Raw genomic sequence first — 72,089 nt, 5'->3', positions numbered from 1 at the left:
CTGCGTGGGTCCTCGGGTCTGCCCCCAGCTAAACTGCTCCAAGATGGCCCTCAAAAAGCAGCTCTGTAGATTGGCTGCCATCCAAACACACCCTATTAAAAAAAAAAAATACCTGATATACTTCTGCAATTGCTAAGGCCTTAGGCATGGAAACCTAACTCCAATAGTCAGAAGTTGTTTGCCTGCTGGAGGAAGTTTGTGTATGACCTATGCTCCCAAAGAAAGGGATTAAGTCAAGTCATGCTTGTTTGCCTATCAATAGTTTGTATGCGTCAATGGGAATTGGTGGGGGAACACTCAATCTCACCTAACCAAGAGCTAATATTTCTGTTAGCGCTGTATTATCTCACCAGTGTGTTCTCTCCACCGATAGGGTGATAACCTCCGGCTGACCTTCTGCTTCTGACACCGATTTGTTGCTGATGGCATCTGTGATGTTGATCATGCAAAGTTGGTTTAGTAGCGACTGGCGTGTTTTGTGTCTCTGTCATAGACCAAGTACCAAAGCACAATTATGTTAGAAATGTCCTGTAAATGTACACTGAGTATACATAACATTAAGAACACTTGCTCTTTCCATGACAGACTGAGCAGGTAAATCCAGATGAAAGATATGATCCCTTATTGATGTCACTTGTTAAATCCACTTCAATCAGTGTAGATGAAGGGGAGGAGACAGGTTAAAGAAGGATGTTTAAGCCTTCAGATAATTGAGACATTGAATGGCACACTTACACAAGAGGGTGAATGGGCAAGAACGGGGTATGGCAGTACAGTAGGTGTCATGTATACTCCCTCTAGGTCATCAGGTTGCTGATTATCCCTCACACCTGTCACCATCGTCTCGCGCACCTGCGCCTCATGATACTCACCTGGACCATCACCTCCTTGATTATCTTCCATCTATCTGTCACTCCTCTTGGTTCCTTCCTCAGGTATTATTGATTCTGTGTTCATGTCGGTGCGTTGTTTGTGTTCATTGTTTCTTTTATTTATTAAAACACTCACTCCCTGAACATGCTTCCAGACTCTCAGCGCACTCCGGGTGCACCGGTTTGAGTGTGTCAAGAACTACAACGCTACTGTGTTTTTCATGCTCAACAGTTTCCCTTATTTATCAAGAATGGGCCACCACCCAAACGACATCCAGCCAACTTGACACAACTGTGAGAAGCATTGGAGTCATCTTGGGCCAGCATCCCTATGGAATGCTTTCGACACCTTGTTGAGTCCATGCCTCAAAGAATTTAGGCTGTTCTGAGGGCAAAAGGTGGTGCAACTTAATATTAGGATGGTGTTCATAATGTTTTGTACACTCCGTGTATACTATTGTGGATTATATTGATGCCACAATAATAAAGACAAAGAAAAACATTTTTCCAAATTATGGAGAACTAAATCATTGTCACTTGCCACATAAACATTTTTCACAACAGCTTTTTCACTTTAGTATGTGGCCCATGTGCATCTATACATTCTTTTTGTCAATTACTCATTTTCATTACATGTCCCCACAGATCTTACAGATATCAATCACACCACCTTTGGAATTGCTAACACTTCCTCTGCCTCTCCATCAAACACTGCTTCCAGAAGTCGGGTTCCTAGAAATTGCTTTTCCTTCTTCCTCTTGTCCTCCTCCTTCTTCCTTTCACACTCTGCCTACTCCTGTTCTCTTTGTAGTAGTGCCATAAAAGACTGCAGGCCAATCAAAACACACTTATCAGGGCACACATACTTCTAATTTTCAGAACCAATGGCGTCACATTGATTGTATGCTACAACACACTCATAGGCACACTCACGGATGCTATTTAAAAGAAGAACAAAAGAAGAGATCTGCGTCAACGTGTAAATGCCAAGAGTTCTATGACTCAGAACTTAACATTTTTAAATGTTAATATGCTTTATAAATCCAAACCTAACACCATTATCATAGCTAATTAGCTAAAGCCTCCTTCTGAATGTGAGAAGGTAGGTTGGTTGCCTAGCAGTTAAAGAGTTGGGCCAGTAACCGAATGGTTGCTGGTTTGAATCCCGTGCCAGCGAAGTGAAAAATCTGTTGATGTGGCACTTAACCCTAATTGCTCCTGTAAGTTTCTCTGGTTAAGAGTGTCTGCTAAAATGTAAATGATCCATAAGGTCTTCGTAGTTCTGTTTTCCCTTCTGTCTCCGGCCCCGCTCTTACCTGGCCAGCAGGCCTTGAGTGGCTCCTCTAGAGTCGGCTCTATATCAACAATAAACATGCATACAGTTAGGAAAAACAAGTCTTTATTATTCAAATATATAAATATGAAATAGTGTGTACGGTATAGTTTAGCCTCAGTGCAGGCTTATTGTACTTTCTTTGTATGACAAGATGTATTTCTGCATTGCCTTTGTAACCAGGTACATTGTTGAGAACACATTGTCTGTTACAATAACAAGAGCAAAACCGCAAAGCCATAGACTAACACAACAACACCCGTGCAGACAATAGAGCATGACCACAGTATACATAAGATTGTACAGTCGACTTTACAGCCTAATCCTATCTGTACAGCCCAAATATTTATTTTACCTGGAGTATTCGGTTCCTTTGTGCTGTTCAATAAGGTGACCTTGACCTTTCTGTTATCATAATATCTCACATAGGCCTGTGTGTTTATATATGGTTTGGAAATGTTTAGAAGTTGATTTGTTACATTTTTATTTTTTTAAAGTATTAAGTGGTATTGAATTGAAATTTAGAATACATACAAGGTATGTATTTCATATAACTTCATGAATATCATCAGAGGGCTCCAGAAATAATTGTTAATTTGTTAACTAAAGTAGTATGGCAACAGTTGTCAAAACTATGAATCCTGCTCTATGGTATGTCGCGAGTGTGCCTTGGGTGGTGCCTGCAGAAAACAATGAGGGATTGTTTTCAAGCTTCCACTTGAGTGAGTTGCATCACTTCCTTTGACCACATCAGACTCCCTTGGGTTTACGAAGAGACAATTGTGTAATTTAGGCCCAAGTTAATGTGTCCACTGGCTTTCTCATAAATCATGTTAAATAAATAGAGTGCATTCTGTTCTGCCACATGCGGGACACAAGCCACCAATCTTCTGCATAACAACACATAATGCAACCGTGATAGACTATATTCTATTGCTCTTTTGGCTATCACGCCTTGAGCGACAGTAGCTTTTAAGATCTTAGGGAAGGTATGACGTCACCAATGTACCTCAGCCAACCTGCGAGTTTCACTTCTACTACACAAGCATTATGCACACAGATCTCAATTTAGGATTATGGCCTAGGTGTATGAGGGCATTCAAATCAGATCTTCTTTACATTGTTGCAATGGAAGTAAGACAAAGGTAAATTGCCCATTTGACTCATTTCGATTGTAAGAATGAGTAATACAGAGCAGTACTTTTCCTTGGTGGTTGCACAGTCTTGGCACTGGCAGAGGGGGTGTTTTCTTATGCCTTGGCAGCAGCATTTCCTGTGGACTGGTCACCCGGTGTTCTGTCTGCGCTGTGGGGATACACCTTCCAGAACACAAACAAAGAGTGGAAATTACACTACACATCAAAAGAAAGATCAGCACAACACATCGCGACGTACAGAAGGCTAGGCTATCACATTTAATGGAATGGTAACTTAAACCAAAAAACAGGCCTGTTTGTGTTCAAAATGGGCTGGGATATTGGTGTCACGTTCCTGACCTGTTTTCTGTTATTTTTGTATGTGTTTAGTTGGTCAGGACGTGAGTTGGGGTGGGCATTCTATGTTTTGTGTATCTATGTTAAGTGTCAGTGTTAATTGACCTTGTATGGCTCTCAATCAGAGGCAGGTGGTTTACGTTTTCCTCTGATTGAGAACCATATATAGGTAGGTTGTTTCACATTGTTTGTTGTGGGTGGTTGTCTTCCGTGTCTGTGTGTGTTGCACCACACGGGACTGTTTCGGTTTGTTCGTTCGTTTGTTGTAGTCTGTTCCTGTTCGTGAGTTCTTCTTGTATTTATGTAAGTTCCATGTTCAGGTCTGTCTACGTCGTTTTTGTTATTTTGGTAATCATTTCAAGTGTTTATTCGTGTTTCGTCTGGATATAATAAATTCGTTATGTCAAACTATCACGATGCGCTTTGGTCCAATCCCTACTCCTCCTCTTCTTCCGAAGAGGAGGAGGACAGCCGTTACAGAACCACCCACCAAACAAGGATCAAGCAGCGTGAGAGGAACCAGCAGCAGCGGCCAAGAAACCAGGACTCGTGGACTTGGGAGGAAATATTGCATGGAAAAGGTCCATGGGCACAGCCAGGAGAATATCGCCGCCCCAAAGAAGAGCTGGAGGCAGCTAAAGCTGAGAGGCGGCGATATGAGGAGGCAGCACGGAAACAAGGCTGGAAGCCCGTAAGTCAAACCCAAAAATTTATTGGGGGGGGGGGGCTCTCGGGTAGTTTAGTTGGGTCAGTCAGGAGACGTGAGCCAACTCCTCCTGCTTACCGTAAGGAGCCGGTGAGGGCGGATTTGGAGGTGAGTGACGCAGAGACAGTAAAGGAGTTAATGGAGAAATTGGAGGAGAGAGTTATGAGGGATGTACTGGTTTGGTGCATGAGGCACGGCATCCGTCCGAATGAACGTGTTGGTGAGTTAATGTCACCAGGAACAGCTCTCCATACTCGTCCTGAGGTGCGTGCTAGCCGTCTGGTTAAGACAGTGCCTACACCACGCACAAAGCCTCCTGTGCGTCTCCAGAGTCCTGTGCGTCCTCTTACTGCTCCTCGCACTAGCCCTGTGGTGCGTGTCCCCAGCCCAGTACCACCAGTGCTGACACCACGCACCAAGCCTCCTGTGCGTCTCCAGAGCCCTGTTCCTCCTCCACGCACTCTCCCTGTGGTGCGTGTCTCCAGCCCAGTGCCTCCAGTTCCGGCACCACGCACCAAGCCTCATGTGTGTCTCCAGAGCCCTGTACGCACTGATCTTTCTCCCCGCACTCGTCCTGAGGTGCGTGCCCTCAGCCCGGTACCACCAGTCCAGGTACCACGCACCAGTCCTATAGTGCGCCTTGAGAACTCAGTGTGCCCTGTTCCTGCTCCCCGCACTAGCCTTGAGGTGCGTGTCTCCAGTCCGGTACCACCAGTTCCGGCACCACGCACCAAGCCTCATGTGCGTCTCCAGAGCCCTGTACGCACTGATCCTTCTCCCCGTACTCGCCCTGATGTGCGTGCCCTCAGCCCGATACCACCAGTGCCGGTACCACGCACCAGGCCTATAGTACGTCTTGAGAGTCCAGTGTGCCCTGTTGTTGTTCCCCGCACTAGCCTGAAGGTGCGTGTCTTTAGCCCGGTACCTCCAGTTCCGGCACCACGCACCAGGCCTACAGTGCGTCTCAACCGGCCAGAATCTGCCGTCTGCCCAGCGGTGCCTGAACGGCCCGTCTGCCCAACGGCGCCTGAACTGCCCATCTGCCAAGCGGCGCCTGAACTGCCCGTCTGCCAAGCGGCGCCTGAACTGCCCGGCTGCCCAACGGCGCCTGAACTGCCCGTCTGCCCAACGCCGTCTGAACTGCCCGTCTGCCAAGCGCCGCATGAACTGCCCGTCTGTACTGAGCCTTCAAAGCCGCCCGTCTGTACTGAGCCTGCAAAGCCGCCCGTCTGCCATGAGCCTTCAGAGACGTCCGCCAGACAGGAGCCGCTAGAGCCTTCCACCAGAAAGGAGCCGCCAGAGCCTTCCGCCAGACAGGAGCAGCCAAAGCCTTCCGCCAGACAGGATCAGCCAGAGCCTTCCGCCAGACAGGATCATCCAGAGCCTTCCGCCAGACAGGATCAGCCAGAGCCGTCAGCGAGCCATGACCAGCCAGAGCCGTCAGCGAGCCATGACCAGCCAGAGCCGTCAGCGAGCCATGACCAGCCAGAGCCGTCATCCAGCCATGACCAGCCAGAGCCGTCATCCAGCCATGACCAGCCAGAGCCGTCATCCAGCCATGACCAGCCAGAGCCGTCATCCAGCCATGACCAGCCAGAGCCGTCATCCAGCCATGACCAGCCAGAGCCGTCATCCAGCCATGACCAGCCAGAGCCGTCATCCAGCCAGGATCCGCCAGAGCCAGCCAGCCAGGATCCGCCAGAGCCAGCCAGCTAGGATCCGCCAGAGCCAGCCAGCTAGGATCCGCCAGAGCCAGCCAGCCATGATCCGCCAGAGCCAGCCAGCCAGGATCCGCCAGAGCCAGCCAGCCAGGATCCGCCAGAGCCAGCCAGCCAGGATCCGCCAGTCAATCCGGTGTTACCCCTCATTCTGGTGTTGCCCCTCATTCTGGTGTTGCCCCTCATTCTGGTGTTGCCCCTCATTCTGGTGTTGCCCCTCATTCTGGTGCTGCCCCTTAATCCAGTGGGGTTAATTTGGAGGGTGGTCATTGGGAGGAGGCTAAAAAGCGGGGATTTATTATGGTGGGATGGGGACCACGCCCAGAGCCTGAGCCGCCACCGTGGACAGATGCCCACCCAGACCCTCCCCTAGACTTTTGGTGGTGCGTCCAGAGTTCGCACCTTGAGGGGGGGGGGGGGGGGTTCTGTCACGTTCCTGGCCTGTTTTCTGTTATTTTGTATGTGTTTAGTTGGTCAGGACGTGAGTTGGGGTGGGCATTCTATGTTTTGTGTATCTATGTTAAGTGTCAGTGTTAATTGACCTTGTATGGCTCTCAATCAGAGGCAGGTGGTTTACGTTTTCCTCTGATTGAGAACCATATATAGGTAGGTTGTTTCACATTGTTTGTTGTGGGTGGTTGTCTCCTGTGTCCGTATATGTTACCACACGGGACTGTATCGTTTGTTTGTAGTCTGTACCTGTTCGTGCGTTCTTCGTTATATGTAAGTTCACATGTTTTAGGTCAGTCTACGTTCGTTTGTTATTTTGTAGTTTGTTGGAGTGTTTTCGGTTTTCGTCTTTACTTTAATAAACTTCATTATGTCAAATTATCACGCTGCGCTTTGGTCCAATCCCTACTCCTCCTCTTTATCCGAAGATGAGGAGGACGACCGTTACAATTGGTAACTAAATGATGTAGTCTGTAATTGTTTTGCATCTTCACTTCAGACCACAAGCTTTTGCTAAGGCCTAAATTGTGACATTCAGAAACAGATTGACATCGGCTGACTTCTTTAATCCTCCCATGCTATGCATGTTTTGCATACCTGCCTTTGATGATTGGACTGCTCCCTTTGACGGTGCCAGTTTTCCCTGAGCGTTTAGTACCGCGTGAACTGGTATCTTGTCAAAATAATAGCTAGAGGAACCAATCTAGGAGCCCATAACTGCAGTACAATTATCCAGGGGCGGACTGGCCATCTGGCGTTTTGGGCTGCCAGATGGGCTGGTCCATTTTTAGCCAAGGGGGCCTGTCTAGAAAACCTGGCACCATCCCTACGGTGAAGCATGGTGGTGGCAGCATCATGCTGTGGGGATGTTTATCAGCGGCAGGGACTTCTTCGTCCGAAGAGGAGGAGTAGGGATCAGACCAACATGCAGCGGGTTTTGAAAACATAATGAATTTATTTAACGACGAAGACGAACACGAAACAACACTTGGAATAATTACAAAATAACACAACGAACGAAGACAGACCTGAACTAGAGAACTTACATACAACACGAAGAACGCACAAACAGGTAATATACTACAAACAAAACGCTACAGTCCCGTGTGGTATGAACATACATACAGACACGGAAGAAAACCACCCACAAACAAACAGTGTGAACACCCTACCTTTATATGGTTCCCAATCAGAGGAAACGTCAAACACCTGTCTCTGATTGAGAACCATATAAGGCTAATTACCAATGACCTAAACATAGAAACACAAAACATAGAATGCCCACCCCAACTCACGCCCTGACCAACTACACACATACAAAAATAACAGAAAACCGGTCAGGAACGTGACATCGCTGCCAAAGATGCTTCAACAAAGTACTGAGTAAAGGGTCTGAATATTTATGTAAATTAGATGTTTAAGTTCTGAAGTTTTAATACATTTGCAAAAATGTCCAAAAACTTGTTTTTGCTTTGTCATAATGTGTGTAGATTGAAGAGGGGGGGGCTATTTAATAGATTTTAGAATAAGGCTGTAACGTAACAAAATGTGGAAAGGGGTCTGAATACTTTCTGAATGCACTGTACATTTTCCCTGACACACAAAAGTTGCATTTTGAATGCTTAGCAGGACAGGAAAATTGTCAAATTTACGCACTTATCAAGAGAACATCGCTGGTCATCCCTACTGCCTTTGATCTGGTGGATTCACTTAACACACATGCTTAGTTTGTAAATTATGTCTGAGTGTTGGAGTGTGCCTCAGGCTAGATGTAAATAAAAAAATCTAGAAAATTGTGCTGTCTGGTTTGCTTAATATAAGGAATTTGAAATTATTCATAATTGTACTTTTACTTTTGATACTTAAGAATATTTAAAACCAAATACTTTTAGACTTTTACTCAAGTAGTATTTTACTGGGTGACTTTTACTTTGGGTACTTTTTCCACCACTGCATGTATTGGGGTTGACATTATACTCAGATTTGTACCATAACATAGTATGAAATACACATATTAACAATAGCCCCTAATAGGCCCATTTTTCTGGGCGGCAATGTGGAGATTTGGTATCTTTCCCCCATGTGTTTCCAAGGCACTTTACCGCAACTATTGGTTTCATGAGATGAACATAACACATACACTGAGTCTACAAAACATTAGGAACACCTTCCTAATATTGAGTTGCACCCATTTTGCCTTCAGAACAGCCTCAATTCGTCAGAGCATGGACTCTACAAGGTGTTGAAAGCATTCCACAGGGATGCTGGCCGATGATGATTCCAAATCTTCCCACAATTGTGTCAAGTTGGCTGGATGTCCTTTGGTTGGTGGACCATTCTTGATACACACAGGAATCTGTTGAGGTTGAAAAACCCAGCAGTGTTGCAGTTCTTGACACACTCAAACCGGTGCGCCTGGCACCTACTAGCATTCACTTTTCAAAGATGCTTAAATCTTTTGTCTTGCCCATTCAACCTCTAAATGGCACACATATGCAATCCATGTCTCAATTGTCTCAAGGTTTAAAATCCTTCTTTAACCTGTCTTCTCCACTTCATCTACACTGATTGAAGTGGATTTACCAAGTGACATCAATAAGGGATCACATCTTTCACCTGGATTCACCTGGTCAGGTATGTCACGAAAGAGCAGGTATTCCTAATATTTTCTACATTCAGTGTGTGTCACCAGTAGTAGCCTAAATGTACCGTTAGTCCTTGTCATTTGGTTAAATTAATTTCTGTTAATGCATATATTAATTACAGTCATTTACTGTTCTCAATCTCAGAGTGGAAACGTTGTTTGCAGAGTTCACAGCCTTCTACACTTGAGGTTTTGGTTTATTTCATAACCATCATTTACAAGTGATCAATTTTTTAAATGGTCTTTTGTTTGGAGTTCTACATGTGAGCAGTGAGCATGTATGAGTCTGTCTAATTTCTCTGTACTGATCATGTAGCTCGCACGTCTGAGCACGCATAGAAGTACCTGGCCTGCTACGCGCAAATGTAGGAAAGTGCCCATTTGTTAATGTCTGATATCTCACCACAACCACCCCTAATAAGCTTCTCAGACATTTTTCTTCACCTCACCAAGTAAATCAACAATGATTTTTTTTTTACGTCCATTGCGAATAATAGGCTAATAGTTCCTCACAGTATTTGAAAAATATTTCCAACACACTTCCGGCCTTGAAAATCACCAAGCCTGAAAGAGCAAAATATGATCTGATGACCGAGGTAAAGTAGGTTTTATATCAGACATTCAACAGCCATTCGCTGTTAAATCTCTTGTTCGCAATAACTTTGGCTAACAAGTGCTAATTATTCTAAAAAGGTCTGGCCTACTTTTATAACCTTTTGATTTGGTAAAAATTGTGAAATCATATAAAAAAGCATTTTCATCTTTTGTTCACAATAACTTTTTCATTAGTTGCAATAGAAACATCAAAACGAGTACAAATTATTCTAAAAAGGTCTGGCTTACTTTTACAACATTTGATTTGTATAAAAATGTATGTGTTGATTGATAGCAATAATCAAATCGTATATAAATGCATTAAAATCCTTTATTCTCAATCCATTTTTCATGGATTATCATAGTTTAACGTTTCTAAATCCAAATTATTTAAACAAACTGACGCTAGCCATCACCGCCATACCAATTTCGGCTTTACAAATGATGTTACAGAATTACCTGCTGGTGACTCTTAGCACACCATCTCACAGCCCTTCCCACGTCTGGCCCTAACCAAACCGATTGGTTGCTAGGGACCAGGTTGCCAGGTGTCTTATCACACCGTGGGGTCAGCCAATCACTGGCAGTCATCTTGTGTTCCAGATCTCCAATATCTGCCACCCCCTCTGTCTTTTTCAAGCAGCTTCAGCGAGAGCATCAAGCTCCTACACATCTTCCCTGCCCAACACAACTGGGATGGTGTTGGTGTATAAAGTAAGTAGAGGGAGGGAAATTGTATATGTGTATATTACTGCTGGTTGTTCAGTTCAATATTAGCTTTTAGTTTTATTCAGTTCCTTACCATTTGTTTCTGCTCTATCCTGTAAGGTTCTGTATCTGTGCATTCTTGCCCTGGTGTATTCATTTGGTATGTGAATATTCATTGCCTCTATTTTCTCCTGCTACAGAACCACTACCATTCTACTTTCCATGTATGTCAATAAAGTATCCCTGTGTGTAACTCTGAGGTTGAACCATTCCCCATCTCCTCTGATCAAAGGGTGGTGCTAGCGGGTCACAGACTGGCAAAATACGGAGAGCCAGGTCGTTCTTTCAAATGGTGTGTAATTACTGAGCGCAATGGTGTGCAATTATTGATGTACATAATTAAATGATGTATAGGTCCCCTTGTCTGTCCAGTACCCTGACCACTGTTTTGTTCCATAGTACTTATGGAGACAACACTGAGTGAGTGACCTGTTCCTACCAACATAACACCACAACCCTGAAGACCTCCACCTGGCTGCCACGTTGAAGCTCACTCAGAACAAGCTGCAGAAATCAAGATTAATTTGGATAAGTTGAAATTGCTGTATCCCACATGCTACAAGTTGCACTGGGATTTGGTTTGTTTGGTTGGTGTGAGGACTGTTAATAATGATGTTTGCTGTACTAATGATTCTGATGTGCCGCTTGGAACATGAAATCTGTTAAGTCATGCAACGGAAACCCAGTGCCAAAATTATGGTCTAAATACAAACCCTGAGCCCAGCTATATATAGATACTGTACTGTAAGTACTGGGTATGTCATGGTTTCATCCACGCCGGTATGCGATCAAGTCTCCCCTGTCCCCTTTCTGTCTGTCATGGCCCAGTATGTTGCTACTCGCTTGTGGGCAGGGGCCCGTTTCATAATGGAGGATTTGTGGGACTTTTACAGTTTATGAATTGGTGTTCTCATTAATTACTTTTCTGCTACATACTGTATATGAATAGCTGTTCTTGGAAGATGTTAAACTACTGAATTAATTTGTTACTTTGAGGTTCTGATGCTGTAAAAGTAATTGTCAATTTCTCTCTGTGGACTATGGAAGAGGAGACATTTATCTTTTCAAACCAAGGGTCATATTCCTGCCCTAAAACAAAGAGTAATAAAACACTTTAGTGCATGACAACTTTGCAACTGTTAACTCCTATGTTTGCCATGAGTCTATAAACTATGATCTTGTTGTTTTCCATTGTGTATTTCTGTGATATTTGCCAACTGCTGTATCTTTGTAACCCCTGCCAACTGACGTAATGCAATGAATAACTGATAAACACTATTAAACTGGAAATCCGTCTCATGTTCCTTTCAGTCTATAGTTCAAGTCAGTGTTTAACCAGCACAAACATCTGGTTCCACCAATATCTTGTCTAGACATATTTCCCTACATATTATGTAACATATGGATAAGTACGAAATACAATTTCATATGATCATCAAAATCAAATTGTAATTGTCACGTGCTTCGTAAACAACAGGTGTAAACTAACAGTGAAATGCATATACAATAAAATACAATAAACATTTTGAAAGTATATAGTAACAACACGAGGAATAAATACACAATGAGCAATGATAGCTTGGCTATATACTTGAGTCCATGTGCAGGGGTACGAGGAAATTGAGGTAGATATGAACATATAGGTAGGGGTAAAGTGACTAGGCAGCAGGATATACAGTTGAAGTCGGAAGTTTACATACACTTAGGTTGGAGTCATTAAAACTTGTTTTTCAACCGCTCCTCAAATTTCTTGTTAACAAACTATAGTTTTGGCAAGTCGGTTAGGACATCTACTTTGTGCATGTGTAACGGATGTGAAATGGCTAGCTAGTTAGCGGTGTTGCGCGCTAATAGCCTTTCAATCGGTGACGTCACTTGCTCTGAGACCTTGAAGTAGTGGTTCCCCTTGCTCTGCAAGGGCCACGGCTTTTGTGGAGCGATGGGTAACGATGCTTCGTGGGTGACTGTTGTTGTGTGCAGAGGGTCCCTGGTTTGCGTCGGGGCGAGGGGACGTACTAAAGTTAAACTGTTATACATGACACTAGTAATTTTTCCAACAATTGTTTACAGACAGATTATTTCACTTATAACTCACTGTATCACAATTCCAGTGGGTCATAAGTTTACATACACTAAGTTGACTGTGCCTTTAAACAGCTCAGGAAATTCCAGAAAATTATGTCATGGCTTTAGAAGCTTCTGATAGGCTAATTGACAACATTTCAGTCAATTGGAGGTGTACCTGTGGATGTATTTCAAGGTCTACCTTCAAACTCAGTGCTTCTTTGCTTGACATCATGGGAAAATCAAAAGAAATCAGTCAAGAACTCAGAAAAAAATGTGGGAGCAATTTCCAAATGCCTGAAGGTACCACGTTCATCTGCACAAACAATAGTACGCAAATATAAACACCATGGGACCACGCAGCTGTCATACAGATCATGAAGGAGACGCGTTCTGTCTCCTGGAGATGAGCGTACTTTAGTGCGAAAAGTGCAAATCCCAGAACAACAGCAAACGACCTTGTGAAGATGCTGGAGGAAACAGGTACAAAAGTATCTATATCCACAGTAAAACGAGTCCTATATCGACATAACCTGAAAGGCCACTCAGCAAGGAAGAAGCAACTGCTCCAAAACCGCAATAAAAAAAGCCAGACTATGGTTTGCAACTGCACATGGGGACAATGATCGTACTTTTTGGCGAAATGTCCTCTGGTCTGCTGAAACAAAAATAGAACTGTTTGGCCATAATGACCATCGTTATGTTTGGAGGAAAAAGGAGGAGGCTTGCAAGCCGAAGAACAACATCCCAACCATGAAGCATGGGGGTGGCAGCATCATGTTGTGGGGGTGCTTTGCTGCAGGAGGTGCACTTCACAAAATAGATGGCATCATGAGGGAGGAAAATTGTGTGGATATATTGAAGCAACATCTCAAGACATCAGTCAGGAAGTTAAAGCTTGTTCGCAAATGGGTCTTCCAAATGGACAATGACCCCAAGCATACTTACAAAGTTGTGGCAAAATGGCTAAAGGACAACAAAGTCAAGGTATTGGAGTGGCCATCACAAAGCCCTGACCTCAAACCTATAGAAAATGTGTGGGCAGAACTGAAAAAGTGTGTGCGAGCAAGGAGGCCTACAAACCTTACTCAGTTACACCAGCTCTGTCAAGAGGAATGGGCCAAAATTCACCCAACTTATTGTGGGAAGCTTGTGGTAGACTACCCGAAACGTTTGACCCAAGTTAACCAGTTTTAAGGCAATGCTACCAAATACTAATTGAGTGTATGTAAACTTCTGACCCACTGGGAATGTGATTAAAGAAATAAAATTTGAAATAAATAATTCTCTGTACTATTATTCTGACATTTCACATTCTTAAAATAAAGTGGTGATCCTAACTGACCTAAGACAGGTTTTTTTTTACTAGGATTAAATATCACGAATTGTGAAAAACTGAGTTTAAATGTATTTGGCTAAGGTCTGTGTAAACTTCTGACTTCAACTGTATAATAGACAGTAGCAGCAGCGTGTGTGTGTGTGTGGGGGGGGGGGGGGGGGGGGGTAAAGTCCAGTGTGTGTGTGTATAGAGTCAAAAAGAGTAAACAGGTCAATGCAGATAGTTCTAGTAGCTATTTGGTTAACTATTTAGCAGTCTTATGGGTTGGGGGTAGAAGCTGTTCATAAGCCTTTTGCTCCCAGACTTAGCGCTCTGGTTCCATTTGCCGTAGTAGAGAGAACAGTCTATGACTTGGGTGGCTGTAGTCTGACCATTTTTAGGGCCCACCTGGTGTAGAGGTCCTGGATGGCAGGGAGTTTGACCCCAGTGATGTACTGGGCCGTACGCATTACTCTCTGTAGCGCCTTGCGGTCAGATACCGAGCAGTTGCCATACCAAGCAGTGATGCAGCCAGTCCAGATACTCTCAATGGTGCTGCTGTTTAAGTTTTTGAGGATCTGAGGGTCCATGCCAAATCTTTTCAGCCTCCTGAGGGGGAACAGGCATTGTCTTGCCCTCTTCACAACTGTGTTAGTGTGTTTGGACTATGATAGGTCCTTAGCGATGTGGACACTGAGGAACTTGAAGCTCTCAATCTGCTCCACTACATCCCTGTCAATGTGAACGGGGCGTGTTCATCCCTCCTCCGTTTGGCCCTCTGTTTCCTCTAAATATGTCTAAATCCCGCGGCGAACTCATGGGACTTCTCTGTTTTTTATGTCTCGGCCTCTAGGGGGAGAATCATTGTTCTTATTCTGCATTAGGCTATGGAAAAATGACAATCAATGAAAAATGTAGAAAAAGAGACTTAAATGCATTTTTATATGATTTTATTATTTCTATCAAATCAAAGCTGACTTTTTATGAAACCAAAGGTTGTAAAAGTAGGCCAGGGCTTTGTAGAATAATTAGCACGTTTTTTCGATGTTTCTATGACAATCAATGCAGATGTTAGTGTGAACAAGAGATTTAAATCCATTTCTATACGATATCATTATTTTATCAAATCAACACTTGACTTGTTATGCAATTCAAAGATTGTAAAAGTAGGCCAGACCTTTTTAGAGTAATTAGCACTTGTTTCGATGTTTCTACGGCAATCAATGCAAAAGTCATTGTGAACAAGAGATTTAATGGAGAATGTCTGTTGAATGTCTAATAGAAAACCTTCTTTACCTCGGTAATTTACCGATCCCATACATCCAGTGGAAACGTCATAAAAGACGTGAAGATTTTTCCCCTGCACAAAAACAGCTGTCTGTCCCAAGCTCAATAGGCTAGTTGATACAATGTTACAAGTTCGCTAGCGACAACTTCATGCTGGACACAGTTTATGAAGTCGTCTATTAATTTGATACAATGTTGCACTTTACTAGTGATACCTCAAGTCAAGACAAATAGAAAGTGAGGCAGACAGGCGGAGTGGAGAAATGAATACAACTGAAAGAACCTGTTTTTTTCATCAAGATATTTTCTTCTGTTTTTATTTGTTGGCTTTAGGCCTAAATATTTTACTTAGTTGATGAGATAGGCCTACTGCTGCATTGGCCTATCTCTAAGTTTCATGCGCTCATTTCTTTAGTAACAAATGGATCAAGGTTTATCAGTGTGTATGGTTCTCCTGCATTACTTGAATAAAAAAAAAAAAAGATTTGTATCATGTTTAGATTTGTACCAAGTGACAATGATTTAGAAAAACGAAAACATTATTATTGAAATTAAACTTCCACAAAAAATGCGCATATGCAAATCAGAGCTGGCACGCAGATCGGTAGAAATGGTAGAATAAATTGTAAGCTTCCCCAAACTTGAAACTCACTGGTCTTTACTATAACACTCATTAAACAAATTCGCATAAAAAAACGTGCCTCTTTTAAACAAATTCGCATGAAAAAAATGTCCCCCCCTATGGAAATCAAATGCCCATCCATCTGTTCTGGCGCCGGCCATGATTATCGTTAACAGTTGACAAAGACTACCAAGACAATGACCAATATTTATACAGTCCTATCACCAGATGACTGTTCTGCAGGGAACGACACTAGACAGAGTTCAATGTACACCACATTCCTATTATATCCGAGTGTGGAAGGCTGAGGGCTGATATATCCGTGCTACAAAATAACTGTAATTTTTTTTTTGAACATTTGCAGTTGCAATCTGTAAAGTTGAGGCGGGGCAGAAGTCGTCAGCAATATGTGAGACGGGCGTTTTTCTCATTTCTGCAACTCTTCCGTTCTCCCTAACATGCCTCAAGCAAGCATGAAAAATAAACAGGTTCTGTCGGAGTAGGTGATAAAGCCAAGCAGCACGCTCTTTTTGACGAGTCCAGCACGGACTAGGAATGCGATACAGTCTCATTGGAGAATAAGTTTCGAGAGATGGACTAAATGGTAACAAACAGCCTAAACTGAAACCATGGATGTATTCAATTCACGAAGAATCTCAGTTGAGCCATAAAGTGAGTTCTCAAATTGTTTCAGTAAACATATGGGAAGATACTGTGTAACATTTCTCTCTTGGTTGATATTTAGGCTCTACTCTTTTTTAAATCAACATATAGATTTGTTCGTGGGATTTGTTTTGGGGATTTATACCTACTTTATTCAACCACCAAAATAGCAAGGTTATTTTGATGAGATGAGAAACATAATTGTCCCCGAAGTTATAGATATTTCCTAGAAAAACTATTATGTTAAGTGTATGTTTGTTAATAGTCTCATTATCCTCAGCATTTTTGCATTATGTTGGGCTTTTGAGTACTGTATTTCCACAGAGTTTCTAAACCCAGAGGCGCAACATCGCTAAACTTCCGGGAACGCTTGCGAAACAGACCAAACAGAACAGGACGGTGTTTGAGAAGTCAATCAGAGAAGTGAAAAATTATTCCTTAGTTGTTAATTTTGTCGTAATCTAAAGGCACAACCTAGATTCATAAGTAGTTGAACATGTTGTTACTCAAACCTGAAAGTTACCTATATGGAATGAGTGCCTTTGCACATGCGCAGTTCGTCGCGAGACGACTTTTAGATCCGAAGACGTGTTTCTACGCATGAGCTTTGCTAGCCAATGTCGCCATGACATCGCCTACAAGCGTGATCAGGGATTTCTATTGGAGAAGCAGTTTTAGCCTATCTTCTTCACACTGTATGGTCTTTGGTATTTCTGTCTTTTCATGTCAGCCTGCCTAAAAATGAACTTGCAAATGGAGTAAGAATTGACTGTTGTTCCAGGGGGAGGAGCCACTCCATAAGCCTTTTTACCCTGTGGCATATATCCCCCTTTCCACTTTGTTTTAGTGTTGGGTTACACAGGGACATGCACAAGAGAATATGAATATGTAAATGGTGACATATCTTGTTTATGGCTGATTTTGCAAATACGGGCGCTTTTGGATGTTAAATATTTTAGAAAATGAAAACTCTTGAAACTGCTTTTTATCTATCTGAATATTTTCTTCACTCTGTCTGGAAACAAGATCTAATAGTGGCTGAGACCCTACTACATTTCCGAATTTTATCAGTTTCCCCAAATACCCGAGGGGAAATGTCATTACCACCACGTTATAAAACGTGCTATCTTAGTTGAAAAGAAAATCACAGAAATTGTGCTTAAGGTATTTTATAAAACATTTCTCATGATTTAAAAAAAAAGTTTTTTAAATTATATGTATTCATCATTGTCATGTCTAAATGTCCATATATGCATTGATGATACTCAGAAACATGTATTTACCACATCAAAATCGTATTATCTTAAGAACAAGCATAAGGTTCATCTATTGGAAAAATCATCAATATCAATTGTAATTTAATTCATCGTTTCCTCAAAAATATGTTCCGTGATGGTAATGACTTAGCATTGTGGTAATCACAAATTACATTTCATATAAAACAACTGATGAAAAACACATTTTAATGTCACAGTTGTGCATGTTTAATTTTATTGTATGTTTCCCAAGTTTGTTCTTCAAATTGCATGTGAAGTCTTCCAGTAGAGTTTGAAGGGTACCGTACACCTTCTCCTTTACAGTCAAATGGACATTAAACTTCTCTTTTGTTCCATCTTTAGTTTTTTTCTCTCATTATTCTGCCTTGCATTCTACTCAAACCACCATGTTTGTCGTCCACCATCAAAAGCGGAAGTCTGCAGCTCTTTCTCTTTGCAAAGAGGGCACTCTCGATACATGCACTATTTGGTCATCTTCTCGCAACACAAAGACCCAACCAATTCTTAAATGTTGCTGCTTTTAACCACTCTGTGATATAACAACTTGTCTGCCATGAACTGAAGGTTAGCATGTGTCTTACACCGGCATGTCTCCCTGTCTTTCACTGATGGATTGACAATCCAAAAGGGACATCTTTTGGTGAACTCTGTGTATGACAGCTTGACCTCTGATAATTCTAACTTCTGATTGAGTTTTGCCAGTGTGTCGTTCAGTTATCGCTTCTGTATTTTATTCTTGTGTCTTGTCAATCTTTCCCTTTTTCCTGTTGATGCTCGATTGTTATCATCACATTCAAAGAGCATTTTTATTTCACCTTCTATTGCTGGGCTAATTGCATTCAAATGTTTCTTTCTTGAGTACTGCAGACAGGCTGGCCATTTGTTGTTTCCACACGTTGTCTTCGCAGAGAATCCAAATTCTCTGTGGGCCATTTTCACCATGGAATACTTTTTAGTAATTTCCCAGCCAAAACCTTGGATATCACTTGTTGGTCTTTTGTACTCTGTTGCTTCTGATATTTATCTTGCATCTCTGATATGATGGTGTTATGTTATTCTTCTCAGATTCTGTGGCTTTGACCGCATTTGGTGTTTTGTTTTTGTGCTGAGAGAATCCTAAATACGGATCTTCTCTGACAATCTTTCATATATTTCTTGTAATACTTTCTAATTTTTCTTTCCTGTGGCCTCCAACTTCATATTTGCCATACATAGATCTCTGTAGACTTTGGATCTGTTTTTTTTCACCTTCCTACGGCCTCTCTGTCTTGGGGTTTCTGAGTTTTAATAGGAGGGGGAATCCGGTGCCATTTGAGGGGCAGGTAGGTCATCATTCTGTAGCTGTAAGACTTCAGGTGAGTGATGTAGTGTGTTCCTTGACATGTATGACTCCATAACCACTCATTTCTGGATAGTTGATCTTCTGTTTCTTTGGTTTATTTCCCATTGCCCCCCCCCCCCCCCCCCCCCCCCTTTTTCTCACTGGGAAAGTTGTGAGATGGGTTTCAGTTCACCACTTTCTTTTCTCTTGAGGTATCTTTTTGTTTCTTATGATACTCTTGGTATCTTATAGGATCTTGTTTGATTTTGTTAATACATGTCATTGTCCTCTCCTTGGTCGATTTAAGGGGGTATCTTATATTAAAGTAAAAAAAAATAATAATTAAAGTCAGTAATAACCATAGAAAATCACAAATAGACATAAAAATCACACAATCATCCTAACATAATACAAAATGTAATGGTCTTATTTAGCAAATAAGTGTTCAATTTCAACTTAACCATGATCATATGTAATTTATGTTTCTTTTCAGGTCTTAAGGTAAGTAAAAATGTATGAACTAATACATTTTGTCATTACCACCACATTCTGTCCTTTTCATCACAGCTCATTATGTGGTGGTAATAACGTGTGGTGGGAATGACATTTTTACAGTATTTGGTCATAAATTGCAGGGATTCTAGTATGCTAAATCCAGTTGAACAGCTAGCATATAATGTATCCTAAATACACATAATTAAAACAATTTTTAAAAATCTAACATAATTTGATGACATTATAGCCTATTTGGTAATGACGTACAATATTATCTTCTCATGTCATATTTACCTTTATTTTTCTATAATTTCCCGGCATCAAAATTTGAATCTCCCTCCATGACATCATCCATGTGCTCCACTGTCACTATTCATATCCATGGTAACCAAGTACACAAACTTTAAAAAAACATTTGTCACAGCCGTTTAAAGGAGAGGACCAAGGTGCAGCGTGGTGAGCATACAGTTTCTTTATTTAAATCAAAATGACCCCGAACAAAACAATAAACATTACAAAAACAAACCGTGAAGCTCAAAGGCTATGTGCCCTAAACAAAGTCAACTTCCCACAAAGAACGGTGGGGGAAAAAAGCTACCTTTTTTCTCTGATTGGGAACCAAGGCCTGCAAATGGTTCCCAATCAGAGACAACGATAGACAGCTGTCCCTGATTGAGAACCATACCCGGCCAAAACATAGAAATAGAAAATCATAGAAACACAAAACATAGAATGCCCACCCCAACTCACGCCCTGACCAAACCAAAATAGAGACATAAAAAGGATCTCTAAGGTCAGGGTGTGACAACGTTATTATCATGTAATTTGCTTGTCGTGGTGGCAATAACACAACACGTAGAGACGACTGTATTTTGTGTAAAAAACAAACAAACAAATGGCTTATGCACATCTAATATTTATATTGTGTCCATTTATTTGCCTCTTTTTAAAAACAGGTGCATTAAACATTTTCTAATTATCAAGACTTTTGTAAGTGTAATACATAGTAGAATGTCAAAAGTCTGGGTGTAAGACAGGACAAACCTGTGCAAAACAGTGAAATCCAGACATGAAAGGCTTTAGAGAATAAAACAAACAAAAAACATTGAAAGTTGGAAAAAAAAGTTGAAGATTATTTTAGTCTCTACTTAATGAATGTGATTTTTTTGTTGTTTGGAATTAACATTTTATTTTACAAATCTAACCCTGAGACACAAAAAGGCCCGCATTTGCAAAATCACCCATAAATAAGCAGAATTGTTCATAGCCTACACATCTGCCACCATATAACTTTGTTTCCATCCCTCCTCACTACCAAGTTCTCATATTGTGTGTACCCTCTCATGTTCTCTCTCAGGAATCAGTATGGCGCACCGCTCTCAGTGTTCCTCAGCCGGGGATAACCCCCTGGACCCCAAATACCTGCCTTCCCACTTCCGCGAGGAGTACCGGCTGGCCATTGACGCACTTGTGGAGGATGACTTGGAGGGCTATTATCAATTCCTCCAGAGTGCGGATGTGGTGGACTTCCTCTCCAGACAGGAAATTGAGCACATTAGGTGCACAGTGCAAATTCCGTACCAGAGCACTCAGCCAGAGCTCCCGTATGTAGAGTCTGAGGGAGATGGCTCTTCAGACACATACTGGCCTGTGCACTCTGACTTGGATGCACCTGGTCTTGACCTTGGCTGGCCCCAACAGCATCACTTCATAGGCCCCACCGAGGTCACCACGCTGGTTAACCCCTCTGAGCCAGATATGCCCAGTATCAAGGCGCAGGCTCGTCGACTTATCAAGGATGCTCAACAAGTATGTCAATCAGCTCCATATTATACTAACTATACTAACTGATTCTGTTGGGCAATATGTTGTGTAACAGAAAGGATATGCAATAGTATAATAGTAAATGTAGAATCAGGGGCATAGTCGGTTTTTGAACATGGGGGGGGGCCCAATTTAGGCGGGGTGTGGGGGTCCTCCCCTAGATTTTTTTAGCAAATGTAAAATAATTTTCCTGCAGGTCCAATGCAGCTGTTTTTGATCTCAATATCAAATAATTTCTGGTTAACAATTAAGTGCCTTACTGTAATAGTTTTCCATTAAAGTGGTCAAAAAGAAAATAATGTTTTGTTGCAAAAAAACTATTTCTCAAGCGAGAATGTCACTAGGACTGTCTGGGAGTGGTCTGAGTGGGGGGGATCAAAGTGGGGCTTTAACCACAGTGTAAATCAATCCACCAGAGCAGAAGGGCCTAATGGGAGGGAAATATAACCTATTATATTTAACCACCCACGCAAAACCTGCTGATTAAAACATCCTGTGTTGATTTTATTTTCAACCAGCAACTATCAGGAAATAACAGTTGAAATGATAAGCTGTTATACAATATGATACCAAATTTGATATGATACAGAGTTTTGACTGCACTGGGCCTTTAACAAGGTTTGCCATTACTCATGGCTTCTCTGGAAGGTTGGTAGAAAACATAGTAAAGTAAAGGAAATAAAACATTTAGTGGAGTTTTAAGGACAATGTAGGAAATATAATGGTTGGCTTGCCACTTTATATACAGAAAATATTCAAACATAAAAAACCCTTGTTTGTTTTTTGAGGTGCACATGAAGATTACTATTCAAATATCCTCTGTTGGTGAATATTCTCAACATGTACAAATATTTTTGGGGCAGGTACCTTGTACCAATCTGTCTGTACTGGTTTTATCCATAACAAGGCCCAGGTGTAAAACAAGCCTTGGTAAGTCTTGTCTGAGACAGAAAGGCCAAGAGCCTATCTTCTGCTTCTGTAGCGTGAAGCAGCTTGATATACAAGTACCCCCCCCTGGACAGGACAGTAGTCTGTTGCAGGGCCTAACCCCTAATTCAACTCCTTAATGTGTCAAGCAGAGAGGCATCAGGTCACATTCTCAACTGGGCATCGAACCCCCAACCTTTCAATCTCAGGGTGGACTTTTTAACCACAAGGCCAAGGCAGTTATTGCAAAATGTTATCTTTTTATCTGGTTTTAGACATTCAATAAGAGATGCACCAATGTGGATATTGCAGGCCAATACCGATATACTACTATTTTTTTCTAGCACAGATAGAAACTGTAACAAATGTATGTTCATAAGGCTAATAAGAAAACGTGAAATAATTTGATTACATTTTTTACTTGCATCACAAAGTGACTAAAATGCATTCAAAATGTTTTGCAAAGTTCACGAAAACATCAAGGAAGATCATCAGGTAGGAATTGTGTGTCTAGAAAATAAGATCTGCATTGCTTTCAATTGCAGTTATGTCACTGTCCCTTCTAATGAGACCTGCAAGGCTTATGAGCATCGTAGAAGGAAACAGGATACATGTGTTCCTGTGAGTTGTAACTTTCAGTGATGGGGTCATAATAGCTTATAGCTCTAAAAGTTAGAGCTAAAAAGTATTTTCCCCCTTTCTGATTACATTTTTTTAGCATATTTTTCTGCTGAATGTTATCAGATCTTACTTACTATATACTTATTTCATTTATTTAATTAACAAAGTTATGCAACACCCAATTCCCTTGTGTGAAAAATTCATGCAACACCCAATTCCCTTGTGTGAAAAATGTATTGCCCCCTTACACTCAATAACTGGTTGTGCCACCTTTAACTGCAATGACTGCAACCAAATGCTTCCTGTAGTTGTTGATTGAGTCAAATCAAATTGTATCGGTCACATACACGTGTTCTAGCAGATGTTCTTGCGGGTGTAGCGAAATGCTTGTGCTTCTAGTTCCTTCTAATGCAACAATATCTAACAAGTAATATCTAACAACTTCACAACCAATACCTAATACACACAAATCTAAGTAAAGGAATGGAATTAAGAATATATAAATATATGGTTGAGGAATGTCAGAGCAGCATAGACTAAGATACAGTAGATAGTATAGAATACAGTATATACATATGAGATGAGTAGTGCAAGATATGTAAACATTATTAAAGTGACTAGTGTTCCATGTATTAAAGTGGGCAATGATTTCAAGTACCGGTATGTGTATGTAGGCAGCAGCCTCTCTGTGCTAGTGATGGCTATTTAACAGTCTGATGACCTTGAGATGGAAGCTGTTTTCAGTCTCTCGGTCCCAGATTTGATGCACCTGTACTGACCTCACCTTCTGGAGGCAGTGGCTCGAGTGGTTGTTGTCCTTGATGATCTTTTTGGCCTTCCTGTGACATCTGGTGCTGTAGGTGTTCTGGAGGGCAGACCGCACCACCCTCTGGAGAGCCTTGCAGTTGTGGGCGGTGCAGTTGCCGTACCAGATGGTGATGCAGCCCGACAGGATGCTCTCAATTGTGCATCTGTAAAAGGTTGTGAGGGTTTTGGGTGACAAGCCAAATTTCTTCAGCCTCCTGAGGTTGAAGAGGCGCTGTTGCGCTTCCTTCACCAAACTGTCTGTGTGGATGTACCATTTCAGTTTGTCAGTGATATGTACGCCAAGGAACTTAAAACTTTCGACCTTCTCCACTGCTGTCCCGTCAATGTGGATAGGGGGGTGCACCCTCTACTGTTTTTGGAAGTCCACGATCATATCCTTTGTTTTGTTGATGTTGAGCGTGAGGTTATTTTTCTGACACCACACTCCCAGACCCCTCACCTCCTCCCTGTGGGCTGTCTCGTCGTTGTTGGTAATCAAGCCTACTACTGTTGTGTCGTCTGCAAACTTGATGATTGAGTTGGAGGCGTGCATGGGTGAACAGGGGGGGCTGAGTATAGGAGGGGGCTGAGCACGCACCCTTGTGTGACCCCAGTGTTGAGGATCAGCGAAGTGGAGATGTTGTTTCCTACCTTCACCACCTGGGGGCGACACGTCAGGAAGTCTAGAACCTAATTGCACAGGGCGGAGTTCAGACCCAGGGTCTCAAGCTTAATGATGAGCATGGAGGGTACTATGGTGTTGAATGCTGAGCTATAGTCAATGAACAGCATTCTTACATGGGTATTCCTCTTGTCCAGATGGATGCAATGTGATGGCGATTGCATCGTCTGTGGACCTATTGGGGCGGTAAGCAAATTGAAGTGGGTCTAGGGTGACAGGTAAGGTGGAGGTGATATGATCCTTGACTAGTCTCTCAAAGCACTTCATGATGACAGAAGTGAGTGCTACGGGGTGATAGTCATTTAGTTCAGTTACCTTTGCATTCTTGGGTACAGGAACAATGGTGGCCATCTTGAAGCAAGTGGGGACAGCAGACTGCTTCAGTGTTACTTGCCTCGAAGCGAGCATAGAAGTAATTTAGCTCATCTGGTAGGCTCGTGTCATTGGGCAGCTCATAACTGTGCTTCCCTTTGTAGTCTGTAATAGTTTACAAGCCCTGCCACATCCGACGAACGTTGGAGCCGGTGTAGTACGATTCAATCTTAGTCCTGCATTGACGCTTTGCCTGTTTGATGGTTCATCGGAGGGAATAGCGGGATATCTTATAAGCTTCCGGGTTAGAGTCCCGCTCCTTGAAAGCAACAGCTCTACCCTTTAGCTCAGTGCGGATGTTGCCTGTAATCCATGGCTTCTGGTTGGAGTATGTATGTATGGTCACTGTGGGGATGACGTCATCGATGCACTTATTGATGAAGCCAGTCACTGATGTGTTGTACACCTCAATGCCATCGGAAGAATCCCAGAACATATTCCAGTCTGTGCTAGCAAAACAGTCCTGTAGCTTAGCATCTGCTTCATCTGACCACTTTTTTATTGACCGAGTCACTGGTGCTTCCTGCTTTAGTTTTTGCGTGTAAGCAGGAATCAGGAGGATAGAATTATGGTCAGATTTGACAAATGGAGGGCGAGGGAGAGCTTTGTATGCATCTCTGTGTGTGGAGTAAAGGTGGTCTAAAGTTTTTTCCCCTCTGGTTGCACATTTAACATGCTGATAGAAATTAGATGAAACGGATTTTAGTTTTTCTGCATTAAATCCCTTTAATGCAGGAAATTATGGCTGAATACAGCGCATTGAGTGCGGTCTTAGTGCCAGCATCGGTTTGTGGTGGTATGTAGACAGCTACAAAAAATATAGATGAAAACTCTCTCGTGTAAATAGTGTGGTCTACAGCTTTTCATCAGATTTGTTTGTTTTTGTTTAATTTAACTAGGCAAGACAGTTAAGAACACATTCTTATTTACAATGACGGCCTACCCCAGCCAAACCCGGACGGGGCTGGGCCAATTGTGCGCCGCCCTATGAGACTCCCAATCACGGCCGGATGTGATACAGACTGGATTCGAACCAGGGACTGTAGTGACGCCTCTTGCACTCAGGAGATGCCGTCGTTCAGCCATGACTCTGTGAAACATAAGATATTACAGTTGTTAATAAAAAATGTAAAAAACATTTATTTAACCTTCATTTAACTAGGCAAGTCAGTTAAGAAAAAACTTATTTACAATGATGGCCTACCAAAAGGCAAAAGTCTTCCTGCAGTGACGGGGGCTGGGATTAAAAATAAAACAAATATATAACATATAAATATAGGAAAAAACACACATCACGACAAGAGAGACAACACTACATAAAGAGAGACCTAAGACAACAACATAGCAAGGCAGCAACCAATGAAAACACAGCATGGTAACAACACAACATGACAACAACATGGTAGCAGCACAAAACATTATTAGGCACAGACAACAGCACAAAGGACAAGAAGGTGGAGACAACAATACATCCCGCAAAGCCGCCACAACTCTCAGTAAGAGTGTCCATGATTGAGTCTTTGAAGATTGAGATAAAACTGTCCAGTTTGAGTGTTTGTTGCAGCTTGTTCCAGTCGCTAGCTGTGGCGAACTGAAAAGAGGAGCGACCCAGGGATGTGTGTGCTTTGGGGACATTTAAGAGAACGTGACTGGCAGAATGGGTGTTGCATGTGGAGGATGAGGGCTGCAGTACATACTGTATCTCAGGGGGAGTGAGGCCTTAGAAGGTTTTATAAATAAGCATAAACCAGTGGGTCTTGCGACGGGTATACAGAGATGACCAGTTTACAGAGGAGAATAGAGTGCAGTGATGTGCCATAGAAGGAGCAGTGGGGGCAAATCTGATGGCCTAATGGTAAAGAACATCTAGCCATTCAAGAGCATCCTTACCTGCCGATTAATAAATTACATCTCTGTAATCTAGCATGGATAGGATGTTCATCTGAATCAGGGTTAGTTTTGCAGCTGGGGCGAAAGAAGAGCGATTACAATAGAGGAAACCAAGTCTATAATTAACTTTAGCCTGCAGCTTTGATACAGTTGAAGTCGGAAGTTTACATACACTTAGGTTGGAGTCATTAAAACTCGTTTTTCAACCACTCCACAAATTTCTTGTTAAGCAAGTCGGTTAGGAGATCTACTTTGTGCATGACACAAGTCATTTTTCCAATAATTGTTTACAGACAGATTATTTCACTGTATCACAATTCCAGTGGGTCAGAAGTTTACATACAGTAAGTTGATTGTGCCTTTAAACAGCTTGGAAAATTCCAGAAAATTATGTCATGGCTTTAGAAGCTTCTGATAGGCTAATTGACAAAATGTGAGTCAATTGGAGGTGTACCTGTGAGTGTATTTCAAGGCCTACCTTCAAACTCAGTGCTTCTTTGCTTGACATCATGGAAAAACCAAAAGAAATCAGCCAAGACCTCAGAAAAAAACTAAACCACAAGTCTGGTTCATCCTTGGGAGCAATTTCCAAACACCTGAAGGTACCACGTTCATCTGTACAAACAATAGTACGCAAGTATAAACACCATGGGACCAGGCAGCCGTCATACCGCTCAGGAAGGAGACGCATTCTGTTTCCTGGAGATGAAAGTACTTTGGTGCGAAAAGTGCAAATCAATCCCAGAACAACAGCAAACGACCTTGTGAAGATGCTGGAGGAAACAGGTACAAAATGATCTATATCCACAGTAAAACGAGTCCTATATCGTCATAACCTGAAAGGCCGCTCATCAAGGAAGAAGACACTGCTCCAAAACAGCCATAAATAAGCCAGACTACGGTTTGCAACTGCACATGGGTACAAATATCATACTTTTTGGAGAAATGTCCTCTGGTCTGCTGAAACAAAAATATAATTGTTTGGCCATAATGACCATTGTTACGTTTGGAGGAAAAAGGGGGATGCTTGCAAGCCGAAGAACAACATCCCAACCTTGAAGCACGGGAGTGGCAGCATCATGTTGTGGGGGTGCTTTGCTGCAGGAGGGACTGGTGCACTTCACAAAATAAATGGCATCATGAGGCAGGAAAATTATGTGGATATATTGAAGCAAAATCTCAAGACTGTTACACTCGATGAGGACAAAGGTAAGGAGTCAGGCGCAGAGAGCAAAGGTAACGGGGAAAACCACTTTTTAATGTCCAACCAGAAATACAACTGGTAACGTCAAAAACATTGGCGTAAAACTCCAACTTGAATAAAGTCCAAAACTGGAAAATAAATCCAGTCTGTGGAAAAACCCCAATGAAAATAGCAACCTCAGATACAAACAGAAAAACAAGCCCGCACAAACATAAACGGGCTAAACGAACTTAAATAACACCACCCTAACAACCAAACAATAAACAGGTGAAATCAATTAGACAAAACCAAACGAAAAGGAAAAAAGGATCGGTGGCAGCTAGTAGACCGGCGACGACGACCGCCGAGCGCCACTCGAACAGGAAGGAAGGCCACCTTCGGTAATACTCGTTACAGTACCCCCCTCCTGACGCGCAGCTCCCGCAGCGCGCCGACGCCGGCCTCGAGGACGACCCGGGGGCCGAGGCGCAGGGCGATCCGGATGGAGGCGATGGAACTCTCTCAGCATAGATGGATCCAATATATCCCCCACCGGGACCCAGCACCTCTCCTCCGGACCGTACCCCTCCCAGTCCACGAGGTACTGCAGGCCCCCCACCCGACGTCTGGAATCCAGAATGGACCTTATCCTGTACGCCGGGGACCCCTCTATATCCAGAGGGGGTGGAGGGACCTCCGGCACCTCACCTTCCTGCATGGGACCAGCTACCACCGGCCTGAGGAGAGACACATGAAATGAGGGGTTAATACGATAATAAGAAGGAAGTAACAATCGGTAACACACCTCATTTATTCTCCTCAGGACTTTAAATGGCCCTACACACTGCGGACCCAGCTTCCGGCAGGGCAAGCGGAGGGGCAGGTTTCGGGTCGAGAGCCAGACCCTATCCCCCGGTGCAAACACGGGGGCCTCACTGCGGTGACGGTCAGCGCTCTTCTTCTGCCGTCTACTCGCCTGACGCAGAGACTCCTGGACGGCTCTCCAAGTCTCCTTAGAGCGCTGTACCCACTCCTCCACCGCAGGAGCCTCGGTCTGACTCTGATGCCATGGTGCCAGAACCGGCTGATACCCCAACACACACTCAAATGGTGACATGTTGGTAGAGGAGTGGCTTAGTGAGTTCTGAGTAATTTCTGCCCAAGGGATGTATCTTGACCACTCCCCTGGCCGGTCCTGGCAATACGACCGCAGAAACCTACCCACCTCCTGGTTCACTCTCTCCACCTGCCCATTACTCTCCGGGTGATACCCCGATGTAAGGCTGACCGAGACCCCCAAATGCTCCATAAACGCCTTCCATACTCTGGAAGTGAACTGGGGACCCCGATCAGAAACAATATCCTCGGGCACCCCGTAGTGCCGGAAGACATGGGTAAATAATGCCTCCGCAGTCTGCAGGGCCGTAGGGAGACCGGGCAACGGGATAAGACGGCAGGACTTAGAGAACCGATCCACAACGACCAGGATCGTAGTGTTCCCCTGAGATGGAGGTAAGTCAGTCAGAAAATCTACCGAAAGATGGGACCACGGCCGTTGTGGAACGGGGAGGGGTTGTAACTTCCCTCGAGGCAGGTGCCTAGGAGCCTTACTCTGAGCGCACACCGAACAGGAAGAGACATAGAATCGCACATCCCTCTCCAAGGTGGGCCACCAGTACTTCCCCCTAAGACCTCGCACTGTCCTCGAAATACCCGGGTGACCCGACGAGAGTATACCATGAGCCCATCGAATCAATTGATCACGAACAGCGAGCGGTACATACCTACGCCCCTCCGGGCACTGTGGAGGCGCAGGTTCCTCCCTTAACGCCCGCTCGATGTCCGCGTCCACCTCCCATACTATCGGTGCCACCAACTTGGCCGCCGGAATGATGGGAGTAGGATCGATGGACCGCTCCTCTGAGTCATAGAGGCGAGACAGCGCGTCGGCCTTAGTATTAAGGGAACCTGGTCGATACGAGATCGTAAAACGAAATCTGGTGAAATACATGGCCCACCTTGCCTGACGCGGATTCAGTCTCTTAGCTGATCGGATATACTCCAGGTTACGGTGGTCAGTCCAGATGAGGAAAGGGTGCTTAGCCCCCTCAAGCCAGTGTCTCCACACCTTCAGGGCCTTAACCATAGCCAACAACTCCCTATCCCCCACATCATAATTCCGCTCCGCTGGCCCAAGTTTTTTTGAAAAAAAAGCACAAGGGCGGAGTTTTGGTGGCACACCCGAGCGCTATGAGAGCACCGCTCCAACCCCAGCCTCGGATGCGTCCACCTCTACTATAAACGCCAAAGAAGGGTCCGGATGCGCCAACACTGGTGCCTCGGTAAACAGCACCTTCAACCTACAGAAGGCCCTGTCTGCCTCTGCCGACCACTGCAAACGCACCGGCCCCCCCTTCAGGAGTGAGGTAATAGGGGCTGCTACCTGACCAAAACCCCGGATAAACCTCCGGTAGTAATTGGCAAACCCTAAGAACCGCTGCACCTCTTTTACCGTGGTCGGAGTCGGCCAATTACGCACGGCTTTTACGCGGTCACCCCCTATATCCACCCCCGAGCTGGAAATGCGGTAACCCAGGAAGGAAACGGCTTGTTTAGAAAACTCACATTTCTCCGCCTTCACGTACAAGTCATGCTCCAGCAGTCGCCCAAGAACCTTGCGCACCAGAGACACATGCGCGGCGCGTGTAGCGGAGTAGATCAAAATATCGTCAATATACACCACCACACCCTGTCCGTGCAGGTCTCTGAGAATCTCGTCAACAAAGGATTGAAAGACAGCTGGAGCATTCTTTAACCCGTACGGCATGACGAGGTACTCATAATGGCCCGATGTAGTACTAAACGCGGTTTTCCACTCATCTCCCTCCCGAATACGCACCAGATTATACGCGCTCCTAAGATCCAGTTTCGTGAAGAACCGTGCTCCGTGGAATGATTCCATCGCCGTAGCGATGAGAGGTAGTGGGTAACTAAAACCCACCGGGATGGAATTTAGACCTCGATAATCAATACACGGACGCAACCCACCATCCTTTTTCTTCACAAAAAAGAAACTCGAGGAGACGGGTGACATGGAGGGCCGAATGAATCCCTGTCCCAGAGCTTCCGTAACATATGTCTCCATAGCCAACGTCTCCTCCTGGGACAAAGGATACACATGACTCCTGGGAAGTGCAGCGTTTACCTGGAGGTTTATCACGCAATCCCCCTGTCGATGGGGAGGTAATTGGGTCGCCTTCTTTTTACTGAAAGCGATAGCCAAATCGGCATACTCAGCGGGAATGCGCACGGTGGAAACCTGGTCTGGACTCTCCACCGTGGTCGCACCGATGGAAACTCCTACACACCTGCCTGAACACTCATCAGACCACCCCTGTAGAGCTCCCTGTTTCCACGAAATCGTCGGATTGTGAATAGCCAGCCAAGGAATCCCCAGCACCACCGGAAACGCAGGTGAATCGATAAGAAACAGACTAATCCGTTCCTTATGATTCCCCTGCGTAATCATCTCCAAAGGAATTGTGGCCTCCCTGACCAGCCCTGACCCTAACGGTCGACTATCTAAAGAGTGCACAGGAAAAGGGGGGTCTACCTTAACTAACGGAATCCTCAACCTCTGAGCGAGTCCGCGATCTATAAAATTCCCAGCTGCGCCTGAATCGACTAGCGCCTTATGCTGGAGAGAGGGAAAAAATTTAAGGAAACATATTAACAAAAACATGTGACCAACAGGAAGCTCTGGGAGAGTGTGGTGCTGACTCACCTGAGGTGACCGAGGAGTGTTCTGCCTGCCCTCTCGATTCCCAGATGAACTCCTCCAGCACCGACCGGAAGTGTGCCCTCTTCGGCCACAACTGGTACAGGAGGAGCCTCCTCCGATCTCCCTAGATGCTGCCCCTCCTAGCTCCATCGGGATGGGAGCAGGAGGGTCAGGAGATGGAACGAACAGGACCCTTTCAGAACGTCCGCGAGCAGCTAGCAGATGGTCTAACCGGATAGACATGTCTATTAGTTCATCCAAACTTAGCGTAGTGTCCCGACAAGCCAGCTCTCTGCGGACGTCCTCTCTCAGGCTACACCTGTAATGGTCTATCAGGGCCCTGTCGTTCCACCCTGCTCCAGCAGCCAAGGTCCGGAAATCCAGCGCGAAGTCCTGCGCGCTCCTCGTCCCCTGTCGTAGATAGAACAATCTCTCACCCGCCGCTCGGCCATCTGGAGGGTGATCGAACACGGCCCGAAAACGGCGGGTGAACTCCGGGTAGTGGCCCCTCGCTGAGTCGGCCCCGTTCCAGACCGCATTGGCCCACTCTAGGGCTCTACCCGTCAGGCAGGAGACGAGGACACTCACGCTCTCTTCATCTGAGGGAGCTGGTCGGACGGTGGCCAGGTACAGGTCTAATTGTAGCAGGAATCCCTGGCACCCCGCCGCCGCTCCATCGTACTGGCTTGGAGGCGTAATACGCAACGCGCTGGTACCGGGTCCCGCTGGAGGAGATGGTATAGTTGCTGGAGGGAGGGTAGGTGGGTTAGTAGGGAGACCACTCCTCTCCCAACGATCCATCCTCTCCATCATAAGATCCATAGCTGATCCGATGCGATGAAGGATGGACGTGTGATGAAGGACTCTCTCCTCCATCGTGGGGAGAGGGGTGGTCGCTGCTCCTGCTGGCTCCATGGTTGGTGCGGGCTTCTGTTACACTCGATGAGGACAAAGGTAAGGAGTCAGGCGCAGAGAGCAAAGGTAACGGGGAAAACCACTTTTTAATGTCCAACCAGAAATTCAACTGGTAACGTCAAAAACATTGGCGTAAAACTCCAACTTGAATAAAGTCCAAAACTGGAAAATAAATCCAGTCTGTGGAAAAACCCCAATGAAAATAGCAACCTCAGATACAAACAGAAAAACAAGCCCGCACAAACATAAACGGGCTAAACGAACTTAAATAACACCACCCTAACAACCAAACAATAAACAGGTGAAATCAATTAGACAAAACCAAACGAAAAGGAAAAAAGGATCGGTGGCAGCTAGTAGACCGGTGACGACGACCGCCGAGCGCCACTCGAACAGGAAGGAAGGCCACCTTCGGTAATACTCGTTACAAAGACATCAGTCAGGAAGTTAAAGCTTGGTCGCAAATGGGACTTTCATATGGACAATGACCCCAAGCATACTTCCAAAGTTGTGGCAAAATGGCTGAAGGACAACAAAGTATTGGAGTGGCCACCACAAAGCACTGACCTCCAGCCTATAGAACTTTTGTGGGCAGAACTGAAAAAGCGTGTGCGAGCAAGGAGGCCAACAAACCTTACTCAGTTACACCAGCTCTGTCAGGAGGAATGTGCCAAAATTCACCCAACTTATTGTGGGAAGCTTGTGGAAGGCTACCCAAAACATTTGACCCAAGTTAAACAATTTAAAGCCAATGCTACCAAATACTAATTGAGTGTATGTAAACTTCTGACCCACTGGGAATGTGATGAAAGAAATAAAAGCTGAAATAAATAATTCTCTCTACTATTATTCTGACATTTCACATTCTTGAAATAAAGTGGTGATCCTAACTGACCTAAGACAGGGAATTTTTACTAGGATTAAATGTCAGCAATTGTGAAAAACTGAGTTTAAATGTATTTGGCTAAGGTGTATGTAAACTTCCATTTAGCCATACTCCCAAGTACTTGTATAAGGTGACTACATCAAGCTCTAAACCCTCAAAGGTAGTAATCACACCTGTGGGGAGAGGGGCCTCCTTTTTACCAAACCACATGACCTTTGTTTTGGAGATGCTCAGAACAAGGTTAAGGGTAAAGAAAGCTTGTTGGACACTAAGAAAGCTTTGTTGTAAAGTTTTGGGAAGATCCGGGGAGCGGCCAGCTGTGTAAAAAGACTGTAATATCTGTATATAAATGGATGAGAGAGCTTCCTACTACCTGAGCTATGTTGTTGATGTAAATTGAGAAGAGCGTGGGGCCTAGGATTGAGCCTTGGGTTACTCCCTGGTGAAAGGCAGTGACTGAGACAGCAGATTTTCTGACTTTATACACTACACTCTTTGAGAGAGGTAGTTAGCAAACCAGGTCAAAGGCCCCTCATAGACACCAATACTCCTTAGCCGGCCCACAAAAAATGGAATGGTCTACCGTATCAAAAGCTTTGGCCAAGTCAAAAAAAACAGCAGCACAACATTGCTTAGAATCAAGGGTAATAGTGACATCATTGAGGACCTTTAAGGTTGCAGTGACACATCCATAACCTGAGCGGACAACAGATTGCATACCAGAGATAATACGATAGACATCAAGAAAGCCAATCTTTTGATTATTAACAAGTTTTTCCAACACTTTTGATAATATGGGCAAAATAGAAATTGGCCTATAAACAGTTAGGACCAACTTGATCTCTCCCTTTAAATAAAAGACGAACCGTAGCTGCCTTCCAAGCAATGGGAACCTCCCCAGAATGGAGAGACAGGTTAAAAAGGTCGGAGAAAGGCTTGGCGATGATAGGGGCAGCAACCTTACAGAAGAAAGGGTCTAAACCATCTGCAGATGGTTTTTTGGGGTCAAGTTTCAGGAGCTCCTTTAGCACCTCGGACTCAGTGACTGCCTGCAGGGAGAAACTTTGTAGCGGAGCAGGGGAAAAGAGGGAGAAGCATCGGGAATAGTCGCATTAGAAGGGGTAGGAGATGAGGAAATGTTTGACGGGCAAGGAGGCATGGCTTAGTCAAATAGGAATCCTGACTTAATGAAGTGGTGATTAAAGAGCTCAGCCATGTGCTTCTTGTCAGTTACAACCACATCATCAACATTAAGGGACATGGGCAGCTGTGAGGAGAAGGGTTTATTATCCAGGTCTTTAACTGTTTTCCAGAACTTCTTGGGGTTAGACCCACAGAGAGAGAACTGCTCCTTAAAGTAAGTAACTTTGGCCTTCCGAATAGCCTTAGTGCACTTATTTCTCATTTGCCTGAACAAGAGCCAGTCAGCCTGAGTATGCATGTGCCGAGCCTTTCGCCAAATGCAATTCTTGAGGTGGAGTAACTCTGCAAGATCACTGTTAACAATACCACTGAAAATATCAAAAAGGGGGGGGGTGATCAAGCTGATTCTATACCATTTTACAGAGGCCAGATCATGAAGGAAGGCTTGCTCATTAAAGTTTTTTGCAAGTGTCTATAACAAATCAGGACAGGTTGTTTCACTGAGCAGCCTTTACGAACACAGGCTGTAAAATAGTGATCACTGAGGTCATTACAGAAAACGCCAGACTGATACCTACCAGGATTACTTGTGAGGATAACATCAAGGAGAGTAGCCTTTTCTGGGTGGTTGGAGTCATACCTTGTCGGATTGGCAATAATCTGAGGAAGATTTAGGGAGTCCCATTGCTTTAGGACTTGGTCAGGTGGGTTAAGCATGTCCCAGTTTAGGTCACCTAGCAGGACAAATTCATACTTAGTGTAAGGGGCCAGGAGAGAGCTTAAGGCAGGTAGGGTACAGGCTGGTGCTGATGGAGGACGGTAGCACCCAGCAACAAAGAGCTATTTGAAAGTTTAATGCTTAAAACCAGCAAATCAAATTGTTTGGGGACAGACTTGGTGGAGACAACCGAGCACTGAAGGTGATCCTTGGTAAAGATTGCCACTACCCCACCTTTGGAAGATCTGTCTTGCTGAAAAAGGTTATAACAGAAAGGTTAACATCAGTATTTATAATACTCTTCCTTAACCATGTCTCACTAATGACCAACACATCTGGATTTGAGCTGTGAACCCACACTTTCAATTTATTATTTTTAGGTAATAAGCTTATGGTGTTAACGTGCAGAAAACCCAGGCTTTTACGAGAGCAGAAATCAGTTAATTGTCTCATTGGTAGGATATACGTGATCGTAGTTCGTCTATTTTATTATCGATTGATTGTACGTTGGCTAATAGGACCGATGGTAAAGGTATATTACCCTTTTGGCGACGGATCCTAACAAGGCACCCAGAACTTTGTCCACGATACCTCTGTCTCTTTCTCCTGTGAATGACGGGGATGAGGGCCTTGTCAGGAGTCTGAAGTAAATCCTTCCCCCCCTACTCATTGAAGAAAAAGTATTCTTCCAGTATGGGGTGAGTAATCGCTGTCCTGATATCTAAAAGCTCTTTTCGGTCATAAGACACAGAGGCAGAAACATTATGTACAAAATAACTTGCAAATAACGCGAAAAAACATACACAATAGAAAAATTGGTTACGGGATCGTAAAACGGCGGCCATCTCCATTGTCAAAAGATTTCCAGTTAGCACAAAGTTCAGTGAAGTTCTTGAGGGCTGTCGTGGTATCGGCTAGAGGGGGGATATGCACGGCTGTGACAATAACCGAAGAGAATTCTCATGGGAGATAACAGGGTCGGCATTTGATTACAAGGTATTCTAGGTCGGGTGAACAAAAGGACTTGAGTTCCTGTATATTATTACAATTACACCAGGAGTCGTTAGACATGGCACATACACCCCGCCCTTCCTCTTCCCAGAGAGATGTTTATTCCTGTCAGTGCAATGAACTGAGAAACCAGATGGCTGGCCCGACTCCGACAGTATATCCCGAGAGAGACATGTTTCCGTGAAGCAGAGTATGTTACAATCCCTGATGTCTCTCTGGGAAGAAACCCTTGCCCTGATCTCGTCAACTTTGTTATCCAGGGACTGAACATTAGCGGTGGGTGGTGTGCGCACCTCCTAAGTCTGACTAGAAGACCGCTCCGAATTCTTCTTCTCCACCGGCGTTGTTTTGGGTCGGCCTCTGGAATCAGTTAATTTGCCCTGGGTGGTGCAAACAAAGGATCCGCTTCGGGAAAGTCATATTCCTGGTTGTAATGCTGGTAGTGCTGGTGAGTTACCGCCGCTCTGATATCCAATAGTTCTTCCCGGCTGTATGTAATAACACACAACATTTTCTGGGCTAACAATGTAATAAATAATATATAAAAAACAAAATACTGCGAAGTTTCCTAAGAACTAGAAGCGAGGCAGCCCTCTCAGTCTCTCACATCACTGTGGAGGAATTTATGTCCACTCTTGCATGCAGAACTGCTTTAACTTGGCAATATTTGTGGATTTTCAAGCATGAACTGCTCGTTTCGTCCTGTCACAACATCTCAACTGAGATAGGTCTGGACTTTGACTAGGCCAGTGGTTCCCAAACTTTTTGTAGTCCTGTACCCCTTCAAACATTCAACCTCCAGCTGCGTAACCCCTCTAGCACCAGGGTCAGCACACTCTCAAATGTTGTTTTTTGCCATCATTGTAAGCCTGCCACACACACACTATACAATACATTTATTAAACATTAGAATGAGCAACCCTGCTCGTGGGAAGTGACAAAGGGCTCTTATAGAACCAGGGCACAAATAATAATAATCAATAATTTTGCTCTTTATTTAAACATCTTACATATAAAATGTGTTAATTAAAAATGGTGAATAACTTACCACAGGTTTATGAGAAGGGTATGCTTGTCCCAACTCACATACGGACTTGGGAGAGTCGAAGGTTGAGAGCCATGTGTCCTCTGAAACACGACCCTGCAAAGCCACACTGTTTCTTGACACACTGCTCGGTTAACCCGGAAGCCAGCCACACCAATGTGTCAGAGGAAACACAGTCCAACTGGCAACCGTGTCTGCGTGCATGCACCCAGCCCTCCACAGGAGTCGCTAGAGCGAGATGGAACAAGGACATCCCGGCCGGCTCAACCCTCCCCAAACACGGACGACACTGGGCCAATTGTGCGCAACCTCCCAGTTGCAGCTGGCTGCGACACAGCACGGGATTGAACCCGGATCTGTAGTGACGCCTCTAGCACTACAATGCAGTGCCTTAGACCGCTGCGCCATTCAGGAGGCCTGGAATAAGGTTCTTCGTGTGGAATGCAGTGTTTGGTTTTCACCAGGCATAATGGGACCCATGTCATCCAAAAAGTGATACTTTTGACTCATCTGTCCATAGAACATTCTTCCAAGAGTCTTAATGATCATCCAGGCGATTTTTTTTTTAGCACACTTGAGTCAACGTTTTGGACGAGATGGGTGCCATTATTTCTGGCGAAAACCAAACAGCAATGTGAGAGACTGATCAACAACTACAGGAAGCAAATGGTTATGGTCATTGTAGCTAAAGGTGGCACAGCCAGTTATTGTGTGTAAGAGGGCAATTACTTTTTCACCCAGTGGAATTGGGTGTTGTATAACTTTGTTAATTAAATAAATATTTATTTGATAATAAATATATATTTTAGTTATTTGTAATCTCAGGTTCCCTTTATCTAATATTAGGTTTTGGTTGAAGATCTGATAACATTCAGTATAATAAACTATGCAAAAATAGAGAAATAAATCAGAAAGGGGGCAAATACTTTTTCACAGTAGTGTATATGCCGACTACGCCTATGTGTAGAATAATTGCACAGCATGTTATGTGTGTATAATGCCTCGCTATTGCATGCTTTAACATTTGAAACGAATGTAGGCCTAATCATAGCGTGCTCTGTTGTCCTCTCCAGGTGATTGCTGTGGTAATGGACACCTTTACAGATGTGGACATCTTCGCTGATATTCTGGATGCTGCCATGCGAAATGTTGCCGTGTATATCATTCTGGATGAACAGAATGCACACCACTTTACTACCATGGCTTCCAACTGCCGGGTCAATCTGGAGAGCATTCAAGTGAGTCTATGAAGTGGTGGAATATCTTGAATATATGTGCTGGAGTTTTTCAATTAAGACAAGTTTATAATTTTGTCTTTGATACTTGATGGATTTTCGGGCATTTTCCCTTATAAGGCTTTCCTCTGGAAGTTCATATTCAGTAAGGAACTTAAACGGAAAGGAAACTAGAGGTCAAAAAGTTGGACTCGTACCGAAAAGGACCTGGGGCTGTCCCACCCGGACCCGATATGCATAAATACATTTTTTAAATATAGATACCCATTCTGAACGGACCCGGGAACAGCTAGACCTGTTCCATATAGACCTGGTTGAATCCAGACCCGGTCTGATCAGCAGTAAAGCAGCAGAAAAGTCATTTTTTAAAGCTCTTAGGGATCGGATCCCACTAGAGGGTTCATATTCGACAACATCCGTTGTAATTGCAGAGCGCCAAATTCAAAATAAAAAATCATAATATTAAACATTCATGGAAATACAAGTGTCTTACATCATTCAAAAGCTTAGATTCTTGGTAATCGAACTGCGTTGTCCGATTTACAATAGGCTTTATGGTGAAAGCATAGCATTCGATTATCTGAGGACAGCGCCCCACATCGACATATTTTTCAAACCAGCACAGGCGTAAAAAAAAATCACAAATAGCGATATAATAAATCACTTACCTTTGAAGATCTTCCTCTGTTTGCAATCCCAAGGGTCCCAGCTACACAAGCCTGAAACCTTGTATAAAGACTGTTGACATCTAGTGGAAGCCATAGGTACTGCAATCTGGGAGCTATTTATTTGTATATCCCATAGGCTTCCATTGAAAAGGCCTGTGAAAAGAAATGTACGAATGGATTTTCCTCAGATTTTCGCCTGCCATATTAGTTCTGTTATACTCACATACATTATTTCAACAGTTTTAGAAACTTCAGAGTGTCTTTTATCTAATTGTACCAATTATATGCATATCCTAGCTTCTGGGCCTGAGTAACAGGCAGTTTACCTTGGGCACGTCAGACAGGTGGAAATTCAGGATACTGCCCCCAAGCCCTAAGACGTTTTTAAGCTCCTTTATTAACCAGAGCTGATAAAGCATGAGAAGAGGGAGAGAGGTGCAGGGGAGGGGCTGTACTGTGAGCGAGTGACACTGGAAGCAGGGAGAGACAAGAGACAGCAACCAACCAAGTCGACTTGTGCTATAGTAGATTAATAGCTTCAAAAATATGATTACATAGTACCTGTCTTGACTGCATCAAACCGGGAGAAGCTAGCTAACGTTAGCTAGCTAGGCTAATTGAGCCTGCATTGCATGTGCTTTCTCATCCTACAGTTACAAATAACAACAATTCCATTCAGAATATTAAGTAGCAGCCTACCTGTTGGCTCTTGGTCATTGTAGCCTATTCTTCTTTAACTTTTAATTCCGTAATTTTAATTCCATCTTCCATTGATTAGATATCTCCTAACTTTTGCGAAACATGGAGACTCTACGACTGTGGCATATTGCCGCTTTGATGACTTATGATTGGCCAACAACAAGCGCCATGCACCATGCTCCACTCTCTTGAAAAGCAATAGCAGCAGTATGAGTGATAAAAATAATATCTCTCTCTCAACTGCAGCTGTCGCATTCGGAGCTGTGCGGGCCCTTCCAGACAAGTCAGTTAAAATTGCACATACCTGAGACCCGTGGCAATCATATCAGATCCGACTCAGACCCGTGACATTATTTATAATTCTGGATCCGGACCCGCTCGGGTCCCAGATTGTGTCTTGGGTATTCGGGTACTTGTGGATCCGTGAAGACCAATAAAGGAAACCTGTAGGCTTGGGATATGAATAGCTCTTCCTCTCAACCGTGAACATGAAGACCCACTGCCTCCTCCCTCATTTGTTCCCATTCAATGAACAACAACTACTCAATTTCAATCATTATTCATGTGGAACCAATTCAGTTCTTTTTGGAGAACATCTAATGAGAACATCATGTTTTTATCTTGCAGTTCATGCGTGTCAGAACTGTGTCAGGCATCACCTATCACTGTCGCTCTGGAAAGTCCTTCAAGGGTCAGATGCTGGATCGCTTCTTGCTGACAGACTGCAGAGCTGTCCTGAGTGGAAACTATAGGTGAGGGTTCAAAAATGAAGAATGTGGTACAAAGTGTTTTAAAATTGTACAAATGTTGCATGATTTCTCAAGCAGACCTGACATTAATTAGTAATGTGTATTTAAGAAACTGTACAGTAAGTTTCTCTTACACCTGTGTAGTAACATTATTGTTGCATTGCAATTTAGCAATTTCTTTGCATTTTACATTTACATTTACATTACATTTAAGTCATTTAGCAGACGCTCTTATCCAGAGCGACTTACAAATTGGAAAGTTCATACATATTCATCCTGGTCCCCCCGTGGGAATTGAACCCTGGTCCCCCCGTGGGAAATGAACCCACAACCCTGGCGTTGCAAGCGCCATGCTCTACCAACTGAGCCACACGGGACCGCATTTGCATAGTAATGGAGTAAGAGTTCCTTATTCCATTGTAATATGTATATTTTGCTACATTATGCTGTGTAATGAAATTCCATGAATCTCTCTGCCCACAGCTTCATGTGGTCTTTTGAGAAGATTCACCGTTGCATGGCTCACCTCTTTCTTGGACAGCTTGTGGCTACTTTTGATGAGGAGTTCCGGATCCTGTTTGCACAGTCCCAACCTTTGGTACCTGAAAATGTCCTTGTTCCAGTGCCAGACTACAGCAGTTTATCTGACAGCCAATACAGCACTGATAGGACACCATTGTTCAGAGATCCCAGAAAGTTCCTGCCCATCGAGAGCTCTCGTCCTAAAGAATGGGCTAGACATTCCTTTGATGATCAGAAAAGAATGCCCCCTGGAAGGCACGAGCACATCCACAGGTCACTAGATCAGGGTTCACTTGATATGTACAGAAACAAGTACTCCTCACAGCAATTTAGAATAGAGCAGCAGTATTTTATGGAGCAAGGTCACCCTATGATGCAGTCGAACACAATGGATTTTGCTGGCTCTAAAAGGCACAGTTATGCAGAGGGCACTTATGCCAGACACTCCTCCCCTCAATTCATGCAGCACCAAGCCATGTACAACTATGAGGAGGGTATGGCAACCCAGAGCAGGAAGATACATAGGGAACAGCATCACCACCAGAGAACAGGGCCAGAGCCTGGTTATGGTAGCTACGATCAATTCAGTGACCAAGGGTACCCTCCGATGGATCAGTATTCTGAGTCTGGTTACCCACATGGAATAGAGATAGAGCCACCAGACAACTATGACCCTGTAGTGAATTATTTATCATCCTCGAAACTTGCTGTGGAGATGGGACATGGCTCAGACAAATTATCACATCCAGGAGAGGGTCCCTTTTGTCATTCAAACGCAAAAAGACTGAGCGTGGGCCATCCTTATGCCTGTCAGACCTCCCCAACGCAACCAAACCTGTCTGAACAGAAGCAGTTTTTTGTTGGGTCTGGTTCGGACCGTAAAACACAGGATCCCAGTGCAAAGCAGGGAATGCGAGATTGGAGGATCAGCTCATACCTCAGTGCATATGATGATGGCGGAGAAGAAGACATTTCACAGCCTTTTGGAAATGACCCCTTTGAAGAGCCCCTTAATCCTTCACAAGGAATAATATTTGCTCCACTGGTATCAGATCCCAAGTTTAATGCCAAAGAGTTACCCAAGATTGCAGGGCTCAGGTTAAAGACCACACGCCCAGAACATTCAAGAACACCAGATATTATTGTTAGCATGGCAACAGATGAAGGCGACAAATCAGAGGACATGGATGTAAAAGAGCCCAAAAGAGAAGAGTCATTCCGTAGGAGGTTCAACCCTGCTATCCAAAGGACCTCAAGGCTAAGATCCTCACTAATCTTCAGCTCACAACTAGAACAGCATATCTCTCACGAACTGAACCTTACCTCAGGCCAACATTGCGAGGAAACTGCCAACGAGGAAGATGACCAATCTAGATTATCCTTGACCGCTCAGATTTTGGGAAAACGAAGATCCATAACAAGAGAACCTTTTGAATGGAGATGTAATAAACCAGCAACAGTTGATAATTCAACCTTAGAGTCTTTGAAATCTGAGGACATCACTACTGATGCCGGTGATAAGGAATTGCAAAATAATCCTCCTGTGGGCACCGACATGGCTTCTTCAAAGGAACAACCTAAACCTGACCATGAAGAAGAAAGCAAAATGGTACAATGTGCACATCCATCCAAATCTGCTCAAATTGAGCAACCCAAAACCATACAAACAGCACACCTGCCATCTTCATTGAGCAATACATTATATATAGATATGAATGATCCAGACAGTAGGTTCAAGTTTTTTAAAGAGTTGGCTGCCAAACGAAAAGCTGCAAAGGCTTCAGAGTCTGAGAGCAGCGCTGAAAAAGCTCCTCTAAATCCAGTGACTCCATTTGACTTGACAACAAAGGACGAAGTCACAAGTGTAGAACCTACTCTTCCAGTGGCTCCACTAAATCCAGCAGATACTTCCACCAAAAAGCCATCTACATCAACAGAGGGACTTCTTAAACCAGAAGATGCATCAAACAAAAAGACAGCAACATCAACAGAGACCCCACCTAATCCAGCAGATACTTCCACCAAAAAGCCATCTACATCAACAGAGGGACCTCTTAAACCAGAAGATGCATCAAACAAAAAGACAGCAAAATCAACAGAGACCCCACCTAATCCAGCAGATACTTCCACCAAAAAGACAGCTACATCAACACAGGCCTCTTCGGAAACACTGGAAACCTCACCAGTCTCACAGGAGAATAAAACATCCATGGCAACACATGGCTCATTACATCTTGATGTCAAAGACAAGGCTTCTAAAAATAAAAAACATGAAGAACTTAATCTTCCCAAAAGTGACTCCAAAACATTCCTCAGGTGTAGATTATCTTGTGACGATGGGCTACTTAGAGTCGCTACGGACGCTGAGAAGATTGGGCTGAAGAACAGTCTGAACCAAAGTGTGTCTGAAGTTAACCCTAGAGATACAAGTGCATTTCTTGAGCACACCTCAAAAGAGCGTGGCTTTAACATCGCCCCAAAGGAGTTTAGTTTATATAAACAATCACCAAAGGAACCAAATTCTTCAAATCCTGCTTCAAAGGAGCTGAGCCCATCTCTTCAACTCACCCTAACAGAAGTTAGCTCGTCGTTATCTCCGACATCAACGAGTTTCAGTTTAACTCATCTCACTTCATTTAAACATGCAGCAAAAGATTTGAGCTCAGCCCTTACCCCCACCCTTAATGAGTCCAGTTCATCTAACCCCCCGTCAAAGCAGCAATTACTATCCTCTAAACCAGTCACAGTAGAGTCCAACAAACCTCTGAGCCCCACCCAATCCGCATCAAGTGTCTCTTCTCATCCCATTCCATCAAAATCCAGCACCTCCGCTCATACCATCCCATTGCAATCAAGTCCCCCCATTATTCCTGGTCTAGTTGAGCCAGTTGTGTCTCCCAAGCCTGACAAAACTGATTCCAAGGAATCTCTTAGCCCTACCCCAATGCAATCTTGCTCGTCCTCAATCCCTGCCCCTGCAACAGGACTTAGCCTTCTGCCAAGCTCTACCCAAACAAAATCCAGTTCCTTACCTACATCCACCTTAGTTGGGTCCACTTCATCAACACCAATAGACTCTAACATCTCTCCCAATCCCTCCACAAAGGAGTCATTGTTTACAATTGCCACAACTGAGTTGAAGTCACCCTCTCCAAAGACCAACCCAATAAAATCCTACTCCTCTCCTAGTCCTGGCCAAGATGAGTTTGTTTTATCCCCCAAACCCTCCAAAACAGCATCCAACTCCTCTCCAAAGCCCACCACAGCAGAGTTGAATGACTCTCCCAACTCCTCACTTCCATCGCCAAAGCATGTCACGGAACAAACCAACAAATCTCCCATCCTAACACCAACACAGTCTAGTTCTTCTTCCAATCAAACAACAAGAGAACCCAACCCTTATCCTAACAACACCCCAACGGAACCAGGTGCATCTCCTGACCCCACCCCAACAGATTCAAGTGCATCTTCTAACCCTACCCAAACAAAATCACATTCCTCCCCTATGTCTGCGTCAGGTGGATCAGTTTTGTGCCCCATGTCTGGCCAAACAAAATCTATCACTTGTCCAAACCACACCCCAACCGAATATTGCTCCTCTCCTAATCATACCCCAACTGAGTCTACCTCACCATTCAATCCTGTCCTTATAGAATCCAACCCATCAAGTAACTCAAACCCAACTCATTCCACTGCCTCTCATGACACTGTCCCAGCTCCATCCGTCATTGTGGATAACAGTAAGAAGGGCAAACTAAGTAACCTTATCAAGGAGCAAAAAGCTGGAAGTTCTCCTGCCGCTAAAGGTGACAAGAAAGCAGTTGACGCTGAGACAATGAGCAAAACTGCTCCTGGAGAATCTGCCTCCCATGGACCTCAGAGTCCTAATGAAACCAAAGAGAATGATAGCACTTTGAAACCAGAGAGCCCTACAGATCAAACTAATCCCATATCACCCCCAGTGAAGCAAGCTAAAGTAAGCCAGTCCCACTACCATTCATCTACTGCCAATGTACTCTCAAGCAGCAACCTAAGAGATGACACAAAGCTCCTTTTAGGGCAGATTTCTGCTAACAGCCAGAGCCGGACAGAACTTACTACAGAATCTGCTGTCACTGATGATGCCAAACAGGATGAGGCTGACCGGGGTGTTAGTGGTAAGGAGGAAGCATCAGCCCAAGGACAGAGCAGAGGCCCGACTAGAACTTCTCAGGAGCGGGAGAAGCTACTTCAGAGAATCGAGAGCATGCGGAAGGAGAGGAAAGTATACAGCCGCTTTGAGGTAAAGTACCATACTGTATCAATAGGCCAGTAGCAATTTACAAAATACAATTTTAAGGTACCTATTGTACCCAAGTTTCCCACGGTATTGTGTTTTCACTCACACCTGCTTTCCTTCATGTGAGCTCATGTTTTCTGTTTATTATTCTGTATTTTGATAGATGGCGCCTTAACCAGGGATCGGAAGGATGAGTGAGTATGGGGAAAGACCATAGCTAATTCCCCTCTAAAACTTGTCCTTTAACTATCTCCATTCCCCAAAAGTCTAAAACCACAGGTCGGAGAGGCACAGCTAGCTAACCAACAGAGAGCTATTATTCTCAGGTTTCTATATTAGAGTGTTCCTCCGAATGGACTATCTGCATGTAAATTATTAAGGTTTATGGGAACATGAACAGAAACTTGACAAAGTTGACTAAGTTTACCAACATGGACTACTGTATAAGTAAACAGAGACTCTACAGTGTGGACAATGGACTACTGCTATCTACAAGGTGGGACTGAAACATGAAATCTCATCAGATAAATACACAACTAAATGTGCAATATATGAAAAGTATTGTGTTCATAGACACACCGGACACATTGTGTCATTGTTGACTGTATTGGTCAAGTGCAATGTAATATCTGTTACTCTCATGGTTGTTTAATTATTATCTGTTTGAGGATCTGTTATATATACTAACAGACATTTCAAAATACTAAAATTAGAATCACCATTAATCATTATAGAAAATGTAATCATCATAAACAGTGCAAGTATAGCTTTCAATTAGTTAATGGACCACTTTCTTCATTTCAGTAGGTTAGTAGGTGTAACAAATCAGGATGACAATGTGCTAGCTAAACCAAATGCAGGTAACTGCCAAAATAATGTAAACAAATATGTAAATGAGGGATACAAATTATATTGAAGGCATGTGCTTCCATACAGGTGTGGTTCCTGAATTATTAAGCAATTAACATCATGCTTTGGGGTCATGCATAAAAATGCTGGGGCGGCCATTATTTTGGATACTATTGTTATACCTCCATAGGATGACAATGCCCCCATCCGCAGGGCACAATTGGTTACTGAATGGTTTGATGAGCATGAAAACGATGTAAACCATATGCCATGTTTGTCTCAGTCACCAGATCTCAACCCAATTGAACAGTTCTGGGAGATTCTGGAGTGGCGCCTGAGACAGCGTTTTACACCACCATCAACAAAACACAAATTATGGAATTTATCGTGGAAGAATGGTGTTGCATCTCTCCAATAGAGTTCCAGACACTTGCAGAATCTATGCCAAGGTGCATTGAAGCTGTTCATGGTGGCCCAACACCCTATTAAGAAACATTATGTTGGTGTTATTTTTATTTTTGGCAGTTACCTGTGTATGCATGAATAATCATGTGTATTTGCACTAAAATGTTAATGCCATGGGATATTGCTATCGCCAGTTTGGACTTTCGAAAGTATGTGGACACCTGCTCGTCGAAAATCTCATTCCAAAATCATGGGAAATAGAATGGAGTTGGTCCCCTCTTTGCTGTAATAACAGCCTCCACTCTTCTGGGAAGGCTATCCACTAGATGTTGGAACATTGCTGTGGGGACTTGCTTCTATTCAGCCACAAGAGCATTAGTGAGGTCAGGCACTGATGTTGGGCGATTAGACCTGGCTCTCAGTCGGCGTTCCACTTCATCCCAAAGGTGTTCGATGGGGTTGAGGTCAGGGCTCTGTGCAGGCCAGTCAAGTTCTTCCACACCAATCTCGACAAACCATTTCTGTATGGATTTCGCTTTGTGAAAGGAGGCATTGTCATGCTGAAACAGGAAAGGGTCTTCCCGAAACTGTTGCCACAAAGTTGGAAGCACAGAACTGTCTAGAATGCTATTGTATTCTGTAGCGTTAAGATTTCCCCTCATTGGAACTAAGGGGCCTAGAACGAACCATGAAAAACAGCCCCAGACCATTATTCCTCATCCACCAAACTTAACAGTTGGCATTATGCATTCGGCAGGTAGCGTTCTCCTGGCATCCGACAAACCCAGATTTGTCCGTCTGACTGCCACATGGTGAAGCGTGACTCATCACCCCAGAGAACGCTTTTCCACTGCTCCGGCGTCCAATTGGCGGCGAGTTTTACACCACTCGAGCTGACGCTTGGCTTTGCACATGGTGATCTTAGGCTTGTGTGCGGCTGACCCATTTCATGAATCTCCCAACGAACAGTTCTTATGCTGACATTGCTTCCAGAGGCAGTTTGGAACTCTGTAGTGAGTGAAGATTTTTACACGCTTCACCACTTGGCGGTCCCTTTCTGTGAGCTTGTGTGGCCTACCACTTCGTGGGTGAGCCGTTGTTGCTTCTAGACGTTTCCACTTAACAATAACAGCACTGACGGTTGACCAGGGCAGCTCTAGCAGGGAAGAAATTTGAAGAACTGATTTGTTGGAAAGGTGGCATCCTATGACGGTGACACGTTGAACGTCATTGAGCTCTTCAGTACAGGCCATTCCACTTCCAATGTTTCTCTATGGAGATTGCATGGCAGTGTGCTTGATTTTATACACCAGTCAGCAACAGCTGTGGCTGAAATTGCCGAATCCACTCATTTGAAGGGGTGTCCATATACTTTTGGCCATGTAGTGTAAATATACAGTGCATTTGGAAGGTTTTCAGACCCCTTGACTTTTTCCACATTTTGTTATGTTGGAGCCTTATTCTAAAATGTATAAAATGTGTTTCTTTCCTCATCAATCTACACACAGTACCCTATAATGACAAAGTGAAAACAGGTTTTTAGACATTTTAGTAAATGTATTCAAAATAAAAACCAGAAAAACCTTATTTTCACAAGTATTCAGACCCTTTGCTATGAGACACGAAATTGAGCTCTGGTGCCTCCTGTTTCCATTGATCATCCTTGAGATGTTTCTACAACAAGATTGAAGTCCATCTGTGGTAAATTCAATTGATTGGACATGATTTGGAAAGGCACACACCTGTCTACATAAGGTCCCACAGTTGACAGTGCATGTCAGAGTAAAAACCAATGAGGGGATGAAAGGAAGGGATGAAAGTTTTGACACCATCTAAAAGGAGGGGATGAAAGGTTTGACACCATCTACAAGGAAGGGATGAAAGGTTTCCCTTTGGAGTTCCTTTGGGATCTATGAACTGTGAATTGTAGCAGGCCTATTGTTGATAAATAACTAAGAACTTGCAATGTACATGGTCAGCTATATCCACGAGCACTCTAACCGAAAAGTTTCTTTGGGTCAACAAAAAAAGCGAAAGAAAATCTCTTTGAATTCTTAGAAACAGATTATTTATTTCCTATACAAAGCTCCTAGAGTGAAACAAATTGATTAGCTACAGCACTGAGCGAATCTTCTATTTCTGTACTAATTAGAAACATGTGCTGTGTATTTTTTCTTAATGGACTTGTATAGTTAAATAAAGGCAAAATCATTTTTTTAAACAATTGTAATGTAGGCTATTACATGAGACATACTAACAAGGTGTTCTAAACCCATTATGTATCTTAGCAAATACCAGAGACATAATAATAACACATTATGTTTCCATTACTCATGCTACTTTTTATGCTAATTAATCATCCTTTGACATCACTAAACCAAATCAGTGTGTGTGAACTCACCGTCCAATCACATGCCAGGTTGGACTGATTATGAAAGAAGAAAACCCCCAAATGTCACCAGCAATAGTGGGCTGCTTGTCTAGGAATGTGCTTTTGTAACCCTTTTACTACCAATTGTCTGAACAAGCCGATGCTGAATCATAATCTTGAAATAAAGAGCTTTTCTCTGCCAAAACCCCTTCTTTCTTTCTAGCAACATTGTATACTACATCAGATGGGAAAGCAGCACCTTCAGTTTTCTGGTACAGTTTGTGCCAATGCCACATTCAGTGTTTGTTTTGTTTATTTCTCTTAGTGTTTGCTAGTATTTCTGTTATAGAATAGTATCAATCTAGTGTCAATCTATCATAGTTCATCATGATTGCAAAAGTGACAATAGTTTAACATATCACAGCTTTCAGCTGGTATGCCTTTGTCATTATTAAGTTCATGGTTGCTTAGGATCGGGAGAAGTTACCACCTGGGATGTTTCAGTGTGGTGGAACCTGGAACTACCTTACTTTCCTCAACCTGGTGAGCTTACTTGGCATTTTGATTACAATTGGGAGTTGGAGTCTAATGGATTGAAAGGTGATTAAAAATCAACAACATTAATGACCCAATTTTATTGTGAATTTGATTGATTTGAGATAGTTGGATGAAATTGGTTATACTGTACGGGTTGTGATTTGATCTGAACAATAAAGTAACTGTCCAGTGAAATATCACTTTTAAAAGTTCATATTCTGTTAACTCATTCCCAAATAATGTTGTTGACTTATCCTATACTCGTATTTGTGGCCAAAGCATAAATTGGAGCATTTTTCTTTTCAAAACCCCCCCCAAACTTATAACTCAAATAGACGTTTCAAAAATCATTGCTTTTGTCTCATATACAGTGCATTCAGAAATTATTCAGACCCCTTAACTTTTTCCATATTTTGTTATGTTACAGCCTTATTCTAAAATGTATTAAATGAATGGTTTTCCTCATCAATCTACACACAATACCCCATAATGACAAAGCAAATGATGCTTTAAAAAAACCAGAAATACCTTATTTACATACTGTAAGTATTCAGACTTTTCTATGAGACCCAAAATTGAGCTCAGGTGCATCCTATTTCCATTGATCATCCTTGAGATGTTTCTACAACTTGATTGGAGTCCACCTGTGGTAAATTCAATTGATTGGACATGATTTGGAAAGGCACACACCTGTCTATATAAGGTCCCACAGTTGACAGTGCACGTCAGAGCAAAAACCAAGCCATGAGGTCGAAGCAGAGTGTAGTTGTCACACTTAGTTCTACATACATTTGTGTGGCTCAAATTTTGGAACGGAAGGTATACGAGGTCGCTCTGTTTGCGCGAAGTATATAGCTGCCTTTAGGAGTCTTGGGCTTGGCTTACTTGGTCTGGTAAGTAAGGTAATTTATTAATCAGATACAAACGTATGTATTGTTGATTTTTAGCCTGGCTTGAAAAAAGAGGAGGCTGGATTTGGAACGGCGGTGTGTTTCAAACTTGTGGATTAGCCAACTGTGATCTGCAGATGTCTTTATTCACAAATTCAAGGCTGAAGGTGGCTGTGCAATGACCGGGCTGTGAATGGTGGAGACATGATGGAGCAGGGGGATAAAAGCGAGGATTTTGAGGACTGTGAGGAGAACCTCGTTAAATATGTCAGGACATAGCAATACGAGTGGTCCAGGAGTAGTTGTGGGAACCACTGTACTGTTAACAGTGGCAACACGTCATTCAGGGTGAGCCCCACATTTTTAGCAAAATAAAAGTGCATGTTTTGTATTTTATTTTGGCATTAATGTGTCAAATATCAGTTTGCAAACAATGTAAAAAAAAAAAAAAGTTTGTTAATAAAGCCACATATGAACATGGTCTCTTTTTTTTGCTTAAGGCAGCTCCAAAATGCAGGTGTTTCAGCCTAGCTCAGTGCTTTGTGGAGGGGCAGCCAGAGGAAAATAGAGCGTAGGGGTTGGTCATCTACTCTAGTTGTGCTGTGATTGTTCTGTCACTCGTGGGGACACTACTCATCGCAAAATCTACAGGAAGAGCTAGAAAGTTCAAGCCCCCTTGTGTGGTGCCATGGAATTACATTAGAAGTGCCCATCCAAGAAGGCTCAAGGTCATTAGCAACAGATAAAATTACATCAAATCACATATCTACCGTAGCTTTGATTGGACATCATACTCTCTAAATCTTAGCAAGTTAGACAAGCAGTCATCATGAATCGCGTCAACAATCTACTGGCAAATCCTTTTCAATCCTCATCCTATGAAGAGAAATTATACATACTGTATAATGTATCGGTGCTCATCGGCCATTGAACAAACATTACACAAGTTGGAAATTACAACTTCAACAAGCAGTGGTTTGGAAGGAATACGTGGCTACCTGCAAAGCAATCCCTATTTTGCTTCCCTTGCCTGCTATTTGGCGGAGAGGGTGTGTGCTCCAAGTCTGGGTTTAAGGGTCTCTTTTCCAGGCTTAAAAGGACTGACGACCTAGTTTTTTTTTAGTAGTTCCCAGTTGTCTTGACAGCACCATAAATCCAGAGAACGCCGGATGTTGTTGACGTTTCATGACAATTTTCCTGCAAGAAGCACTGCTGCGCCACCTTGCTGTTCAAGTGAGCACAGCAAAATGTTGAGTCATAAATGTATTGTATGCTGCTGCATAAATAATGTAGTATGTAATGGAGATATGTATACTGTAGCTAAGAAAGTAATACAAAGTAAATGTTGTGTAGTAAACTGTTAGTAGACAATGTGCCTCACCCTAATAATCTGGTACCTTTCCCCTTCATAACTTAGCCTACCGTTCTGACTTGGTGGTGCACATGTAGCCTATAGCCTGTTTTTAGAGATGTCATAATTTAATATTGTAAGAGCTTTCATTGTCTGCTTAAATGCCCCCTTTTACTTCTGCTACAGTTCTGACTTGGTGTACAGGGAGAACACTGTAAGAACGGCCCATATTCTGAATTCTGTCATTGTACATTTCAAAAGTGCTGAACAAATAGACAATGTCTTAATTGAAATTATGGATTGCCTCTTATCTGCTCATCGTTCCTTTTATGCCATCGTTTGTACGTCTCAATTATCAGTAGAAACCACATTTGATTAAGCAAGTCAGCCATCTTAGCTATGTTTTTTTTAAAGGCAGTAAATTAGGCTGAACTAATTGTTTTGCCGCCAGACAAGACTCGGTGGTAAGGATTTTAAAAATAAATATTTGATACCTTTTATTTAACTAGGCAAGTGTGAGGGAAAATTATGTATTCACCTTATTTGTTGGCTATGTAACAATGATTTACTTAACGAACAGTAAGATATTTCTGTCCTGCTAATGCTGTGTTATGGTCTCCACTCTAGCACCCTGCAGCCTGTCTGGGTGTTGAGGACATGGGTTCTATTAGAGATGGCTTGAAGCTGACAATTGACTAGTGTTCGTCACGTCTGCTCCCGCTCTTCCCTTCCCCTGGCGCTTGAGGGCGCCAGATTACCCTGCATCACGCACTCCTGCCATCCATCACGCACACCTGCCTTCCCTCGTCACGCGCATCAGCGTTATTGGACTCACCTGGACTCACTTATATCCTGTTTATTTCCTCCCCTATATTTGACAGTTCCCCAACTCTGTTCCCGGCTGCTGCATTGATTGTCTTTTGTCTTAGTTTCTGTTTGCTGACACTGTGCTTGTCTTATATGTTCGTCATTTATTAAATGTTACTCCCCGTACCTGCTTCGTCTCCAGCGTCAATACATGTGACAGAATGCAGCAGCAACATACGAAGCATCAGGGAGTACTGGCGTTCCGGTTGGAATGGTGGCAGAAGCTCTGGGTCGCCACCGATGGAACCGGGGAAGTCTAGCCAGCTCATCAGGCTTTCACGCCCTAGCCGGTTGGCTCGGAGGGCCCATCCCACGTCGGGCATCAGCTGGATCGTCAGTTCTTGTTCGCCCAGCTGGTCCAGGAGGTTTTGTTGGTGACGTCGGGAAGGATCCCGCCGCCGATGGAACCGGGGGTGCCTAAGCCAGCCCATCGGGCTTTAATGCCCTGGCTGGCTCGCAGTTTTCCGGCTCGGCGGCTTCCCATCCCACGTCACACTCCATTGGATCATCGGGCTCCCCTTCTACTGCGGGATCGACAGGCGTCTTGCCTCAGCCGGCTCGCCAGGCTCTCACGCTCCTGTCGGGTTTTCACGCCCCAACCGGCTTGCCCAGCGCCCATGTCTCGGCCGGTTCGCCCAGGTGGGACGTCGGGTGTCTTCACGAGAGGGAGGGGTACTGTCACGCTTGAGGGCGCCAGATTACCCTGCATCACGCACTCCTGCCATCCATCACGCACACCTGCCTTCCCTCGTCACGCGCATCAGCGTTATTGGACTCACCTGGACTCACTTATATCCTGTTTATTTCCTCCCCTATATTTGACAGTTCCCCAACTCTGTTCCCGGCTGCTGCATTGATTGTCTTTTGTCTTAGTTTCTGTTTGCTGACACTGTGCTTGTCTTATATGTTCGTCATTTATTAAATGTTACTCCCCGTACCTGCTTCGTCTCTCCAGCGTCAACTCATGTGACAGTGTTGGTGATAAAAAGCTAGCATTCTATAGACACGTGGTGTGTGTGACTCCAGATAGAGAGCCTGGAAGAGTTGAGAACATTGTCTGTTTACCAGATACCAGGAAGATAAGTAAAAGACCATCCTGTGTAGATAACCAAGGTGTCTTATGGGAAGGTTAGAAGTGACTGACTAAGCAATCTTGGTATCAGCTATATAAAACTGTGCATCATCTGTAAAGGCTCGCAGCCTAACAGTCAATCAAGACTGGTGGCCTGACGGTCTCATTATTGCAATAATTAATCGATATTAAATAAAGCTGATTGTTTGAAGAAATGACCAAGTCTCTCTCAGTACTGAATTTCCACAACACAAGTCAGTTAAGAACAAATTTTTATCTTCAATGACAGCCAAGGAACAGTGGGTTAACTGCCTTGTACAGGGGCAGAATGACAGATTTTTACCTTGTCGGCTCGGGGATTCGATCTAGCAACCTTTCGGTTACTAGTCCAACACTAACCACTAGGCTACCTGGTGCTGAAAAGAGAGCTCTGCTGTTGGGACAGCTTTATGTAGGCCCTAACATTTTGTGGGCACTGTTTATTAGTTATAGTGCAATTATTGTATTTAGTGTTGTGTAGTGGCTTTGCTGGCATGCATAAAAACACATTTTATTTTAGTTTGCCCCACAAATGTACATGCTAAAATTGCCACTGAGCGTTGAGCAAATGTAAAAAAATTAAAAAAACTGCCTCGCAGCCAGCGCAGTAGCTATGAAAATGAGCAAGGACAAGAAGCAAAGGAAACTTGCTTTGAGCCCCAAGACTAGTGGTGAGTAGGGCTACAGAGCCTGACTATAAAGTCTATATGTGGTTTTCAGGTGGATACGATGGGAAGATCAACCCTCACTGTCAGCATTAAAATCTCAACTCGGGGAAATAAATGCCCAAGTATTTCCGGATGGCAATGTCCTTCTCACATGTGCTTCCGAAGAACAACGCAGTAAGGTCTTAACCCTCATGTGTGTCCAAACAAACCGTAGTGTACCAAATATGGTGACCAGAATTGGAGTACAGGAGTTATATAGGCTATGGAGTTGCTACCGAGGTCAATGATGAAGAGTTGAAATGTAACCTTGTTGGTGGGACTGTAGTTAAAGTAAAGAGATTCCCAAAATGGCTGTGCTGAAGACCAGGTGCCAAGCAACACTGTAATGATTGGATTTGAAGATGATCTGCTGCTCGATTGTGTACATTTAGGATTCATGAGCTTCAGTGTGAGACCCTACATCCCACCCACTATGCGTTACTACACGTGGCAAAGGTTGGGTTAGGTTGCCACCTACTGCAAAGAAAAAGTCTGGTGCCCTAGGTGTGGTGGGAGCCATGAGTACAATCAATGTGTAGAAGGGACTGAAACGAAATGCTGCAGTTGTGGTGGAAATCATAGTGTGGCATATGGCGGCTGCCTCGCCATGAAGAAAGCAAAAGTAATGCAGCATTACAGAGTTACTGAAAGTGTCTCAAGCAATTTGCCAGTCACGCAGGACGACTCTCTCCTGACCATAGATAAACTGACCTTTGTAAGCCTTCTAACAGAAATAATAACATGCACTAGCTTTGTTGAGACCAGGACTGAGAAGACCCAACTTACAGTCTCAAATGCCAGGAGGTATCTAGACATGCCAGAACTCACCCATGAGTTAATCAAACAGATCGTAGAAGAATATAGGCCTTCATGCACAGGAGCACACTTAACACATCCAGGATAAATGGGCCTACGGGTCCTGCAGTCCAATGCCAGGAGTCTCATTTCCAATGGACAAGAATTAAAAAAATACATAGAGAACCAGAACATTAAACCAGATGTAATACGTATCCAAGAAACATGGCTTCCTCCCACCTTGACTACAACATTTCTGCTTATGTCAGAATGGAAAAAGACAGACAGAATGGTCATAGCGGAGGATGTGCTACCTTTTTAAGAGATGGCCTTGCATACAAAGAGATCCCCACTGTCACTCCCCTGGAATGTATAGTAGTGGAGGTATGGATAAATGTAGGTGCTTTGGGGCTGGTAAACTTGTACAACCCATGTATGAATCTTTCACAGGAAGAACTATAGTGGTGTCACAATATAATATTGTGGTGTGGTGATTTTAACGCACATGACATTCTGTGGGGAAGTTTGGCAACAGATGGTAATGGTCGGGTGGTAGAGGATGTCATGGAGTCCTGTGTTAGTCTACTGGAGTCCACTTAGTCTACCTAAATGACGGCTCAGGCACCCAAATTAATGTAGCCACCTCAACAATGTCTTGTATAGATCTGACACTGGTATCAAGTAGGTTAGTGGGAATATGTAGATGGGAAGTCCTAGCTAAATACATGGTAGGTAGTGACCATTTTCCTATATCATGCACTATTAGGTAGTGTGAAACAAGGGGTTGGTAACAACACAGTGGTGCTTCCATAGAGCCAAATGGGAAGAGCTCCAAAACAAGGCCAATTAAGAACTTAGCTCTTTCCCTAAACGAGGCAACTCTGATCAATATAATGAAACTCTAGTACCCGGTTTAATGAGAGCGGCTGAAGAATCCATCGCAAAGTGAGTGCCGTACGGCTGTCAAGGACAGAAACTGAGCCTTTAAAGCCTTAAAAAACTCACATACTGTAGGTTCACAAAACTAATACATTATCAAAGAAAAAGAGCAATAGCAAGAAGAATCATACAGGTGGCAATGGTGACTTATTGGAGAAAGTAATGTGACAGCATTGGCCGGGAGACAAACATAAGGGACGTGGGGAATGATCAGGAAAATGAACGGCATCAATAGAAGACGGACCATCCCGACACTAACATCTGACGAGAAAACTGCATGCACAGATGAGGAGAAAGCAGAAATGTTAGTGCAGGCCTTTGCAGGTATCCACAACACTGCTGCATCTCTACGCCCAGAACACCTAAGAAGCAGGGAGATCATGCTGGAGACAAACTCAACAACACATTAGAGGAGTGCCATTAACACCAACCCGTTGGACGCAGAATTTTCTTTGGCTGAGATGAAGGTGATGAAAGCAGCTGGCTGCTCAAGCCTGGGACCAGACCTAATATGCTATGAAATGTTCGGACACCTATCAGACAATTCCATACAAATGGTTCTCAGATTAAATTTAGATCTGATGAGAGTGAAATATACATTCATAAGTGGGTACCCCCACGAGTACCCGGTTAGACATCTCATTGCATATAGAGCTTTCTTTTTACTATAATAGTATTTATTCTATGTGGTGTTTCCATGTTAGTGTGCTGTCAAAACCACATCCCTAAAAATGTAATTACTGGAACCCATTTGCTGGTCACGTTTGCTGGAATGCTCTTCCCGGTGAAAAAGAGAGACTTGGTTTTAAATGCAGAAAAATTAAAAAACAATTTTTTAGACCATTCTTCCACTCCTGTGATCTTCCTGTATTTTTTGTGCCACAAAGGAGACATTGCGGCTTCTCATCCATATTGCTCCATCAGCATACAGCGATGTCTTAATTCTAGGTCCGATAGAGTCAAAAATATAATTAAACATAATGTTATTAAAAGGGCTGGACTGATCACACTTTCCTGGGCGGTCCCATTCTCCACCTCATGACTGGTTGATGGAGTTGAACCGATCAGTTATTCAATTTCCCCCCTATACCTAGTAAATGTAACTTCATTAGAAGTTCTTCTCACCACAATAAGTCATAAGCTTTGTTGTTGTTGTCAAAGAAGACAGTTGGCCTGTGCTTTACGGATACTGTATACGTTTCTAGGCACATTATTCCATCTAGAGTGGGCCGACCTTTTCAGAATCCACTTTGACTGCCTCGTAACAGATCTCTGCTCTCCAGGACATTGGACAGTCTGTCTGTGACCATACGTTAAATTAGTTTTACATGTGTTTGAGGTGAGAGATATTGGCCGGTAAGCAGTTGCAGATGATGGGTCTTTTCCCGGTTTAGGGTACTACTACAGCGTGTTTCCACCAAGCCATTACAGTCCACTTTGTTTAGGTCCCGGCTCACATGGGGGAGCCTGGGAATGACAGCGGCAAAAGGAGCACTACATGACGACATCAACGTCATAGTTCCAATGTCAAAATCTGAAATAAAGTCACTCATTAGAATCAAAATCACAGACAAATGGCAAAAAGGAATGGACAGAAGGGGAAAAAGGAGGGCATCTATACTCCATTCACTCAATCTACAATAACCACAAAAGACTCTCAAGACAATCAGAAACCATAATCACCCGTCTGCAAATAGAACACAATGGCCTCAATCACTCTGTCCAAAAGATAGGAAAACACAACACAGGTTCAAGTCCTAACTGTCCAGCAGCAGAAACTACAGATCACATCCTCCTTCACCGCCATAAAACCCGAACGAAGAAGAAGAAATGTTGTTGATCATGTGATTGAAGTTTTAATCCCCATTCCAAAGTAATTTGATCATTGAGTTATAATTCTGATTTGAAAATGCATGCTGACCCAATACACTAACGATATATTGACAGTAAGAGTCAGACATTGTTCTGTATGTTGTTTCGCTGATGCACCTCCATTCTCCATCTCTCTTGTTCTGTAGGGTGATGTTTATCTACTTGGCGGAATGTCTTTGGGTGTATCCTCTCCTCAGGCTCCTTAGGACCTCTGGTGTGTTGGGGTTATTCCTCTTCAACATAACGGTGGTGAAAATGTTGACCTTCTGAGACAGACCCTGAACAACTGCACCTGGGGAGTGACCTCAGCAGGCTAGCAGGCCATGAAGTCAGAAGTAGAAATGCCGTGCTAATGTTATAAAAACCTCTCTTATTACTTTGGGAAATGGCAAGACGGTTACTAAAAGGAAATGAAACTCCAGTGGAGGCTGCTGAGGGGAGAACGACTCATAATCATGTATGAAAGGGTGTAAATGGATGGGCATCAAACCATGTGTTTGATACCATTACAATTATTCCGCTCCAGCCATTACCACGAGCCCGTCTTCCTCAATTAAGGTGTCACCAACCTTTTGTGAATTCAGCCCATGTTCCTCTTTCAAATCACCAGGGCCTGAAACATTGTTGTGACTCCGATTTCCCCAACATACCTCAATAAATACTGTATGTGTATGAATAGATATTGCACACAGGGTCTTGGGATATGTACTGTCCTCTGACAACAGTTTCTAAGTAACAAATCTGCCTCTAAGATATTGTGGGAAAACAGTGATATGATACTCTACCAAAAGTATTTAAAGAGATTGAATTTAGTTCAACTTATGATGTTTGTGTTTCATGAAGATAGAGTTGTTCTTTTTAAAATAAATGTAATCAGCATATCACAATGGAAAAATAGAACTCAGTTGATCGGTTTAGTCCTTTTCTACCAGGAAGTTTCAAAACAATAATTTTCCACTTTCTAATTCTCTGGCTACAACTTGACCAAATGAGAATATGAGTATACACGAGGTGATAAAATATCTTACCAATTGTTTTAACTTTTTGTCTTGAGATTGGAGTATCATTATGTTTCCAGAAGCTGTATAAACACTTTTATATCGTACATATCTGTTAAGTGGAAATCATGAACAGTATGTGAGCTATTATAGTCTCCAACGCCATGCAGTGGCGAACCACAGTTCCTACAATTCTACCCATTTTGCTATGGGGGCAAAGACTAATATATGCAGTTTTACAACTAATCATTTCATTATTCAATCATTAACAAATAAATTAAAAGGGCAGCACATCACTCCAATGACAACTGTGGGCCCATGAGTGGATCCTTATTCATTCTCACATTGTCTGTTAATGTTTTTTGATATTGGTGGATAGCTTGAACTTGCGTAGAAATAAATATTTTCCACGGTACCAAATGTGATTGGCTCCAGAAATAACTGTGCCGTACATTTCCTGGTGCATTTCCTGGTGTGTGGATCCTTCAGGAATTGCTACCACGCAGGTCCCTGTAGTCCCTGAGGTGTTGAAGATAATTGGGGTCTGCGTCTACCAATCCAACCGACAGGATTTTGGCCAACAAGTGATAGTCTTGTTCAGTTAACTGCAGAAGAAACTAATGTCAATTGATGATATTAAAGGATATATGAACCAGTTTTATCATCTAAAGTGTGTTATCAGAATATACGTGGCCTGCATCATCTCCGCACCTTTTTCTTGTTGGCTTCCTTGTGTTCAGGATTTTGAGGATTTCCACCTTTATTTCTGCGCATCAAAGCATTTCTCTGTGAAAAAAAGGTTACATGGACTTTTAGAATCAAGACTAGTGAACTGTGATTAGGACAACAATAATAATTTTACAAAGCTATACTAATTTCAAAATGAGGTCACACTCATGCTATGGGCCATAAATGGCTCTGTCTGTCATTTATCAAAATATGAATCTCTTTGTTGTCAAGACAGGGAACCATTTCCAAACATTTGAGCAAGCTGACACAATACATCCAAGTGTTGCATAATCTGACGATAAAAAAAAAAACACACCAGGGCACTTTCAGTCAGTGTTAAGTCAAGGAATTATAAAGGTAAATGGTAATGCACAATACATGATTTACAGATGTGTCAATTAAGCCCCCAATGATTACAGGAGAAAAAATGTAAAGATAAAAATGTTAAGGCTTAACAGTAAAATTGGAAGACACTGAAAATGAGTAATCTGAAAACCTAGAGTTAAGATGAGGTTGATAAGGAATCCTCTTCTGGTTTACACTTCCTTCTTAGGAAACATTTCATTTGCATACCCCAGAGGTTTCAAGAAACAAGTAGGGAAAAGTATACTTTGAGAATGAATTATTTTGGGAGGGCATTAACAGCAGTTTTAAATACAATATCACTAGTTTTGGTATTGGTAGTGAAACTTGTGATGTAGGAAATAAAGAGTACTCGCCTCTTTTAGGCCATTTGAAAAGCATATAATGATGCAAATGAGGCCAATGGTAATCTGTAAAGGTTTAATGGAAAAGAAACATTAGGTCAACATTTTATTATCCCACATAAGGGCCTAAGCCTTGTTATGATGAAGGATCTTAAAGACAAAATACAGGTTGCACAATAGTCTAGCACTGCTTACCAAATCCAGAATAAAGTATAGGTAATACCTAGTATGAACTACATTAGGAAGCTCAAATAAAAGGTCCTTGTTTTTTGAGTAAAGAGTTTGAACTTACCCCTAATATGTACAACATGTGTCTCTCTCTGTATATCCTTCCTGTGAGGTGTGTGAGGTCTTCTTATCTTAAATGAAGTGAAGTTTCCTGCTCCTACGCTTTAACAGACTACTCTCGCAATGTGAAACTCCTACAAATAACCAGTAATACAGGTTTAACCGCATTTATTAGGTATTGTTAAACCACAAAAAGGCTCTAGTTATGCGTAGTGAGCTGGGCTATCACGTAAATAAACGTCAACTGATTGAATCAGGGTTATTTAATGACACACTCAACATAGCTATTGATTTTTTTGAATAGGCTACACCTAGAAACAATGTGTGCACAAGGTTAGGCTAATGTTATTTTGTGGAAAATCTGCACACCCATGTATATAATGACCAATTGGAAACGTTATAAACAAAGTATGCAGTTACTCAAGGAATTCTTATAAAACCATAAAGTCTCAGGTGCAACTGAACCAAACCCCTAATTAATTGCTTTGTAATGATCAATTTTCTATTTAAAATGCACACATTTAATCTCACATTTAAACATATTTAATCTCAAATCAGGGAAAACATTAAGGGCTCTGTTCTAGGCCCTCTCCTATTCTCGCTATACACCAAGTCACTTGGCTCTGTCATAACCTCACATGGTCTCTCCTATCACTGCTATGCAGACGACACACAATTAATCTTCTCCTTTCCCCCTTCTGATGACCAGGTGGCGAATCGCATCTCTGCATGTCTGGCAGACATATCAGTGTGGATGACGGATCACCACCTCAAGCTGAACCTCGGCAAGACGGAGCTGCTCTTCCTCCCGGGGAAGGACTGCCCGTTCCATGATCTCGCCATCACGGTTGACAACTCCATTGTGTCCTCCTCCCAGAGCGCTAAGAACCTTGGCGTGATCCTGGACAACACCCTGTCGTTCTCAACTAACATCAAGGCGGTGGCCCGTTCCTGTAGGTTCATGCTCTACAACATCCGCAGAGTACGACCCTGCCTCACACAGGAAGCGGCGCAGGTCCTAATCCAGGCACTTGTCATCTCCCGTCTGGATTACTGCAACTCGCTGTTGGCTGGGCTCCCTGCCTGTGCCATCAAACCCCTACAACTCATCCAGAACGCCGCAGCCCGTCTGGTGTTCAACCTTCCCAAGTTCTCTCACGTCACCCCGCTCCTCCGCTCTCTCCACTGGCTTCCAGTTGAAGCTCGCATCCGCTACAAGACCATGGTGCTTGCCTACGGAGCTGTGAGGGGAAAGGCACCTCAGTACCTTCAGGCTCTGATCAGGCCCTACACCCAAACAAGGGCACTGCGTTCATCCACCTCTGGCCTGCTCGCCTCCCTACCACTGAGGAAGTACAGTTCCCGCTCAGCCCAGTCAAAACTGTTCGCTGCTCTGGCACCCCAATGGTGGAACAAACTCCCTCACGACGCCAGGACAGCGGAGTCAATCACCACCTTCCGGAGACACCTGAAACCCCACCTCTTCAAGGAATACCTAGGATAAAGCAATCCTTCTGCCCCCCCCCCCCCCCCCCTTAAAAGATTTAGATGCACTATTGTAAAGTGGCTGTTCCACTGGATGTCATTAGGTGAATGCACCAATTTGTAAGTCGCTCTGGATAAGAGCGTCTGCTAAATGACTTAAATGTAAATGTAATGTAAATGAATGTAGCTTACATTAAAACGACATTAAAAACATTACATTTAGACTACATTAAATCATATTTAAATGATTGTGTGCAGGTTTAATTGTCTATTTAGTTTTTATTATTTTGACTGTGTAGTCTGTGCCTACACCTTTCATCACCATACCACTCAGTGCTTGGGGTAGAAGTTGATACAGTATTCTGCACAGATGTAATATCCTCAGTTTGTCCTCAATGTCCTAAATAGGTTATTGTTAGGAGGGAAACACAAAACGGACCTTAGATCAGTCTAATGGATCAGTGTCAAGGCGCAAAGAGAGATATTACAGAAATGAGAATATATCAGAGGAGACAATCCCATTGGGCAATGAATGGAGGAACGTATAACGCCTCCCGAAGCAGACTGTCGACCAATCGCGTTCACGTTGTCAAATATGCGTCACAAATTTGCTAAACTATCGTCATGAAATCACTTCTTAATTTAAAGTCAGGGTAGGAGTCGAGAAAACCTGCCTATTTTCGTCGATAGTATGTAATGTCACGATTCCAAAGCTTATACGATATTACAGAGAACAAGTTAATTATCTCACATCTCGGAAAATAATTGCAATGTACTTCTTGTTGACCAAATCCATTCTAATGTTGGGTTTTGAAGCAGCGCCAATTGAACCATTCACGCCCTGATTCACCCAGAATGCACCGTGCGGCCCATTGACGATAAATGGGCAACATTCAGTGTGCGTTAATACGATTCCAATGGAGTTTCCCGTCTCCTCAAAAATATCTCTGGTGCAACTTCTGCCGCATTCATGCGCTAGTAGAAACTAGGAAACTCTGAAATGTCTGAATTGCTAGTTGATAGTAGTTATACACGTGCTGCTTCCAATAAATCAACAACACAGAAATGTCTTGAGTTTTCTAGTTCCGACTAGTAACATGTGAACGCTTGTTTTCCTTCTGTGTGTGTGACAGCCCATAGCAAACTATGTTGGAATGTGGTGCTAGCAGTTGTCTGGTCTCAATAACTCCCTACAATTTACACCTTCCGAGCACATCTGGTCATCGACATTGAACTAATACAAGAAAAACATTTCAGACTTCTCGTGGCAACGTTCACGTACCCCTGACTGCAGTTCCGGGCCGATATCAATGTGGGTGGAGTCTTTGACCCCCCCCACGTTTGACCCTGACCACCGGTGTTTTTTGTCCATCTGTGGTTTGACAGTCACACTGAATACAAACACACACATTTGCGCAAGGCACACATTGAATACAAACGTATTTCATTTTTGAAGATCGTAAGAAATATTATATAAAGTGGTACCAGCACATGTGTTGTAACACTTTTTGCTTCATGCTATATTTGAGACAAGCTAATGATATTGTTGCAGTGAACAACAGACGTGTTATGTATGTCATGTACTGTTAAAATTTTGTTGATAAATGTTATAAGTTTGTAATTATATTATTTCATTGAGCATATGTAACGGATGTGAAATGGCTAGCTAGTTAGCGGGTACGCGCTAGTAGCATTTCAATCAGTTACGTCACTTGCTCTGAGGCTTAAGTAGTGTTGCCCCTTGCACTGCAAGGGCCGCGGCCTTTGTGGAGCGATGGGTAACGATGCTTCGTGGGCAACCGTTGTTGATGTGTGCAGAGGTTCCCTGGTTCGCGCCCGTGTCCAGGCGAGGGAACAACGTAAAGTTATACTGTTACATTGATGCTGTTGACCCGGATCACTGGTTGCTGCGGAAAAGGAGGAGGTTGAAAGGGGGGTGAGTGTAACGGATGTGAAATGGCTAGCTAGTTAGCGGGAACGCGCTAGTAGCATTTCAATCAGTTACGTCACTTGCTCTGAGGCTTAAGTAGTGTTGTCCCTTGCACTGCAAGGGCCGCGGCTTTTGTGGAGCGATGGGTAACGATGCTTCGTGGGCGACTGTTGTTGATGTGTGCAGAGGGTCCCTGGTTCGCGCCCGTGTCGGGGCGAGGGGACGCCGTAAAGTTATACTGTTACACATACATACAGTTACTACCTATCCTGATTTATAATGCTATTTACTTTCCTCGTGAGAATGGAGACAGACTATACCATATAGACAAGCTGAATGTGTTAAGCTATACCAGCTCCAGTAAAGAGATCAGAGACTCGGGTGACTTCTACGTCATCTTTACTAAACAAAGTAACACAATTAACAATTGAAACAATTAACACAGCAGACAAAAACAAGGTTTGACCACTCCTCAAAAATAGCTTCACTCTTGCTTCTCAAAAGAGGCAAAGACAGTCATTTTCTTGTTGTCAACTGCCTCCACATAGAACATCTCTCCTTGAAACTGGAACGAGAACATGAATATGGTTCATTGAGGATAATATTTTCCCCTTCACCCAGGCCATCATACAACCGTAGTTCTTTAAGGGTTGTAATATGGTCTACCCCGTCCATCCCAATTACACTAAGGAGGGAAATGGTGCCTTTAAATGTTTGGGGTCCGCACCACCTTGCTGACTCTGGAGTGTCCCTTAGAAGAACGTCTGCATCCTTGAAGAAAAAGGAAGAATAAATATTAAGAGTAGTGCGTGATCAAGACAAATTACACCCCACTTTCACAATACCACCATGCAAACAAAAGCCACTATTACTCTAGGGGTTTTCAGTGATATCTATAACTACTCAACAAGTCATCACAACTATTATATCTTGCCATGCATCAAGCCTTCAGCATTACACACAGTAGACTACATACCCAGTTCACAGATCCCAGTTCGCAGTACAAGAATGCACCTTACTTTAGCTAATAGCCTATATAATACCTGATCCTGCAGAGCTGGATGCTGATGTGACATGCTGTGACTTCTTGGGGGGACGTCTTCTACATCATCCTGAAATATATTAGAGAGGAAGGGGGGGTTAAGTCTTTAAACATAGGTTTAAGACTATACCACTCATCATATGACACCTCCTACCTGTAGTGTGTTTTGTTTTCGCCGCCTTTTTCGATCTTTCAATCTCTCTTCTTCAGACCTTAGTGAGGGAATGACATACATTACATACATTCAATATGAAAATATATTCAGGTCAGTCTGGCTAGGGTGAAACAAGTGATTTTAAGGATGCAAATGAAAAGTTTTTATATTGTTCAAGACTTACGGCATTGGAAAGTTCTGCAGGAGAACTAGGCACCACCATCGCCTAATTTGCTGCATGTTTTCCTTTGAAAAAGAAAAATCACACAATCGGATGAGTATCCCAAAAAACCTTATATCCACTGGTGATGAGAATTTAATAATTTATACATACCTCAGTGAAATCACACTGTGCTTCCATTGCAATGTACAGAGCTGTAAGATAAGAAAGAGTAGGTTGTTAAGTTTGATAGTTAACAATAATAATGATAATAGTAAATAATAATAATAATAATACCCCCCCCCCAGGAATATATTTCAGGATGTAGAAAGCTTCTCCCCCCCCCCCCCCCCCCCCCAAGAAGTAACAGCATGTCACATCAGCGTCCAGCCCTGTAGGAGTTTGATGTATGAATTGTGTATGTAGTGTAAAAACTTTAGGAAATAGGTCCCAAAAAGTGTCAAGATAATAATAATAAACAAGAAAAGTATGAGAAATAATAATAGTGTGGTTTGCATGCGACAAGCACATACTTAATAATACACTTTTCATATGTTATAACAACAGAAAATAGGACTAATATCATATACTGAATAGCCAGTATCTTACCATCAAAACAAACACCCCACAGTTGTTGAGAAACCTTGCTTTGGTAGGCCCTGTGGTGTGAACAAAGTACCATTTTCAATAAAGGAATGACAATCAAATGGTACAGCTCAGTGGAATAATTTAAAGAATTATCTAACCTGAACATCATCCACACCAAAAGTCCTCCAAGGTCCAGGGGACAATATCTTGAGGGGTCGAAGCTCGAGGGGCCTCTGGGGACTGTTTAAGGGCCTCTGGGTGCTCTTGAGGGGCCAATAGATGCTGATGGTATGTCATGTGCTTCAGAAACTGTGCTCTGTTGATTATTGTTGCCGTGTGTAACCGATGTGAAATGGCTAGCTAGTTAGCGGGGTGCACGCTAATAGCGTTTCAATAGGTGACGTCACTTGCTCTGAGACCTTGAAGTAGTTGTTCCCCTTGCTCTGCAAAGGCCATGGCTATTGTGGAGCGATGGGTAACGACGCTTCAAGGCTGGCAGTTGTAGATGTGTGCAGAGGGTCCCTGGTTCGAGCCCAGGTAGGGGCGAGGAGAGGGACGGAAGCTATATTGATGCTGTTGACCCGGATCACTGGTTGCTGCGGAAAAGGAGGAGGTCAAAAGGGGGGTGAGTGTAACCGATGTGAAATGGCTATACTGTTACACGTGCAATAGCAACAATGAAAGTGTGTCACATTTCTACAACTGAAACCACACTTTACGATTATGAACTCTGAAAAAGAGGAATAATAGTTAAGTAACAAGTTATAAAATTAAATTAAATACACTGATGTAACTGAAAAAATAGAGAAAACGTGAACGTCAAATATATTCAATAAACAAAGTAAGAAATAGTACCTCTGTAAAGGCAGTCATTGTTGTTCTCCCCCTTAGACGAGAAGGAGCATGGATAGGACCAAGATGCGGATTGAGGGAAATAAGCCATCTTTTAATAAAAAAACAGCAAACAAGACACTACAAACTACAAAACAACAAACGTGACTAACCTTCAACTGTCCTGTGAGGACACAGGAACAAACACCCACAAAAGCCTACTGCCTATGGCTACCTTAAATCTGGCTCCCAATCAGAGACAAATGAATGACAGCTGTCTCTGATTGAGACCCAATCTAGGCAGCCATAGACATAACTAGACAACCTAACAAACACTATCCCATACACATGCAACACCCATGGACTAACCAAACACACACAACATACAATGCCCACCCCAACTCACGCCCTGACCAACTAAACATAATCAAAATAACATAAAAATAGGTCAGGAACGTGACATAACCCCCCCCTCAAGGTGCGTACTCCGAACGCACCACCAAAAGTCTAGGGGAGGGTCTGGGTGGGCATCTGTCCACGGTGGTGGCTCCGGCTCTGGACGCTGTCCCCACACCACCATAGTCACTCCCCGCTTCCGTATCCCCCACCCAATGACCATTCTCCAACTAAACCCACCTAACTGAATGGGCAGCACCGGGATAAGGGGCGGCACCGGGATAAGGGGCGGCACCGGGATAAGGGGCGGCACCGGGATAAGGGGCGGCACCGGGACAAGGGGCGGCACCGGGACAAGGGGCGGCACCGGGACAAGGGGCGGCACCGGGACAAGGGGCGGCACCGGGACAAGGGGCGGCACCGGGACAAGGGGCGGCACCGGGACAAGGGGCGGCACCGGGACAAGGGGCGGCACCGGGACAAGGGGCGGCACCGGGACAAGGGGCGGCACCGGGACAAGGGGCGGCACCGGGACAAGGGGCGGCACCGGGACAAGGGGCGGCACCGGGACAAGGGGCGGCACCGGGACAAGGGGCGGCAGGTCCTGGCTGAGGGACTCTGGCAGGTCCTGGCTGAGGGACTCTGGCTGAGGGACTCTGGCAGGTCCTGGCTGAGGGACTCTGGCAGGTCCTGGCTGAGGGACTCTGGCAGGTCCTGGCTGAGGGACTCTGGCAGGTCCTGGCTGAGGGACTCTGGCAGGTCCTGGCTGAGGGACTCTGGCAGGTCCTGGCTGAGGGACTCTGGCAGGTCCTGGCTGAGGGACTCTGGCAGGTCCTGGCTGAGGGACTCCGGCAGGTCCTGGCTGAGGGACTCCGGCAGGTCCGGGCTGAGGGACTCCGGCAGGTCCGGGCTGAGGGACTCCGGCAGGTCCGGGCTGAGGGACTCCGGCAGGTCCGGGCTGAGGGACTCCGGCAGGTCCGGGCTGAGGGACTCCGGCAGGTCCGGGCTGAGGGACTCCGGCAGGTCCGGGCTGAGGGACTCCGGCCGGTCCGGGCTGAGGGACTCCGGCCGGTCCGGGCTGAGGGACTCCGGCCGGTCCTGGCTGAGGGACTCCGGCAGGTCCTGGCTGAGGGACTCCGGCAGGTCCTGGCTGAGGGACTCCGGCAGGTCCTGGCTGAGGGACTCCGGCAGGTCCTGGCTGAGGGACTCCGGCAGGTCCTGGCTGAGGGACTCCGGCAGGTCCTGGCTGAGGGACTCCGGCAGGTCCTGGCTGGACGGCTCCGGCAGATCCTGGCTGGACGGCTCCGGCAGGTCCTGGCTGGACGGCTCCGGCAGGTCATGGCAGGACGGCTCCGGCTGGTCATGGCAGGACGGCTCCGGCTGGTCATGGCAGGACGGCTCCGGCTGGTCATGGCAGGACGGCTCCGGCTGGTCATGGCAGGACGGCTCTGGCGCTAGGCAGACGGCAGACTCTGGCCGGCTGAGACGCACTATAGGCCTGGTGCGTGGTACCGGAACTGGAGGCACCGGGCTGGAGACCCGCACCATAGGGAGAGTGCGTGGAAGAGGAACAGGGCTCTGGAGATGCACTGGAAGCCTGGTGCGTGGTGTAGGCACTGGTGGTACTGAGCTGGGGTGGGAAGGTGGCGCCGGATATACCGGACCGTGAAGGAGGACACGTGCTCTTGAGCACCGAGCCTCCCCAACCCTACCAGGTTGAATGGTCCCCGTAGCCCTGCCAGTGCGGCGAGGTGGAATAGCCCGCACTGGCCTATGCAGGCGAACCGGGGACACCACCTGTAAGGCTGGTGCCATGTTCGCCGGCCCGAGGAGACGTACTGGAGACCAGATACGTTGGGCCGGCTTCATGGCACTCGGCTCGATGCCCAACCTAGCCCTCCCAGTGCGGCAAGGTGGAATAGCCCGCACTGGGCTAAGCACGCGTACTGGGGACACCGTGCGCTTTACCGCATAACACGGTGTCTGACCAGTACGACGCCCTCTTACTCCACGGCAAGCCCGGGGAGTTGGCTCAGGTATCCAACCCGGCTTCGCCACACTCCCCTTTATCCCCCCCCCCAAGAAATTTTTGGGTGAGCCTCTCGGGCTTCCAGCCTCTCATACGTGCTGCCTCCTCATACCAGCGCTCCTGGGCTGTGGCTGCCTCCTTCTCCTCCCGAGAGCGGCGATTCTCTCCCACCTTAGCCCAGGGTCCTTCTCCATTGAAAATTTGCTCCCAACTCCATTCCTCTTCTCTCCATTGCTTTAGTTCTTTTTCTCTCTCCTCAATCCGCTTGGTCCTGTTGTGGTGGGTGTTTCTGTAAAGGCAGTCATTGTTGTTCTCCCCCTTAGACGAGAAGGAGCATGGATAGGACCAAGATGCGGATTGAGGGAAATAAGCCATCTTTTAATGAAAAAACAGCAAACAAGACACTACAAACTACGAAACAACAAACGTGACTAACCTTCAACTGTCCTGTGAGGACACAGGAACAAACACCCACAAAAGCCTACTGCCTATGGCTACCTTAAATCTGGCTCCCAATCAGAGACAAATGAATGACAGCTGTCTCTGATTGAGACCCAATCTAGGCAGCCATAGACATAACTAGACAACCTAACAAACACTATCCCATACACATACAACACCCATGGACTAACCAAACACACACAACATACAATGCCCACCCCAACTCACGCCCTGACCAACTAAACATAATCAAAATAACATAAAAATAGGTCAGGAACGTGACAACCTCTGTGCTTCACTGAAGCATGACCTTTGATGTGGTTGTTAACTATACATTGTTCAGCCTTATATGTGCAGAAGGGGCAGTGATTGTCACACCCTGATCTGTTTCACCTGTCCTTGTGCTTGTCTCCACCCCCTCCATGTGTCACCCATCTTCCCCATTATCCCCTGGGAATTTATACAGTTGAAGTCAGAAGTTTACACACACCTTAGCCAAATACATTCAAACTCAGTTTTTCACAATTCCTGACATTTAATCCTAGTAAAAATTCCCTGTCTTAGGTCAGTTAGGATAACCACGTTATTTTAAGAATGTGAAATGTCAGAATAATAGTAGAGAGAATGATTTATATCAGCTTTTATTTCTTTCATCACATTCCGAGTGGGTCGGAAGTTTACATACACTCAATTAGTATTTGATAACATTGCCTTAAAATTGTTTAACTTGGGTCAAATGTTTCGGGTAGCCTTTCACAAGCTTCCCACAATAAGTTGGGTGAATTTTGGCCCATTCCTCCTAACAGAGCTGGTGTAACTGAGTCAGGTTTGTAGGCCTCCTTGCTCGCACACGCTTTTTCAGTTCTGCCCACACATTTTCTATAGGCTGGAGGTCAGAGCTTTGTGATGGCCACTCCAATACCTTGACTTTTTTGTCCTTAAGCCATTTTGCCACCACTTTGGAAGTTTGCTTGGGGTCATTGTCCATTTGGAAGACGCATTTGCGACCAAGCTTTAACATCCTGACTGACGTTTTGAGATGTTGCTTCAATATATCCACATAATTTTCCTGCCTCCTGAAGCCATCTATTTTGTGACGTGCACCAGTCCATCCTGTAGCAAAGCAACCCCACAACATGATGCTGCCACTCCCGTGCTTCATGGTTGGGAGGGTGTGCTTCGGGATGCAAGAGTCACACTTTTCCCTCCAACATAATGATGGTCATTATGGTCAAACAGTTCTATTTTTGTTTCATCAGACCAGAGGACATTTCTCCAAAAAGTACGATCTTTGTCCCCATGTGCAGTTGCAAACCGTAGTCTGGCTTTTTATAGCGGTTTTGGAGTAGTGGCTTCTTCCTTGCTGAGCAGCCTTTCAGGTTATGTCGATATAGGACTTGTTTTACTGTGGATATAGATACTGTTGTACCCGTTTCCTCCAGCATCTTCACAAGGTCCTTTGCTGATCTGGGATTGATTTGCACTTTTCGCACCAAAGTACGTTCATCTCTAAGAGATAGAACGCGTCTCCTTCCTGGGCGGTATGATGGCTGCGTGGTCCCATGGTGTTTATACTTGCGTACTATTGTTTGTACAGATGAATGTGGTACCTTCAGGCATTTGGAAATTGCTGGCTGATTTCTTTTGATTTTCCCATGATGTCAAGCAAAGAGGCACTGGGTTTGAAGGTAGGCCTTGAAATACATCCACAGCTACACCTCCAATTGACTCAAATTATGTCAATTAGCTTATGAGAAACTTCTAAAGCCATGACATAATTTTATGGAATTTTCCAAGCTGTTTAAAGGCACAGTCAACTTAGTGTATGTAAACTTCTGACCCACTGGAATTGTAATACAGTGAATTATAAGTGGAATAATCTGTCTGTAAACAATTATTGGAAAAATGACTTGTGTCATGCACAAAGTAGATGTCCTAACCGACTTGCCAAAACTATAGGTTGTTAATTTTCTCAATAGGGGGTGCTGTTGGCACTTTGTAATAATTTCGTTCCCAAATTAAACTGCCTCGTACT

At 43.9% G+C, this 72,089-nt stretch overlaps 1 protein-coding gene and 2 long non-coding RNA genes across 7 annotated transcripts; 2 read left to right on the top strand and 1 right to left on the bottom strand.

Annotated features, from left to right (window-relative positions):
• Nucleotides 1–10,424: 10,424 nt before the first annotated feature.
• On the top strand, nucleotides 10,425–11,868 carry LOC129853196 (uncharacterized). Of its 2 annotated transcripts, XR_008759106.1 has the most exons (4): nucleotides 10,425–10,524; nucleotides 10,639–10,678; nucleotides 10,811–10,870; nucleotides 10,978–11,868. It is a non-coding gene; the product is annotated as an uncharacterized LOC129853196 (long non-coding RNA). The 2 variants fall into 2 exon arrangements; XR_008759102.1 differs by lacking the exon at nucleotides 10,639–10,678 and having other exon boundaries at nucleotides 10,428–10,524; nucleotides 10,719–10,870.
• A 4,193-nt stretch (nucleotides 11,869–16,061) lies between these two features.
• LOC129853632 (protein FAM83H-like) lies at nucleotides 16,062–48,423 on the top strand. 4 transcript variants are annotated; one of them, XM_055919910.1, is made up of 6 exons: nucleotides 16,062–16,541; nucleotides 20,983–21,434; nucleotides 38,504–38,668; nucleotides 40,660–40,784; nucleotides 41,265–45,585; nucleotides 45,746–48,423. In XM_055919910.1, the coding sequence occupies exons 2-6, from the start codon at nucleotides 20,991–20,993 to the stop codon at nucleotides 45,755–45,757; spliced, it is 5,067 nt and encodes a 1,688-aa protein (XP_055775885.1). In that variant the 5' UTR covers nucleotides 16,062–16,541; nucleotides 20,983–20,990; the 3' UTR covers nucleotides 45,758–48,423. The 4 variants fall into 4 exon arrangements, with proteins under 4 accessions (XP_055775885.1, XP_055775866.1, XP_055775894.1 ...); XM_055919891.1 differs by having other exon boundaries at nucleotides 41,265–48,423; XM_055919919.1 differs by lacking the exon at nucleotides 20,983–21,434 and having other exon boundaries at nucleotides 41,265–48,423.
• Nucleotides 48,424–65,940: 17,517 nt separating this feature from the next.
• Nucleotides 65,941–67,071, bottom strand: LOC129853146 (uncharacterized). The gene is made up of 3 exons (XR_008759090.1): nucleotides 66,516–67,071; nucleotides 66,379–66,428; nucleotides 65,941–65,984 (listed from the first exon to the last, which is right to left on the bottom strand). It is a non-coding gene; the product is annotated as an uncharacterized LOC129853146 (long non-coding RNA).
• Between the last annotated feature and the right edge of the window lie 5,018 nt (nucleotides 67,072–72,089).

The sequence above is a fragment of the Salvelinus fontinalis genome, chromosome 1 (assembly GCF_029448725.1).
Source record: "Salvelinus fontinalis isolate EN_2023a chromosome 1, ASM2944872v1, whole genome shotgun sequence".
NCBI classification, from domain to species: Eukaryota; Metazoa; Chordata; class Actinopteri; order Salmoniformes; family Salmonidae; genus Salvelinus; species Salvelinus fontinalis.
This window is presented reverse-complemented; position numbering and strand designations above follow the sequence as displayed.

What these genes read in the sequence shown, in the direction of transcription:
- LOC129853632 (XM_055919891.1), top strand. Translation starts at nt 20,991, where the DNA reads ATGGCGCACCGCTCTCAGTGTTCCTCAGCCGGGGATAACCCCCTGGAC. An exon ending in TTATCAAGGATGCTCAACAA is followed by an intron (nt 21,435 to 38,503) that starts GTATGTCAATCA and finishes TGTCCTCTCCAG; the next exon opens with GTGATTGCTGTGGTAATGGA. An exon ending in GTCCTGAGTGGAAACTATAG is followed by an intron (nt 40,785 to 41,264) that starts GTGAGGGTTCAA and finishes CTCTGCCCACAG; the next exon opens with CTTCATGTGGTCTTTTGAGA.